Genomic DNA, 72089 nt, shown 5'->3' with positions numbered 1-72089 from the left:
GTACAGTGTGACAGAGGCGCCGACACGAAGGTAAAGAAGCGTATCCATCTACGGCACAATTCATCAATGGCATATCTTGTATCACAGGAAGATCATAAAACTCTGGATAGTTGCAAGCTCGTGTTATACTCGCGCGCTTACAACAGCATGCGCGGCGCCATGCATGTGGGACGATGCGGGCGCCGCTCGTTAGCGTGGACTGTCTTTACTTCGTAATACGGATAGAATAAAGCGCAAGTGTCTAATTATATACTAAATGCAATATTAAGCAATAATCGTATTCTACCTAATGACAGACGACTTACGTACAGTAATCGCTTGACTACATTTAAAAGTATCAAGAATTCACCACCAAGACTTGCCACTTACTGGTTTTTCTGGCTTTCTTTGCCAATTTAAAATCATATTTCCTACTGAAATCCCGAACAGCATGCTGGGTCCGACCAGGTGGCATTGGCTCAACCCCAAGGTCTCCCTTTCCCCCGACACGGTTAAGCCCCTGCGGAGTTTTTCGCATATAGGCTACGTGTTCGCATATAGGCGTACATACTTTCTTGTTTGTCGTAAGGTAATATTTCTAAGGAAACTAAAATAAATTATTACCTTAAATTGCTAATGGCTACATCTTTTCACATAATAGTAAATAAAACAAATAATAGCCTAATAAGGAGTGTCAAATGTTGGGAATGCCAAGGACTAGAGCTAAAGAGAGCAAACAAGCTCGCTGTATAGCCCGAGGCAAAATCAAGCACACAGAAAGAAAAGTGGATGAGAAGTAGCAATACACATATAGACCGAATGCAGTAAAGTTGTACTGGCAAACGAAACCACGAGGTGGCCCGAGATTAAGAGGCCAACAGATAAAAAAAAAAAGAAAGCATAAGAGATAAGATATACACTGTGTGCACATAGACACAACAGGCGATAAACCGGCTGCATCACAGAAGACGGACACCGAAGAGTACAAGTCGCATATTAAGCAAGAATCGCCTGCACTTAGGTCAAATTAGAAAGAAGGGCTGCTCTGCACTTGCGAAAAATACGAACACTGGAAAAAACAACTTCACAGCAACATAGATTCGGGTTTCCTGATACAATCTGGGGTCTAACACGGCACGCTTACTTCGTGATTTGAAACCACACATCTTTCAGCTAAACATTCTCTCTCAAAACCGCTATCGTAACTCCACTAAAAAAGATTCCGGCAGAACTCATCTGCGATGACTATCCAAATGTGCGAATAACGGAAGTGTGGCATGAATGACGCGTGCACTACAGTCGGGCTCCTCCCTCGCGCTTCCCTCTGGACGCGCTGCGCTGGAGGTCCTGAGGGGAGCATATGCTCGTGCAGTATGCTCATATACGCCGAGCGTTTTGGCGGTGCCGCCGGGAATTCCACACATTTCCAGTGACACATGTAGTGACCCAAGTTGGTGTCAAAGATGTTCATTGAAGAACAGCGCACACCCACTGGCCCATGCCCAGTGGAAGACACCCATGTTGCCAACAAAGATGTTCATTGGAGAGTGCTAAATGCCCATTGGCGCATACGCAGCGGGAAATCTCGTGCGCTTGCTTGCAAGCTTACGTTGGCCCAACGGAATTCGGCGGACTTTAAACAGCAGCGCCTTTGTTCGCTGGGTGCTCATCTCAAGCTGCGCCCTGCATACGGCTCACCACGACGGGAGGTAACTCTCATTTGTCGTCTAAGGCTTGGCATAGCTTTTATGTTTCAGACATCAGGTGCAACGCTGTGGAAGCTACGCAAGTCGTTCGGTAGCGAAACTTTATCACTCCGCGCGTTGTGTCAATGCTTCGCTACGTACCAACGGCGTTTCCTCGCGCGAGCGCGCACGTGAGACCGCCTAGTTGTGCTGGAAATAAAAAAAAACGAATAGAAAAAGTACGAACAGTAAATTGACCTGAAACAATGCATTTACCGCTATATACTACAGTTGCTTTGTTTTTAAGGAATAAATCCCTTTTTTTTTATACTGAGCCTATGTAAAAAACAGCATCGCACAGTTGCGGTCAAAAAACACCCAACTATTTGCAAGTGCGAAGGCAGCCACGGCAAGAAGTATCTCTAGCTTCCACAGCGTTCTACCTGATGTATGAAACGGAGTATAATGCGTACTCCTGCCTCATCGGAATGGCCACAAGCCCGGAACGTGAAGTTTGTGGTTGCCAAGAGAAGATAGCGCACATTCTGTGTGATTATCGTCGTTTCAGTGCATAAGTAAATGTCCTGAGCCCCACACTCAAGCCCTTACGGAAGCCAGAATTCTTGGGCCCTGGTCCCAGGCGACGTCGATCCGAACTGCTTTAACAGTAATAGCGTGCTTGTTAAAAGAAACGGGACTATAGGGAAAACAATAGAGATTACCTTGTAAATTGGCCAGAATTTTTAGACTGCACTATCTTCGGAATCCACCCATGTTTTTGATGGGATGGCTAGATAGCTAGACAGCTAGATAGCCGGTAGACAACTGTTGTGATAATTGAAAGGATGCTATTTGCATTAATGTTAGTACATAGCAGCGTGATATGTGGCTCATATTACCTTTTAATATTTCTGTTGAATACGAACTTTCCCTCAGTTCAAGCAAGTGCTTGAATTATGTGCAATGCTACCTCGCACTTCGTTTGAATGCGTGTAGTTTTACAAATAACTTAAATAATGCTGAGACCGACGATGAGCTCGATCAACAGCCTTTAAAGCGATCACCAATAAATATGGTTCTAGCTGTTGGCAAAGCAGCACCGCAACGCAACAGTCACAGGCCTACGCGGCACGCGCAGCATAGTCACAGCGTAAACTGGAGGAGCGTCTCCATACGAGCTCCATTTTAGGCCCCACGCAGTACAGGTTCTTCGCGGCAAAGTCTGTTCTCATCGGCATGCAATAACAATTACCCCCTTCACTAGCCGCAGAAATTGCTTTAAATATTCATTTTTTCCCTAGGGTCGTAATTGAATGGAATCAGCTGTCCAACGATGTGGTGTTGCAGCCATCCCTGAATTTGTTTACATCCCATAATGTGTAATTGCCTTATTTTTCGCTCTGTTACATCTGCACTTGCAATATATGCATTGATTCAGTTGCATACTGGAAATGTATCTTTTATTTTATGATATCTGTATTGCCTTTTTACTAGTACATGTAATTCTTCTTTTGTCTGCCCTGCTAATCGTGTCATAATGATGTGTCCCCATCATGCAAGAATCCTGTAACGGGATTGCAGTATTTGTAAATAAATAAATAAATAAATAAATAAATAAATAAATAAATAAATAATCCTTTTCAGGAGAACGATCTGAACTTTCCGCCCGGCGTCGTCGGCAACTTGCGGCTTGTCCTGCTCTCTGCACAGCGGTCTACTGAGCCCGATGCTGGCTGCTTGTAGCCGCGCGCGCAGCTCTATGATTCGCTTCTTCAGTAGCGGTTCGTACCTTGCGAGGAGGTGCCATAACGTGTACCGAAGAGCAAACACAGGTATATCCACACTACGTGGCGCACATGTCACATCCCTTGAGCCGTGGCTCGGCACATTGTTTTTGTTGTTGATGATGACGATAATGATGGTTTATTGGTATCGCCTTCGAAACTGGTTGGGACAAATGGTCGCCTAGCCTGCTTGAGTTTACCAGGTCGAGCTACTTGCAGCATGAAACTGCTCTATGGAATTGCTACATGTCGGGACACCTGGTAGAAAATAACGTAACTGTAATGCAAAGTTTGTACGTATTGACGTTGCGTGGGGCGCATGTCCCATCACGTGTCAAATTGCAAGATACGACGCTAATGATGATGGTGATGATTTAATGGTATTCCTTTTGAAAAGGGATGGTGATAAACAGTCACCTAGCCTGCTTGAATTAATCAGATAAGCCATACATGTTTTTCATTATTACATCAATATATATATATACCTCCATAATCTTTTTCTTCCTCAATAGTTCTCTATCTACTAGCATCCCCTTTTAAACGCGGCGGTGACACAGTTACCTAGCCAGTTTGATTTAATCAGGTACACAATATATATTATTTTTAGCATTCTTGTATACATCTCCTTAAACATCTTCCTCAAGCCTTCCGTAATTGCCTTGTACCGCTACCTATGCATCTACTACATGGCGGTCCACCTGGTATAATAATAAGCAAGTGCAATGGTAAATGCGCACGTATCGGTGCTACGCGGCACGCATGTCGTCGCGCGCTATGACGCATTCATAGGGAATCTTTCCCGCCCCATGCTAGCAAGCGCTGGCGAGGCTCAGTGGTAGAGTATCCAACTCCCACGCAGCGGGCCATGGCTCAATACCGGCGGCAACTGGGTTTTCTCATTCCCGGCGATAGCTGCTACGGGCACCGGCGACGGCGGACACCGTCGCCAACCGAAACGGCTACTTTAATGAGCCAGTAACCGCTTACGCTGTAAAAAGCCCAACGCGATTGTCTGTGTTGGGCCGTGGGTGACAGCGCCTGTGCAAGAAAGCCGATGGTGTTTAATTTTTTTTGAAGGTAAGGATAACGTGACTTAAACCTGTCTGACAGCTCGAGCACAAGGACAATTCTCGTTACCACACCCAACCTAACCGGAGAGCTCCCCACGCTCTTGCGGATGGCACAAACTAAAGCACTGCGAAGTCCCATCCACCAGTGCCGAGTTAGAGGGCTATCAGGTCCTCGGCCTGCGTGCCCGTCTCGTGCAAGAGCTACCCAGAACAAAACCGTCAGCCTTAGTTTGAATCATCCACAGGAGCCCGGTTACGGGCAAGGTTGGTGAATCATTAAATTAAACAAATTGTGGGATCTTACGCGCCCAAATCATAACATGGTTGTGAGGTGCATGCCGTAGTTGGTGACTGCGGATTAATTTCGACCAGCCCGCTTTCGTTAACGTGCGCCTAAATTTAAGTACACGTGCGTTTCTGCATTTTGTGCCCATCGAAATGAGGCCGCCGCGGCCTGGAGTCGGAGCCGCGACCTCGGGCTTAGCAGCGCAACGGTGTCGCCACTAACCCACCGTGGAGTATAGAAGGGTGATTGAAGATTCAACGGTGAATACATGCTACCTGCTCTAGGCTTGTGAAAACCAGTGACACTTGCGACACTGGTATGTAACATAGGGTTATATATGGTTGTATTTTCTTTTGCTTCGAACATCTTTTTTCAAGAGAAGCCCGCAAATGTTACACGAATCATATCTCTACAGATTAATTATGTGCCCAGGCGGACATCAATTGCAAGAACAATCAAAGCAATCAATTCATTCATTAGACTAGTTACGTTAAAAACTTCTCAGAAACTTTACGGCACATGTTTATATTGGAAAGGTGACGGGAATCGTCATAAATGTTATGAGGTTCCCATACACGGTAGTCTTCAATACTTAATTATACTAGTCAGCTGCCATTACAGTACTCCATGTCTTCGTTCTCCTCTTCTCCATCTTTGTCGTCTGTGTTATCGGTTCATCCCCGATGACTGCGTCCTCCCGAGCTTCTATTACCTCTCCTGGGATGATATTGAAGAATATTAGCTATAGACGCCTCTTCTATTTTTCCTCGGTGTCCTTGATCGTACACGATCTTGAGAATCCCTTGATGCTTTGCTGTTTTCAATACTGAATATGGGCTTATAAAGTGGCACTTTGAATCCAACCCCTTTCGGACCAGCACCATGTATGTCTCCTGGTTCAATATCGGGCATCGTAGACTGGTGACGTTTGTTCAAGATCTTTTTTATTGTTTTACGAAACTTTTCTTTCTGGTTCAACTCCAGTGGTTTTTTGCGAAGTGTTATTTTTTAATTATATCGAGTCATTTTCCGTAGGTTACCAACAGGGTTTCTGGAAAGCGGCGAAGTAAGGGCTGCATCCCAATGCTGCAGTAGGAGATCGGTTATGGTGACGAACAGCTGCTTCCGGAGCACATTTCCACCCGCCTTTGAAGCATAACTGAGAGTCGGCCTAGTTGGAACAGATTCATTTTTTAAAAGCTTTTTTGTGCGCAAACAAACAGGGACAAAGAAGAGGAGCAACGCAAGGACGAGCGCTTTTTAAGAACTGGTTTTGTTATCGAAGAACTTTCTGCTTAAATCCCGCATATCTGCGCGATCTAGTCAACAGAGCAAGCCTATATAGCGCATATAACACTTGAGATAAAATGCCGTGGGCCAAAGCCACCCGGTCAACATAAAAAAAAAACAGCAAGACGCATGTAACAAGCACTTACGATGAAAATGCGTTAAAGATGTGATGACAGAAGGGAATTTACTTATCCAGCAATGAAACAGAAGGATGGCTGATGCATTTTTCTTTTCGTTGGGGCACGTTTCTTTTTGCTGGGATGGCTGATGCCTTTGAAGTTGGGGTATGGAGCTAGCAATGGCCTTCAAGTCCCGAAACACCCTTTCCGCAAAAGGATTCGCCTCTGGGAGATAGGGTGCTGGAAAACGCAGCCCGACGCCCCCTGATTCATCCCAACGGCGAAGTTTTATGCTTCTGAGTGTCGGTTGATTGTCCGCAACGATGACCTTAACATTGAAGAAGATATTCCTCTCTAGAAAAGAAGTTACTGAATTCGCATTCTCCTTGGCAGCTTCAGCAGCCACAAAGCGCTCCATCATTGCAACTAGCAATGCTTACGTCTTTTTGACTCCTTCGCGCTTCTTTTTGAGTTCAGCAAAATCATGATGTAGTATTTCTAAAGATACATTTGAATATTCCGGCGTGACCATTTTGTTTCCACTTGGCCTGAACTTGGCTTTGCAAAGTTGACAGTTGTGACAGGTCTTTGTGTGTTTAGCGACATCTGTCTTCATTCCTTTCCAAGTGAATCTTTGCGTTAGTTTTCTGTAAGTTTTAGTGAATCAGTCATGGTCTCTAGACTCCGGTCTGTCGCGGTAGCGTGGCAGTATAGACGGTATTTCTGTTTTGGAGATTTCTAACTTTCCGTTTTGTATCTTCATGTCTTGCGTTCCTTCCCACAATTCCCACCTATTCACTTCTTCGTGGGTAACTTCTCTTGCTGCATGAAGAATAGACAAAGCATCTGCGTCCTGGGGCGTTTGTCCTGCACGATGCACTACCTCGAAAGTCTACGGTTGAATTTCACTCACCCATCTTGTTACTCTATCTTTTGGCTGTGTGAGTTGCAAGAGTTGAGTCAGGGGTTCATTAGCCGTAAAAAAATTTGAAGCTTCTTCCTTCCATATACCTTGTAAAATATTTTGAGGGCCATGACTACGGCCAATGCTTCTTTTTTTCTGTCATAGCATAGTTTATTTGAACCTTGGTATATGTGTAAGAAAAATATCTTATCACTTGTAGTTGTTTCGCAGCTCGCTTGTTAACATGTCTTTGATAAAAAGTGGCTCCCGTACCATAACGAAAGGCGTAAGTGTACAGATTAAAAGGCAGGTTAAAGTCTGGGAGCGTCAGGACAGGGCCTGAAGAAATAATTTCAACAAGTTCTCCATAACAGCGCTTGCAGTTTTCAGACGACATAAATGGGGCCTCTTTTGGGTAAGGGCTGTGAGACATTTTGTTTTCTTGCATAATCCCTTATGAACGCCCGGTAATGGCCAGCAAAGCTTAAGAAGAGAGTGCAGATCAAGGGGCTTGGGAAGACTCTTGATACGCTGAACACTTTCTTCTGTCGTCTTCCCATCGAATATTCTGCCGAGAAAAACAATCCTCTGGCAGAAGAATTCACTCTTTCTGACGTTGATCTTAAGCTGTCCCTGCTCAATGCACCTAGAACCATTGATGGACGATTAATGTGGTCATCTCCGGTTCTTGAATAGACGAGTGTGTCGTCGACGTACACACTACAAAATTTACCAATAAATTCCTTGAGCAGAGAGTTCACCATTTTCCGGAACCAGGCGCCTGAGTTTTTTTCAGGCCAAATGCAGCCAGTTATATTTGCAGATGTCGAAAGGCGTAATAAACGCAGTGAACATCTTGGTTTCCTATTTGAATGCTACTTGCCATCATCCTTTACATAGGTCTATCCTAGAAAAGCACTGATAGCCACCGTTTTCATAAATTATTTCGTCAATTCGTGGCATCGGGAAAGAGAACAAGTATGTTTACCGGTTGATAAGTCAGTAATTTGTACACAAGTGATAGGATCCGTCTTCTTTTGGTACTATGGTAATGGGTGAGGCAAACGGAGAGGTCGAAGGTCTGATGATACCAGAATCCAACATTCCTCGTAGCTTCTGTTTAAGCCACACGTTCTTTTCATGGCTTAGCCCGCGGTCTTTCTTCGTCACAACACTTTTGTCTGGAAGTTCAAAAGACATTTCGATTGCAGTTGTCGCGGGACGATAGGTGCCGACACACAAAAGTTCCGAAAATTTCAACGAAACCTCCTAAGAGTTTGTGACTGTCCTATCTTATGACTGAATGAGGCTGGAATTCTCGGTGGTGATGATGTCGTTCCAAAGAATGTTCATCTTGAACAGTTTTATGTCAGGACGGCATAAAAGAAAATCAAACTCCACTCCTGACACGACAAGGTTCCTCACGGTGACCTCTAGATCTCCTAATTCCACTTTTGCATCCATCCATTTTGCTAGCTCTCGACAGTTTCCGGCGCAACCTTGAACTTTCACAGCTCTTCTGGAAAAGATTTCGTGTTTGTCAATTCTTTTCTCATTAATCGGACTGACCGAGACCTTGTATTGATGACCGCGGACATCTCGTTATTATTCACGATAATTAGGACAAACAAAACGTTGGATTTCACAAGGAATATTGTCTCCTGCGCCTCAGATGTCCTGATGTTCGCGGATTTTCCGAACACATTCTTAGCGAATTCCACTTGACTAGGGATGTGACAACTCATGTTGGCAGAGTAACCGTCTCTTCTGTTCTGCGTCCATCCCCTTTTCGGTTTGTGTTACACTCGCGTATTGACGGATGTTGAGGCCAGGATTCGAATGACGCATGCTTTAAACAGTAGAGCAGCTTCTCGAAAGTGGACGGCGCCTTAACCTGGACTTGTCTCTGGCAATCTTTTGTCATCCCGTGTAGTGACACGACACAGGAACCTGGAAGCGTGGGATACGCCAATCGCAGTAGACACCTCTTCTCAAATAGTCCAGCAAATTGCTGTCTCTCTGCTTGTAAAAAAAATGCTTTGTCCAACAAGCGGACTAGGTTCGATTGAAATGCCTGAATAAAACATTATTCCCCCGTTTCCCATGTTTTTTTTTTTCATATATCCTGTGATGGGGGGGGGGCGCAGATCATGCCACTTTATAGCGTTGCCACATATAGGTATAGCCGCATGTTAAATATCCGATAGGAGTCGCTTAACGAGTGATTCCGCTCACACACGTACTGCAAAAAATCCAGCCAGAGAGCGGCAACAGCTGTGCCACCATTAAACATTTCCGGCTTCACTGTCTCTCGGCGTATCGCACCAGCGGCAAGTGTACTCAAAATTGCTTGCTGTTGTTCCATGCGCTGCATTTGCGCTAGGATTAGTCGCGCCTTCGCATTTACTATGCCTTCAAGATGCGGCAGTTCGTTCTGATCTGTATCGCCTTGGGCGATACACTTATTTCCGATCTGGTTCCTCGAGACTCAAGTTCTGCCAGTTCTACGTCAATATTCACGGTACCTCTTTCGGTGACGTCTCCAATCGGTGCATTGGCTTTATTTGGGATGGTTTCGAGTAGGCCTGGTGTAGTCAGTTCTTCCGGCGCCCCAACGAAGTTATCACCTTCCAAAGCATAGACCGTGACGAGGTCTTGCGAGGTGGGAGGTCACCGAGATCTGGATCCTATCGGCTGCGCCAAATACAAAGTTTCCACGCACGGTAAAAGTCTTCAATACGTTAATTATACTAGTCATCGGTCATTACAGTCCTCCATGTCTTCGTTCTCCTCTTCTTCTCCATCTTTGTCGTCTTTGTTATCGGTTTATCCTAGATCTTTACAAAGGTCTAGCTTCGTGCTAAAATATTTCAAAACGGTCATTTAAGCCGTAATTATTAGTCTCAGATTATGTGTTGAATTTACCTGAGCACCCACGCAGCACTGCGAAGCGCAGCTCGCGGTGCAACCCTCCTTTGACGTAGGAGGGCGGCGTAAAATGAAGCTGGGCAGTGCGGGGCTATGAAGCGGTGTTTCTGGTCCTTGCTGCTAAAGCGACTATGCATCCAATCGAGAATGTCGCAGACCGCCAATTGGAACACGATCGTGAGAAGAGGGAAGTGCGACGGCAGCTTCTTTCTTTCTTTTTTTACACCGCTCTGCAATGTCGAAGCATGGTTACACGGTGAGGCGCGCTTGGCAGTGCAGCATGTGTAATCAGGAAAATTCAACAAATAATTTGACGCCAACACCTTCGGCTTACGTGGCCGTTTTGAAATTTTGAAGCAGGAAACTAGACCTTTATGACGACAGTCTTCTAGTTTCCAATATAGACATGTGCCATAAAGTTTGCGACTGAGAAGTTAATTATTATAATTAGCTTAATAAGTGAATTGGCTGATTTCGTTTTTCTTGCAAATGATGTCTGCCTGGGCACATAATCAATCGGTAATGACGTGATTCGAGTAACCTTCATGGGCTTTCTTATTTTTTTCAGAGTGTTCGAAATAACAAAAAGAAAAGAACACTGTACCATGCAGACGTCCTTTACTATAGTGTCAATGAAATGAGGCTAGTGCAAGCAGATCGTAGAGTCACGGCCACAGTATTAAAGAAAAGAAAAAAAGTGCGGTCTGCCGCGTCGGGCAGGCTGCAATAGGAGCGAACGTGACACAGCCCTAATTGCATTCTCGGCCGCTTGGCTGGGCCAAACAGCACCAGTTGCGGGGGGGGGGGGGGGGGGGGGAGGGTGAGGCAAGATGCGTCGGGCATCGGCGTTCCAAGCACATTTTCCGACATATTTTCTACGCCGATCGAAGACAAACAGTCTCGGCTGGTGGCGCCACGGGGGAAGACAGCGTTTTCGGTGCACGCGACAGGCCGGACCTTCTTATATTATTTTTTTATCCAGTGGTCGTGGCAGTGTAAATGTTTGTGAGAGCTAAACGTATACAGTATGTGCAGTCGCAGCTAAAGAAGAAATAAATAGTAGAAAATGTGTCAAAAGAGAAAACAATAAGACATGGAAATGAAAAATTTATCCAATGGCCTTGCTTTTTCATGTGGCCCTTGTTCACAGCACCATTCCTCCTACTTCTTTTTTTCTTTCCTGAAGCGAGAAGCAGCTGCCCTATTAATGATGAATCAAGCTTTTGTGGACCTCTGTGACAGCGTAATTAAATACAGTGTCGAGGCTTATGGTGACAAATACCTAGAATTCACCCCTCAAAAAATGCATGCACACGCTCTCACGAAGTCCGAGCAGGTGATAACGGCAAGCAGATAACAGTCAGTGCTCCAGGATACACGTCCAGGAAAAGGTGCCGCTGTTGCACCTCGCTTGCACGGATTCGACACAGCAGCCGCCAACTACGCCTTGAAGGGCATCATCACGGACGTCAGCACGGAGAACAAGTTTAACGTCGCTGGTTTGGAGTCCGGCAGAGAGCACAACCGGAACACCGCATTGGAAGTGCGCGTAACGCCTCGAGATGCGGTCCCGCTATAGCCGCACGTGAGAGAAAACGGGGTAGACGACCGAGACCGTCCGACAAGGGTTGCGCAAGTGCGTTCCGGCGAAGCCGTATCCGAGGGCTCGAAAACCCAAGTGAGCGGCTTTGGAGGAAGCTTTGTTCGCGAGTTGGCAATAGCCAAGCGGAGCCGAACTAGTCATTTCTGACAGGAGAGGAGTCAACGGGGGAATACACGAGTGAAGCGAAAGGCTAATGGATATGGGCCGACGGCCGTTGCCTTCACCGATTCGAAGAGTGAAGGCCACGTCGAAGAGCTTCTTTTTCGTGGAGTGGGAGGTGTCGGGGGGGGGGGGGGGCATATGCGATAGCACGTAAACACATGATTGACTGCACGTGCCGGCGGCTTTCCCCGCTCGATCGCGACGCCGCTAAGAGCGCGGTCGACCGCTCATTCAAAAATCGGCGATCCATCGCGCATGCGCAGTGAAGTACTCACGTTGCAGCGACGGCAGCAATACGTGGAGAGACTGGGGGACCAGCGCAGCAAGCGCGGTGGCCGTGCCATAGCGAAGTCTAGTGTCCATTGTGTTGGAGCGCTTTCGCGGACGTTTGTCCGACTTCAACTTATTTATTAATTTATTTAATTACCCCGTTTCGTCTTGGAACTCGAGGCTGGCAAAGTATTCTGTTCCGGGAACCCGAACCGAAGAGACGACGTTTCAATGTAAGTGCCCTTTTGCGGAGCCTTGACTGACGTCCGGGCTAATTCTGCGAACTTCGACATTTTGCGGGATTGATTGATCGCCCAGCCGGAGGTAAAACGATTGATCATCAAGAATACAGGGCTAGGTACAAGGAAGGAAGAAACCTATCATTCCCTTTATATTGATATCATAGCAAGCCTGGTTCTCTCATTTCTCATATTCTCAGTGCTATTAATATGCAGTAATGAGAATGTACTCACACACTTTGCATCCTGGAAGGCACCGAATTGTAATTATGCGTTACCGAGGTGGAGGCTTTCGATAGAGCCGATGTGTTCAAAGGGAACGAGGACGTACCCAAAGAGTTATAATAAGACACTTAAGGAAAACTTAACCCCATCTGGGAAATATTTATTGTATTGCTGAAATATAAGACAAGAGAATTTAAGCAGTGGCGAAGGATTGGTAGGACTGAACATGACGTGAAAGCGAAAAACCTGGAGGCGGTCGGTGTCCCCGTTAAATTCATGCAGGGGAGCCGGAGTTCTCATAAAGTTATAACTGGAGGCAACGTCTAGCTTTGTCTAGCATATTGTCGTTATTATTGTAAAAGAGATTTCATTACCCGCAAAAGTAATTTAAAAAATGAAGCCACCTTTCTCAAAATGTTTCTGCGAGAGGATAACCTTGCACAGCGAAAGCAATAAAGAACGCGCACCCACAAAGTTGGTGCAGCGTAATAAATTGCACATTGCACACTGAATTCTATAAGCGAAGATGGACCTTCGTATTCATAGTTAACAGGCCGTATTTCTCCGCTGTCGTACTTCTCCGCAGCATAAGGCACAAATATATCTGAAAGAGCGATTTTCCCGTCCAATGCCTCATTTAGCGCTATTTTTATGTGTCCAATTTGGCATAATATAATGATTAACAGCCAGCTTTGTAAAAAAGAAATTATTGTCTGCGGACAATCTCCTTTCAAAATGGTTCGCCGATAAAACAACAGTATTTCAAGCAGCCGCTTCCGGCGACCGTCGAACATGGCGGTAACGTCAAAAGCAAAGGGCTGTTAGCAACTGTGCCTTTAATGAAAACTGCCAGCACAAGTCCTACACAGCTGGTACAACAGTGATTTCTACGAAACGTGCGCGTCGCAGCAGGGAAACTTGTTTTTTTTTTTTGTGGGAACGAAAGGAACGGTGAAGAGACATTTGGTCCGCGCATTTAACCACGCCAGACTTCAGCTGAAGCTCTTTTCCACATTTGCGCCCGAGGGCTGCACAACAGCTTCGGCGGCGGAGCGGAGCGCGCCAAATTTAGAGTTCCAATCGGACTCTGTGTGCATTGTGTGCCGCTCAAATGCGTCGCGCTAACATTGTGCAACGTTCCAGCCTAGGTGAACTGCGACGACTCTAATTCTAACTTTGCAGATAAGCCCGCTTCGCCATGTCTATTTCTTCCGTCACGAGAAGCGGACGATCGTCACAAACGCCTCAAGAAGCGGCGCCTTCGGCCGGGGACGCAGCTAGGTCTATGGAGTTCGAGAAGGTGCTCGAGGAAGTCGGTGGCTTCGGCCTCTTCAACAAGACCGTCATGACGCTGGCTCTGGTGATAGCCACGGGGAATGCCGCAATGGCCTACTTCTTTCACGTTTTTTTACTCATCGCGCCAACTAGCCAATGGTGCTTCGTGAACGGCACTACTCTCGAAGACTTTGCCGACGTCACGGCGCTGCCGCAGAAGCGCTGTCAGCTGGTGAGCCTGTCCGGCGACGGTGCAAATGTTACCACGGTCGACGGCAGTGCCCACACGTGCCGAACTGGATGGAAGTTCAACCCAGACGAGTTCTTCACATCGGTTGCGATGGAGGTGCGTGAGTAGTTGCAGTGATAGACATGTCCTATTCAGATCCGAAGTCAGTTGAGAACATAATCGCTTTTCAAGGGGGTTTTTATTACAGACACACTGCACGAAAGATGTATGTGCACCACCTTTCTTTTTGAATCTCACACTGCATTTTTTTCGCAATTTTCTAAGTTGGATAGCTGCGAAAAGTGTAGCAATAGCCAGAATGGAAATAAAGGTGGCGTGCCCTACATCTCTTCTATATAGGCAATGTATACTCTTGGGCAACACGGATAGCGGACAGAACATTTTTAAAAGACGTATCGCCTGATACAAACACCTTACGTGTATGACAAAATTGGAGTATTGCGTTTATGGTCTCTTGTATATGTGTTGCAGTGGTTAAATCGAAGTAGATAGGTCGGCTACACCGTTCGTGTCTTTTCTACAGCGTGTGCCGTTGTAAGCAAGAGCTTACAACAGCATATTTCCCTGCCCGGAACATAAGGCGCCGTCACGCGGCAACGCCACCGACCAAGTGCTTTTCTTAAAGTTAGGCTTTCTAGACACAAACTTAGCATCCCCCCCTCTCCCTCCGGAATTAGTCTATACCGAATCTTCCTGATCTGGAGGATCACAAAGTCTAAATAAAAATGTGTAACGCAAATAAATTTTTTTTGGATAAAAACAACTGCTAATCTAAAGGAAATAATTTGAATATGAAATGTAATCTAATAGCAATAGTTTTAAGAGCGACCACAAGATTATTAAGCCTGGAAGCTATGGTCACGTGAGCGCAAATCGTCTGGTCCATGCCCGCGCCGGTCCACCCTGTATTGTGTAGGTCGTTAGGACGGGACGTTCATGGTGGCTCAATGCTTTCACCAATTTATTTTTTTCGACTGTGACCGTCAGGTAGCAGTTGATCTTGCTTGTAATCGCAGCCGATGGACGGTTGAAGTCGTCACGAGACAAATTTTAACGGACCAGAGCTGATACCTATGCTCGAACACACATTGATTTCCTGCAGCATCCTCGTTGAGAACATTCTTGTTTTAACAAACTTGAAAAGAAACCATAAGCTTCCACATTTGCCATGATGATCATGTATATTAGTCGATATGTTATTGAGGTAACGGTTCGGGTGGCAACCATACGCTGTTGAAGCACAAATCCTCTGGAGCGCCACTGCATTCTTTTTGGTCATTTGCTTGCGAAGCAATAACTTTTCTTGTCATTACCATTTCATACCTTGAATATATATTATGAAAATATTTCTGTTTGCGACCTCTGTGACGGGCATCTATTGCGGGTTTCAAGACAGACGGAACGCTCGCGTGCATTTCTTGACAGTCTGCTCTACGTCACATATATTGGGCTGCCTTATTATTTTTTACGGTTATTACATATTCATTTATTCATTCCATCACCGACTACATGCGACGGCTCTCGCTAGATTCTTGAGGAGCAGTTGAAGTAGATAAGAGTTCACCTTTTTGATGCTTGCCGGTAGATAACAAACCTACCGGTTAATATACCCGATGCCACAACGGCAACAGCGTGACGTGCATTAATATTGGTAGGTTATGTGGAAAGACAGTGTCTGTCGTTTCTTCTATGTCGATTACAGGTATAGTATATTGTTTTGAACGGCGTTCGTAAAGAGTGCCTAATGCCTCGTTCGCCATTAATGAGTAACCACAGCCCATTACTGCACAATTCAGTTTTTGCAGTGGCAGTTACGTCTGCCTCTATAATTCTGCCTCATACCTTGGCAACAACGTTCATTTTGCCGAAATACGCAGCATGGCATGTACATTTTTTGTAGTGAAATGGTAATTTGAAAGATTTCATCGATTATTCTCTAATGGCCATCACGTATTTAGCGTTGTCTTCTGGGATCATCTGACATGTTCTCCTCAATGGCCTTAATGAGGAGAACATCTCGGCCTCGTTCGCCGTGTAGTACTTTATTAAAGGAGGCGCGTTGGTTGTGAACCGCTCAGAATTAACTTGAGCTAGCTTTAGTATTCGATGTCACGCATAACACACTATCTGCCAGACATGGAGGGTTGAGCGACAAGAAAAGCGACAGAGGATTCGGCGGCGCCATTTCACAAGTACTCTTTGCAGTTCTAGCCTTGCGCAGCACAGCGTCTTCTCTGTGACGTTTATTTGTCTTTCTTTTTGCAGCATGGCTGGGTATGTGCCGAGAGCTGGAGAACGTACACGGTTCATACAGTTTTCTGGGCGGGATCAATGACGAGCTACTTTGTCTCCGGATTTCTGGCCGACAGGTATGGACGACATTCACAAGTGTTTGCCTTGACACATATTCGGGAAGTGAGGCAGTTTTCGCAGCCTCCTACTTTGCGAAGTTGTAGTTTTTCTTTTGCACATGAGGCTGACTGGCGTCCGTGAATAGTTGCATTTATGAATTTCATTTCATATTTTATTTTTCATGACATGTGTTCTGTAGGGTTAGTAATAGACCACCGCAATATTTTCCATGCACGAATGCAGTCAAGCGAGAAACTAAATTTGCTGTAACACCAGCGGGGCTTCGGTAAATAGAGGAAAGAGTCCTGGTAGATCAGTCACCTAAAACAAGCAACATGCAAAGAAGAGTGGAAAAGAAAGAAAGCACATCTTAATGGGCTGATGGTCAAATAATTCCTGATCATATCTTGAGGGCTTGTTTGCATGGCGATGCAAATGTTAGTAAAAACGAATGAGCTAAATACCTCTTCTTAAAATAAACTTGTCACACCACGAATATGAAATGCACTTTCTGTGAAGTATTCGCTCACTTGCTACTCATTGCCTAATATCTGCCAGCAGAAAATACCAATACTAATCAATCATACATTACGATGAATGTTGAAAACTGCACGTTTATTATTTTTCGGCTACCGGGTTCCTGCTGTTAGAAAAAAAAGTTAGACTATTAGGGTTATTCGCACAAAAGGCGCGAATAGCAATGTTGCATGGTTGACAGCCACTTGTTTTGACTTACTTCTACTTAAAAACTCTCCCCCCTTTACGTAAAGCATACAATATTCGATTCCGCGAGGCTTACGGCTAAAGTGAACCTGGAAATTTTTGCTGCTTTCGACAATGTATTCGCGTAGCGGCTTGAACGCACATTTCCTGGCGCATTGTTTTCGACCATAGTACTTGACCATAGCAGGTGACTTTCTTCGCAACTGGATTTATCCACTTTCGCAGCGTTGTTCACAGTAAAATTATGGATTCGTGACAACCATAAGAATTAAGCACAACCTCCGTCAACAAAACCGCAACGGCACCTCTCCTTTGTATTACCTCCGTGCTTAAAAGCCACTTCTAGATCGATGCCGGTATATTCAAATAAGTCGGCCTATCCCGTGACGTCACAGAAGTGGCGAATGGCATTGGCTGGCGTATCTATAGAAATTATCTTTGAGATGGACAGCGGTTTATTTGCCACTGTAGTCTTAAGTTGTCATCAACTATAGCGGTCTGTTATTGAAGGACAAAGGGTGACTTGGCAAAGAACACAAACATGTTCGCAGTCTCGTCGGAAGTAGCATTATTTCTTTCGGTGCTCGGTTGTCTTCGGGATGTATTTTGAATCGCGAAGGAAGTCACTCAACGTTACGCTTAATGTGGATCTTCGGATTTTCTGCTCCTCTGGTGTGCAGCCACGCAACAACTTGATTTTATACGACTGACTGCTGAGCTCGGAGTTTCTCGTTCACTTTCAGTTAATACTAGAAATTTCTGTTTTTCTTTACTGAAAAGTAGAGGTGGGGGGACAATATCAATTTTGAATACGTAGCGGTACATAGCATGTCGGTCGAAAACTTCCCAATACAGGGCGAGAATGCGCATCTTAAGCCCACTGTGCGGGCGGTTATAGCTGCCATCCGGAGTGGAGTGACAAAGGACCCATTGTCGGCGATAACAAAAGGCGCGCGCAGGTGCAAAGCATTGTACGAGCTCGTCTGTTTCCGCCGTTCCCCACGCGTCACACGTAGGAACGAGACGTTAAACTTTGATCATAAATTCTAGGCCTATGCATAAAGGGGAGTAGCAAGCAGTATGAGATGCCATAGTAAGCACGCGACTAGTAAGGATGGAAGGTGACTAAAGGGGACCCAAATCGAAAGGATGCGCCACTTGTGCACTAATTACGCACGCACTCGCAGCCATTCCTTCTCCGCTGCCTATGACGGCATTAACGCGTTGATTATGTCGCACCGGGCATCGCCCAAACAAATTAAGCGGAACTACCCTGAACGGTAACTGTCGAAGAAATGCGTAGCATTATATGGCGATCGGAGTGGTTCGGAATGTATATGTTTGGCCATGTAAATATATGCATCTCTCTGCTCGTACTTCTCACGCATATATATCTACGAGGGCGAATCGGAAAGTTGTTGCCCCTGTTTTTTTAGCCAAATTACGGCCGTAAATGCGAAGTCAACATATCCATTCCCAGCGATGGAGCTTTCTTGGACCGGCCCGGCTTTATCTTCCGGTAGCTCCAGTTGTTGAAGATGGCAGTTGTGCTTGCCACGTTCACGGCATACGAGCAACGAAGTGTGATTCAACGCCCATCGAAATCCACTGGGAAATGCAGCCCACGTATGGGGAAAGGTGTCTTGCATTGAGAAGTGGAAGGTGGTTGTGTTGTGAGTTCGCAAAAGTTCGTGAGACTTGCATGACAATGAGCGTTCGGGGAGACCGTGTGTTTCGCTGACTGACGACAATATGGCACAGGGGCATCTGAAATTTAGTGCTGAGATGGGACAAATGTCTGAACCGGTGCGCGGACTATGAGGAAAAATATTGTAATATACGTAGAATGGTACGTGTATTTGTAATTACCTGTCTGTGCCTTATTTTGGCTTATAAAAAATAGGGGCAGATACTTTCTGATTCGCCCTCGTAGTTCGCGTTCAGGGTGGTTCCGTTTAATTTGTTCAAGTGCGAATGAAATACGAATAGTAGGTATCGAATATCTATTCAAATAACTAAATCCAGACGCATATACTCACAACAGAAATATTTTTCGGAATAATAAGGTGCAACGCCTGCACTGACCAGTGCAAGAAAGACAACAAACTACCAGGAACAGAGGATCAATTCTAAGCAGAAAATAATTCATTGTTATTAAATAATTGCGCAGTTTCGGCCAAAGTGCGAGACGTCGTAAGCTATGGCAAAGTTTATCGTCGTGCTTGAGCTCCTCGGACGTTGTCGCAATTGAACAACGTGTTCATTTGGGCTCTTTGGTACATCTTGTCAAACCGCAGAAAGTTGAACAGCGTGACCTAGGATGACGAAAAAAGGCACAGGAGAAAGCACTGGCTAACAACCAAATGCTTTATTCACATAAGTGGCATATAAAGACGTGAGCAAAGTCAAAATAAAGTCTGTTTCGCCCGCAAGCCGAAACATCGATTGCGATAGCAAACTATTAGACAGCTGTGCGAAGTAAGGATAGCAGTTTTATCGGCCATATAATCGTGTAAACATTTGTTTACTAACTGAATTAAAAAGCATGGTGTCACGCGCACACAGTCAAACATAAACACATCCAACTCGATGACCGCGGACACTCGCTGTCAAAACGCTGACGTGAGGAAGCGCGGCAGCGGTAGCGAGCGAAGTGACCTTTGTGCTGCCTCTCGCTTCAACGCAAGATTAGCGGCGAGAACACAGCGCACACGAAGCTATCAGCACTCGGCGCACCTAGACTCTGTCCCCATCGCAGATCGCTTTCAAGATAGGGCCCGCCATAAGCAGCCCCTGCCGGAGTGTAACGCCCCCCAATCACGCCCCCTCTCCGGTGCACCAGTGTACGTGTTCACAGGTGAACACCTATACTGAGCGCTGGGACCAATGCAGTCGCTCTGCACGTGCGCACAGCTGGATCATATGAACATGTTAATGGGCCACTATAATCACCAAATGGCCTTCAACGCACAAGTTTAGAACATAGTGTACGGAATTCTCAAGATGCTGGCAAACGAATGAAAAAAAGAGAAAAAAGTAAATATTGAAATTGATTTTTCCTTCGCCTCCATAACTCTAGGTATCATCGAATGATAGCTCATCATTTGGTACCCATCTGCACAGCTAAGCGATAACAGTATAACGTCTTGACCCACCTTTTGTCTTCTATGTATATCCGGTGATAAAGGAGCCGTATCCTGCTGCTGCAAGGCTTGTTCGTCTAGGATCCTTCCCGGTTTCTGCTATTATCGTCCGTGGTTCAGCAGACAAAAATATGCCGCATGAAACGAAACATTAATAATGTACTCTTGCGCCAAAATGCTTTAAAATAAATCCCATGCTCTTGACTTTATCATCAAACTTCATCGGTCAGTAATAAACAGCAGGGACAGCTGTGGCGGTACTTTGAAAGCAAATTAATCCTGTTTGTTTCGTGAGATTCGTATTTATTGTTACTATTAATTTTTCGAAGAATACAATGCATTGCGGGCGGGTCAGGACAAAATCAGGTGATTAACATTCTGACGGGCTCCTGCTCGCACTGGGCGCGACAGCAACAGTGTTGATGTTACAAAAAAAAAAAAATTGGAGGACGCTTAAGCTTCGCCTTCAAGAGTGGAACGCGACAGCGTTCCCGTCGACCCGCCAAGGGGTGTAAGACAATGGGCTACGGCGCAGCAACTACGCGCCCCGCATCGGACGCGGTGAGCGTCGAGCAACGCAGCGTTCGGCGCGACAACGAAATGTGCGCATGAGCAATCGACGCACGCCTGAGCCTTAGAAACAGCTCGTTTCTAAGGCAACACCGCGTTCACTAGAGGCGCTTTTGTACCACTTTGAAGCATCGAACTCGTGGCTCAGTTAAATGAAGAAAAAAAAACTCGTGGCTCAGTGGTAACGTCTCCGTCTCACACTCCGGAGACCCTGGTTCGATTCCCACCCAGCCCATCTTGCAAGTTGTTTTTTATTCATGAAGTGCCTGCTGGGATTTATCGCTCACGGCCAACGACGCCGACACCGACACCGACGCCGACGACACCGGCTTTTCTGCGACACGAGCTCCTTAACGCTGTCGCGTTGAAAAGTTTATATATATGAGCCGCAGCAGTAGAACACCATCCACCAGGTGCCTGCCTTGGACGCCATGGAAGAGGGTGCGTTTCCACCCCGCCTTCCTCCCTCGCGCGCGCAAGATCGAGCCAACATTGTTGGCTCACCCTTGCACACTTTCACTCGCACGCACAGCGTACGCTGCACGGCCACGATTACCACCGACGCCGACGACGACGGTGGTAATGAGTGTTCTGTAGTGTCCACATTATTGCTATCTCAATAAGAACCGAAAACAGCATGACAGTATAGGACAGACACGTGGACACAAAACAATTGACGTTCTGCCCTTTCTTTTCCCGTGCGTGTTTGTGTAAGATTCATGCGTTTATATGTCACGCTTGTAAATAAGCCGTTTCGTTGTTAGTCAGCGCTCTGTGCTGTGCCTCTTCGTGTTGTGGCATGTTGTTTAAAATTTGCTGTGTTGTAGCTATACTTGGTTGCGACGTGCTGGCGCTAAGCAATCGACTGTAAAACAGGGCTAGTTGATTTATCATCTTAGAAAGAGCAGCGCAAAAGCAACTGCAACGCAAGACTGAGAAGTACACAGGACAGGCGCTGATGATCCAATCAGTTGTTAGTTCGGCGCTTGTCTTGTGCACTTCTCTATATTGTGTTGCCGTTCTCTTCGCGCTATGCGACACGCAAGGCAACTCCTACTGTGCAGAAGGAACAGCGCCCCGGCAGCTGCCAGGCATCCGAGAACGCTAGCGTTATGAGCGCCACCGGTGGCATTGGAGGCGTCGCAACTCGACGCTGAACGACAAAGAGACCTATGAGAAACCGCCGCCGCATTACTCTCCGCCAAGTGAAAAATTAGATCCTAAATATCACTGGTGCCGTTACCCGTGAAATTCCATCAGTTTCAGATCGTGGGAGCTAATATTATTTTGCCATTTTTTTATTATTTAAAGTAACCCACATACGCTGTGTTTACATGTAAGTTTTACTATTGTTCTTTGAGCGCTGTAATAGCCAAAATTCTCGTGAGTAAATCAGTCAAGACCATAAAATGCTGTCATAGTAACTTTGGCGTTTCAGAAATATTTCATCTACCTATCATACAGAAGCGTCAATACCAACCGCCACATTAACGTCTATGCCGACTGCGGCAACAACACCGACCACAAAAAAATTTAGAGGACGCTTAAGCTTCGCCTTTAAGAGTGGAACGCGATAGATTTCAAAGCTTTCTGACTGCTTGTCATGCTTCCCGGCCACTGCAGCTTTTCTTGCGGTTGCGCGACGGCGAGCGCGATGGTGCTGTTGCAAGGAACCGAGCGGGCCGCACCGTTCGGAAAAGGGGTTTGTGTTTGAGTTTCTGCGTAACAGAATTATGTTTTCTGGTATATTCGAAATAAACTCCGACGCTATCATGTCTGTAGGTTGTGTTTAGGCCGTACTTTACGACTTCTCTGGCGTATTTTACGTTGAGGAGTTTGATTAGTTAAGTAACAAATCTGCGCCGCGTGGCCTGCGTGGTTGTGGTTCGGAATGATTTTAGGCGAAGCGACGTCAATGTCGTTTTTTTCCCTTGTGCGCATAGAATTGCGCAATTGCTACAGCAATAAAACTGCACGAAAGCCTCATTGCAAACAAGTTCTCGTGATAATAATTACTGCTATATGACTTCCTTTCGATAAACGCTAACTAAATGGTTGCCGAAAAAGGATAAGAAATTCTGAAAAAATTCCGAGGACTTCTGAGTACTTCTTATTAGTTGTGAATGCGAAAGCGCCCCTCCTCCCCCCCCCCCCCCCAATTATTGTCGAACTGAACCCCGCTCAGCGGTTCTTCGAGTTTTGCGCTGCGACTAATGTTTTCGAGTTTTCCTGCAGCGCATGTTATCGAGTTTTGCCACTATATTGGGGCGGATTATTTACTTCATTTTTTTGTACAGTTTCTACGTTAGCATGTTGGATGTCGATCGGAATCATTTGGACGATATTGCTGAGAAATCAAGGACGCAGCATGCCAATGACGCCTTGCACGACGAGAGACGTACCGGGGAAGCAGCAGCGGTCACCAAGGCCGGCATGCGCGCGAAGCGGCTAAGGCCAGTGGGAGTGAGGGAGATATATATATATATATATATATATATATCTATATGGACAGCGCGCCGGCTTCCTAGAGCGAGACAGCGGCACCCTCACGCGAGTGTCACGCGATTGCCCTTCTCACCCCGCGGCGTCGCGTCACCATATCTGCTCCATCAAGGCGCCCTGCTGACGCGGCGTCGTGGCGATGCCTTCTCTCCTCATGCAACACCTGGCGCGCTACCACTACAGCAGGTGTTCCGATTGGCCCGCTCTGCTCCGTCGAGGCGCGCTCGTGGCGTGGCGTCGCAGCCAATGGTAATTTACGTACCGCTTCACAGCTGCCGACGCCAGATTTTTTCGATCAATACGTCCATTTGATGCTTTAGTATATAAAAAAAAGAGCTGCTGGAGGACGTGCCGTCGACACATGTAAAAGGACCCATTGCGAGGAAAACATTAGAGGATGTAGCGTAAGAAATAAAATTGCTACATGGCCAGCTGGACTTCCAAAAACACCAAGTGACAGACGTCAAAAGCAAATCACAGGTTGTCATGCAGGCATCCGCCGCGAAACCGAAAACAAAGCTTGCATTGCCCATTTTGTTTCTTCTTCATGGCTTCGAAAACTTTGTCGTTGTCACCCTTCTGATAATTTGCGATACCTTGTTTGGCAGATGGAAAACAGTCGGCTGTTGAGAAACGTTTGGTTAAATTCGAATATTCGAAAATACCGAATAATGCCTTTTAAAAAACGAATAGCTAGTGTGCAATATTCGATTCGTATGCGAAACTTCGAATATTCGCCCACCCCTACTGAAACGATTTTGTGGCATGCGTTGCGCATCTGTCGGGGGGAGCAAGACAGAAACAGCGTCCCTGTCACGATCGTCACTTCTCTAGTTGCAAGAAACCTTGTACAAGTTCTGCTCTCCACCTTAGTGTTCCATATGAAATCTTGCCATAACGTCGTGCCAAACTACCGATTGTACGTGATGTGCCAGAAAGTATTTATGTTCTCTAAGCCACAGCTTCAGTTCTTACATCAGGAGGGCCTGCATATGCTTTCACTTAAATATTCGTATATGGCGCAGGGCAAGCTGTTCGAGTTATACAATACATAAGCGTAAAATTTATGCCATGGAGTCTAAAAATCTAAACCCTCATTTTGTATAAGAAATAAAAGGACAAACCGAACAACATGCCACATTGAAATCGCAGAAAAACCTAGGCCTACGTCAACCACTGGTAGACTGTGGCTGCGATGGGTCAACCTCGCACACACTATGGCCATAACTCCGTTTGCCTATTTGTGTTCCTTTCTCAGCATGGGTTCGTCGGCTCTCTGACACTGTAAAGTGAGTTTGTTCTATTTAGTACATTTTCTATTCCTTTTTTTTTGTCATGTTGAGGAGACCTTGTTGGCACTTCCTACGCATTGAACAGACAGCCGGTAACAACACGGATGGAAAAGACACGAGAAACCCATCGAAAAGTCTTTGAAAAAACTTATTCCTGCAGGAACACATCTGCAGGGAGAAATCGATCAGAGGACTTTCACGAATAATTAATGGCCACAGGAAGAAGTCGAGCACATGACCTTTAAGAATGAGAGACCATGCGGCCACAAAAACGGCCATCCATCACGAGACACCTTTGCAAGGGTTCCTCATTCAAAACTACATCAACCTCTAAATCTCGTCGTTGTTAGTTTCCTACACGACATGAGTGACTCGAAAATACCATGAATTAACGCGGATAAATTGGTATTTCTCTACCATCTGCGAAAACCAAAAAAAAAAAAAAGAATGAACAAGTCGGTGACGTTGGTGGCGGAATGTGTATGCAGAACTTTTCGCAGAGCAGCATTATTTCACGTTGGCATCCTGTGCACATTCGAACAAGTAATGCCTAAAACGTTAACAATAGCATATATACGTAAGCCGCTTTCCTTGGAAAACATAACTTATTGGAAGTCAAAAAGATGAAAACATTTGAAAAAATATAGTGGGAATCGAAAAACGAAATGGCCTTGTGTGGACGTACAGAGTAAGGCAGCATCATGCCCGTAGAGCGCCGGGAGATCCCTGCGTTTAATGTGTGTGCATTGTTATGTAGAACATGCCATTTATCACACGCCCACACAAAGGCACTCGCACCTGCGAAGGGAGTTTGTGTCATGGGCACATACGTGATTCCAGACCCAATGCGTCATTCTTTTTTCGTACACAGGCCAGACGCTCGAAGCTAAGCGTTTCGATGGAGTTGCTTTTCTGGTTGGGCTAACTAACTATAAAGTTAATGACGCGACCATAAAAAAAGTGCTATTTATTAAACTCGTCCTTTTGGGGGGAAGTTCTCTCTTTCCTCGTCAGTTGAGCGAAGGATGGTGGAACAGCTATTGTCAATTCATTGGGTCATCCTGCTCAGAAAAGGCATTTTAGCGAATATCTGCGCCAACCCTGTGCTGAAGAAGCATGACAGCTGTCTCGCAAGTAAAGCTTAAAACTAACGCACGCTGTCATAATAATTATCATCAGTATAATGTAGGCGGACCGAGCAGTCATAGCTGCGGATGCAGACGACGCCATCGGTCTCGCATTCGCTGTTTTCGTTCTTTGCTTGCGTTTACTTCTGCCGGAGTTTAGAATGTGCTACCACTGTGTAGTCTTGATGTTTGTGCCGTCTGAGGAGCAGTTCTGTATTTCTCCTACTATAGTGTGGCGTGGAGCTCGTTGAACTAGGCTCAATCAAAAAGCAGATTCGTATAGTATTCGGTCACACATTGTTTAGCATAGTTGTTGACGGTGCCACTTTGTAGATGCCTCGTAATACTCGTACACGTGCTCAACCGCTGGATAAACGACTACGTGGAGGAGAGAAAGGATAGATAGGCAGGTTAATGGCATAACTGGTTAATAAGTTCGTATTATTGGGGACTTTCTTGTTACCCAGTACAACTGGAAGAGCAAGTTCCGTAGTTGGTAATTCACAGAGCTTTCACATGACCCAACGCAAAATTATATGTAAGAGAAACTCCCTGCGTTAAAGGTAAAGAAACCTCCGTGCTCATTGTTGCCTTGCTTTAGTCATGTGATCCTTTTCTCCCTCTTTTATTGTTTGATTGAAAAGATGCGAACGGGCAAGCGCCTGTCGCAAGTACCGTACCGTACCGTACCGTACCGTACCGTACCGTATTTCGTACCGCGATGTGCCCTGAGGGAAGAACATTCTGCTAAAGTTTAATTAAAATATCCTGGTAATTTTTATCCTCAATCCTGTATTGATACGCTTAAAGTTGGCCCTGCTATATTTGTTTACAATTTCAGGCAATATTGATGCCATGTGGCGTATGGACTTACGCTCGACGCTGCGTAAAACGCGCTAATCGCTTCGCCAAATCAATTTTTTTTTGCTGTTCCAAGATGTGCTCCAAAAGGTCAAATGACCGTTCCGCCAAAGCTTTTCCGGGAACCGCTTTATAGAATATTTTTTGTTACTACAGATATGCATACAGTGGAGACGTTGCCTTTAAGACGATTGATGTTGTTCGGCGTGCTCTATTTCATTCGTGACACCATGAACACCCTTCTTCAAGGGTTGGCATTAGTTTGCAAGATTTAGATTTCGTAGAAAACAATTTTTGTTGGCTGAGACGCGCGTTGGTTTTATAAGTGACCATGTTGGTACGACGAAGACAGTTGCTGGATACCGTGTGTCATTCATTCATGAGCAAAACTACTTGGGAGGTCGAATGAAAGTTTATCGATTCTCTTGATTATATACGCGTCCCAAAACTGCAGACTATAAGGGATGTAGTAATGAAAGGCACCAGACAAATTTTCATGGTGTGGGGTGTAAGGCTGTGCTTTTACCCCACATATACAGATCTATACAGCTTGAAGATGACAAGCTTAACAATTGCGTGCCGAGGCTCGCACGAATATTCTGCAATAGCGTCTTTTATGTCTCCCATTTTGATTTTGGCGCTTGAGAGCGAGATGCGCCATGAAGTCATAACATGCTAGATCACGTGGGCTTCAGGTCAAGTGGGCGGATCGTATACGCCTGAACTTCATATGCCACCGCTGCATCGCCTCTTCACTTCTGAACAGTTAAGAACGGAGTGACTACACATGCAGTGTGGCGAGAGAGAAATACCGTACATTACAATGAACTATTGCAACCATGCAATAACACTCAGAAGCTGGTTAACGGAAACAATGTCTTCCACAAACGACTCATGCACTGTTCCGATATCAGGCAAGCATGATTGGTTTGCACAATATCAGCAGAATGAGAACACGATTGCGGCGCGAGTCCACCTAGCGTGCGCCGATTCCATTTGACCAGAGGCAGAAAATATATACTGTCGTTTACAGCCCAACTGCGCAAATATGCATGCTACTCGTAAGCAGTTTCTCGGTATTCGGGTACCTGCACTCAGTGCTGGGATCTGCACCATCGACCTGTACGTGCACACAGCTCGATCATTTGAACATATTAATAGGCCATTGGAATCACCGAATGGCCTTCAACGTGTTCTAAACATGTGATTTGGACACCGATTTCTCAAGATGCTGGCGAACCAATGGCAAAAAAGAGAAAAAACTTCATTAATTAAAGATTTATTTGCACCATGAAACTGATTTTTTTCTTTCGTCTCCATAACTCTAGGTATCATCGAATGATAGCGCATCGTTGAATACCTATCTGCACAGCTAAACGATAACAGTAAAAACTTCTTGATTCACCTTTTGTCTTCTATGTATATGCGGTGATAGAGGAGCCGTAGCCTGCTGCAGCATGGCTTATTCGACTTGTATCCTGCCCGGTTTCTGCGATTATCGTCCGTGGTTCAGCAGGCAAAAATATGGCGCACGAAACAAGAGATGAATAACATACTCCTGCACTAAAACGATTTAAAATAAATCCCGTGCTCTTGACTCTATCATCGAAATTGAATTCGTCGGTCAATTGTAAACAGCAGGGAAAGCTGTAGCGATAGTTTGAAAGCACAAGTATCCTGCTTGTTCCGTAACATTCCTGTTTATTGTTGTTATTAATTTTTTGACTATACAAGGCATTGCCCGCGGACCAAGGCAAAAAAAAAGGCGATTACCCTCCTGACGGGGACCTGTTCGCACGGGCGCAGCAATAGTGCTCCTGTTACAAAATAAAATATTTTTTCTTTACAGATATGAACAGTATACGTAGTTATTCCTGTCAGACAAGCTTATCAAAATTTTCATATAATTTCCCGTTACACAATAACGAAGCACTAATAGTAACATTTCACGAGTTTAGTAGATATTTCTTCAAGGAATTGTACCGAAAAGTCTAACATAACAACTAAAATTGGCAGACGTCACAATATGTTAAAAATTTATCAGAGACGGCAGTTCACACATTTAACCGTAACCAAACTGAGACAACATGTAAAAGTGAGACAACATGTAATTTGAAATTTTGAGCAGTTGCACTTGTTTTGCTCGACGCTGGAAACAATATGCCGTCTTACTCACTTTTGATATTGCTAAAGCTTATGACAGCGTAGCACATAAAAACACTTCAGAATACAGGCCTATAAAAGTATGTTATAGTGTGAATATACGCATTTTTATGCCGCAGAAACATTTGCATCTCGTTGTACGGATTGTCATCTTTAAGATAAAAACAAACTCAAGGCGTACCTTAATGTCAGTCCTATCATCATTATTGTTTAATGTTTTATTAGGCTCTGTCCAATCTCAACAGGATGTGCAGGTGTATGTTCATGCCGATCACATAGTGTTTTTCGTTGCATCAATAGACATACATACTCTCTACCAAATTCTACAGGGCTATATGAGTAACCTTGAAAAGTGGCTTGATGGCATTAACCTCTCTTCTAATATCAGCAAAACTCGATCCTTGTTTTGCCTAAAAACAATCCCGCACACATTTCGCCGGTATACCGACAAGAAGTTGTCCCACAGGTGGAGTCGCTTAAATATTTTAGAGTTACGTACAACGAGAAACTGAACTTGAGCCCACACATAGAACGCGTTGCATCCAAAGGGAGCACGTGCAGTAGGCACCCTGCGTAGTCTTAGCAACAGTAGCTACGGATTGCGCCGGGACGTCCTTGTAATGATTTATTGCTTGTATGTTCGTCCAATATTAGAGTGTAGCTCCGTTTGATTCTCAGGTTGACCTGCTTAAAAAATTCACTCCCTTGTTCTTTTAGAATGAGAAGCGTTTCGTTTTATGTCGGGGTCCCCTTAAGTTTCTCGCGATTAACCTTTTATATCAAGAAGCACGCATGTCTTCTCATTAGATTTCATAACTTACTCGTGCAAACCTTTTCAAAGGTGTATGCACCTCACACAGGAGACCTAAGTAGGCTTTCATTAATGAGTCAGACTTATGTTTTAAAAAATAAGTGGCCTCGTTTACGGTGCTTCAAATTTTTTTTTGTGGAACTCTGTTAGACAAGTCGCTAGTTCATCTTTGTGAGATAGACTAATTAAGCAGCGCTGCTCTGATAGCTAGGATTGAGTTCGATTACATTTTTCCAAATAATGCCAAGCATTTGCCCTTTCAATTCCTAAATAGTATCTTAAATAATCACCTTGCACCACTAGAAATAAATGTTGTGATATAGTGACTGGCGCTTCCGTTTGTGAAGAGAAGGCAGGTGTGGGCACTGTATTGACATTTCTTAATTATCTTTTCAATCACACTGCCTGACTTCACACCTGCATTTCAGGCTGAATTATCAGTAATTATTATAGCTTTGCGTAAATTACCATCACCGTTGTCAGCAGCGGTAATTTTAACAGATTGTCTCTCTGTTCTTTCCCAACCATTTCGACTTCATCAAACGCACTAGAAGTGCTAAATTTGTTCGTCCCAAGACATTTACGCCTGGTTCGTAAGGTATGGGTGCCGGGACAGAAAGGTCTAATAATAAGTTAACCTGCTGATGAATTCGCAGTAGCATCACATGGCGGCCCGATAATCCCTATTTTAGCCTAGAGAATAACTTTCACAAAACTTCGTCGTCTACCTCTGAATTTTGGCATCTAAATTTTTTCATATAGAATAGATGATATTCTACTAGAAAGGCTAAAGTGTCGCTTACGAGACTTCGTTGTCGAGCCTCCGAATAAGCGGTTGCCGTCACCGGCATGGTCCGGCGATTTCAGCAGTGTTTCATTTCTGTAGCGAGAGGGAAACTCTGGAACATATCTTTTTAGCGTGTCGCCGTTTTAACGTTCAGAGCCAGGTCGCGGGATCGAATTCCGGCCACGGCGGCCGCATTTCGATGGGGACGAAATGCGAAAACACCCGTGCACTTAGATTTAGATGCACACTAAAGAACCCCAGGCGGTCAAAATTTGGGGAGCCCCCATTACGGCGTGCCTCATAATCAGATCGTGGTTTTGGCACGTAAAACCCCATAATTTGATTTTTAGGTTCAAAGAAAAAGATTGTCAGAAGAACCATTACGTAAACTTTACTTGATGTTGACTCTCTTAGTGGTCCTTTCCTTTGGCGCTACCAAAATGGGTTTTAGCCATTGAAACGTTTGTGATGCCCTCTGCAATTTTTGTGCGAAACAAATACAGTTCAATGCTTAACTTTCCGCTCTATTTCCCCTTTTTAATCGCAATTTCGAATTCTTCACTATGAAGTTTATATCTACATCACATAATTTTTGCGTTACACAATTTCAACTTACTGGTTTCATTGAAATAATATTCGTCAAAACTAGTATACGTATATTTTCGAATCTTTGCGCCGCCCTATTCATGGCCGAAATTCCCGCGTGGGGCACAACACGTCATTGAAGAAGAAGAAAAACTTATTTACAAGTGCCAGTCCAGTTATAGAAGGGTATCAGAAAAATCACAATGCTACATTCTTTGAGCGCACAGCCACGTCGCCGTGATGTCGACCGCCACACGTGCGGTGGCTTGAACCTGCTCGCACGTGCCCAGTTTAAATTTGAAACAGAAAAAAAAACGTTTTAATGGTTTCCTGACGCCCCCGCACACTCCCATTATAAACTGACTGAGTGCATAGGTGCCACGTGCCGCACGTTTCACAGCAATAAGAATTTTTACCACTACCCTTCCAAAAACGTGCATCGAATCTATGTACGCAGGAAATCTTCTTTTTATTTTTTTACGCTGCCTCTGTAATGTAGAAGGCCACGATGACAACAGAACACCGTGCGACGTGGGGATCTGGCTCATCAATAATCTTAGAAGGGCTCACGTGCCCAATCTATCACATACCTCTAGAGTTTGTTCTGGAGAGTGGGACTTGGATAATGATCGAAAACAAAGGTCAAGCAGGGATTTTACTTTCACAAAGGGAAGTTGTCGATAAATGTTTACCAAGCGTCTACGAGGGTTGCTAGCTTTCCCTAGGTGACGTTTAGACCAGATTTCCGGCACGGAAATATGAACATACACACTTATGAAGCGCATCGAAATGTTTCACGTACGAAGAGATCGATGTCATTCGAACGTGCGAAGCGCGAGTTCTTTCCTGGTGAGAAGGCTGGCAGCATTGGTTTCCTTGGTCAAGCAAGGCAGCTTTTCAGAATGCGCTCCGCCACCGGAAGCCCATCCCTGGAAGGTTAACTTCGTAGACGAGAACCCTAGTCCCACTGTTTACCGACTATAATACTTGGAAGCCTTGTCGAGCTCGAAGGTGAGCTTCATTATAAGTTTGTAGTGCTACTTTTGAAGCAGACGACAGTTCGGGTGCCTGGAAGTTGGCGGTGCAAATATGGAAGCTGATTCGGACATCGATTTTAATATCGCCGAAACTGAGCGGGGCGATGTCACTGACAAGTATTAACAAAAACAAGTTCCACTCAAAAAGGATAGAAGTTCAATTCGCACAAAAGCACTTACAAGATCGGTCGAAGTAATCAAAAGTGAGGAATGGAAGTACTGTCAGCTTGAAAACTATAGATATGTGTATGCACAGATGCTGTGAAGCATGTGCATCAAGATAAAAATCCTTATAAATAAATCGAAGGTAACTTTGTCCCATAAATTAAACGTAAGACACGTATTATTTGCAGATTTCTCTGCTGCGACATAAAGCTTAATACTTCACCATAGATGGCAGTTATCGCAAGTTGCGTAGCTGCACTAAAAAACACGAGGAAGATAACGCGCGGATTGTATTATGCACAATTCTTGCTTAACCAACCGTTAACAATTATCTATGATATAACCAAAGTTTGTTACTGTGATTTGTCTTCCCTATCTTTCGCAGAATTGGACGAAGGAAAACAGCGTTGCTGCTCATAGCAGTGGGTTCCATTGCCAACCTGCTGAGCGCCTTTTTCTCAGATTTTCTTAGTTACACGGCTTTGAGGTTCTTCGCCGCCGCAGGAACGTACCCGGTGACGACAACGGTATTCGTGTTGGGTAGGCCTCAGTTTTCCCCGTAGTCTCTCTTTCGGCAAGCGCCTGTCTCTCCTTCCTTCTTGCTCTTTATTCTCGCTATGCCCTGTCTCTGTCCTTCTCTAAAGCAAACCGAATTTGACACTCAGTTAAATAATTTTGCATTCACGGGCGTGGATCTCGGAACAAGGCCCAGCCCCGTGGTGAGGTGTGGTGAGGTGTGTAATGAGGTGAGGTGTGTAATGAGGTGAGGTGTGTAATCGGTAATGTAATGTAATCGGTAAGGTGTGCAATGAGGTAATGAGGTGAGGTGTGTAATGAGGTAATGTAATGTAATCGGTAAGGTGTGTAATGAGGTAATGAGGTGAGGTGTGTAATCGTTGCGCCACACTGCGTGTGGCGCAACGATTACAAGCTGGGCGAAGCTGATATCAGCTACGACCCTACTCTCGGCTGCCGAAAACAGGCAACGACCGACTTTTACGTTTCCATGACGTTGGCGTTCCCTCACGGCTTGACGTTGTGTCGAGAGCCACACCCCTGAATGCAGAATTAACTGCCCGAGTGTCAAGTTTGATAATGAATATGTTGGAAGGCAAGCGTTCCAGGAGAATCAAACTAAGCGAAGTTGACCTCAAACATGATTGTCCTAACGTATCAAATACAAACACGTATAATAATCGTGAAAGCAAGCGAATAATAATTAAGAAGCTTTTGTTTAGTTATTCCAATTTGTCGCGAAAATTGCGCCCGACAATGTGCATAAACTGCCCATGCGAGCCGTTTTTGCGTAGTTAGCATAGCGTTTTTATTAAAATTAGCGTTACTTTACCTTGAATACCCTGTATATTTGTGCGTGAATGGCAAGAGGAATAAACTTACAACGCAGCTGTGGTGATTTGTTGAAGGATAAGAAAACAATATCGCTGTTAATTTCTTTTGTAACAACGCTTTTCGAAAATAATATTCCAAGACGGCAGAATGAAGTCGACGGGCTGATGTGTGTGCGTTCTTAATAAGCTCTCTTATGTTGAGGTGAGAACAAAGGCTGTCATGGAACGCATTTTCACCAATGAGTTCCTCGCCTGTGGAATTACGCAATTATGCAAATTCCTAGTAGCTAACAAGGTTGTGTGTGGCCACCTGCCAAGTTCTGTGCATCAAGAATTAAGGTCTGTGGCACGGATGATACAACACTCCGTAATGCTCACCAGGCCGTAGTGTTGGGCGGCGAGAAAAATTGTCTGTATATGTAAAATAGCTTTGAGAAAAAACAAAAAAGAAAGAAGATAAATATACAGCTGCAGCAACAAAACTTTTAAACGAATGAACGTTGCATAACGTGTCGACGGGCTAGCTGGCGCATTTACTTAGATGTATTGAATAAGCTGCTTTACATCGATTCAATTGTTTTTATATTATCGCTGCGGTTACACCTACGTAATTGTCAGTAAAAACTGCCCATTAATACATGTAGGTCGAAGGTTTCAAGTGAGGCTAGGTTTGATATAACATCGCTGTTCCACCCGAAAGGCGAAGCATCGATTGCGGTAGCAAATTAGTAGATAGCTGTACGAAGTAAATTTGTTAACATTTGCTTACTAACTAAATTAACAATGATATAATATGCAAGCGCGACTGAACGAAGACGTAGAAAGAAATAGATACACATAGATAGCGCTGTCTTTGTGTACCTTCTTCTTTCTACGTCCTTGTTCAGTCGCGCTTACACAGTCTATCATGGCTTGAAGTCAACTAGCCGGCCAACGTGTTTTAACTAAATTAACAAGCAAGGCATCACGAGCGCGCATGTAGACATGGACACATGTCGCTCAACGAGAAACGCGCTGTCAAAATGCAGGAGTGAGGAATCGCGGCAGCAGCAAGTGAATTGAGCTTCGTCATCTCTCGCTTCAACGCGAACGAAACGTTGAAAGCACAGCGCAAACGAAGCTACCGGCACTACGCGCAATCTGCAAACATCGCCGATCGTTTTGAAGATGAGACTCGCGCGGGCGCGCACTTTGGCCATGCCGCAGGTCGCTTTGAAGACAGACGAGCGCCGGAAACGCGTCGCTACGGCGTCCGCCAAAGCGTCTACTACGGTGGCCGCCATTCTCGCGCCCAACCTAGGTGGCTTTGGCCCAACGCCGTAGTAGATGCCGCGGATGTCTCCACTCTGCGCGGAGTGGCAGGCGAGGAGAACATCGAAGCAGACGCCGGAGAAGAACGCCCCCCCCCGTTCTCTCCCTCTCCTGACCTCCGTGCCTCGCGCGCCACATGAAAGGGCACGCTTCTGGCCCGTGTTCCTCGCTTGCACACGCGAGATTGAACCGCGTTAGTTCGCCGGCTCACCCTCAGATGCTTTCACTAGCGCATACAGCCTACGGCGCGCGGCGACGGTTTTATTGCCCTTGGACTTTAAGCAGAACCCCGCTGCGGCGGCGATGCCGACGGTAGAAATGTGCCTAGAGTGTCCAATTCAATAATGATACAGCCACCGAGGCAAGAAATAAATTCCATATACCTATAGTGAGCCCTCATGTAGTCCATCTGCAAGGTACTTACTTGATCTTCACGTTGATGTGTTACAGAGAGTGAATAGAGAGCAACAGAATAGGGTCAGGTCGATGCTTTTCACACGTAAATTCTACTGCTCAGTGTCCACCTCTTCGTCTGCACATTCGAACGGTCTCATATGTGCGCTCATATCTGGCCCTGGGCCCGGAGAACGGCAGCCAGTTAGATTACGTAAATGCCTGATCGAGCTGCAGAAAGAAAATGCCGTGGGCTCCGTAGGGAAATTCTTTTGGCCGCAACGATGCCTTTTTTTCTTCCTTGGCCTGTCATACTAGCTAAAGTAGGTGAAAAGCAATTCTTTGCGAGTCAAACGCGACATAAAACAAATTGGTTTAAAAAAAACAGTGTTAATTTACTTCTCCTGCAGTAAAGGCCTGCGTGGGGAGTTCTCAATCACCTTTTTTTATGTTGGTAAGCATTCTATGAGTGCACACGTGATGGTGGGCACAGCAACACAGTCAATTGTCACCGACGCCAGGAATGACCACTTCTTATAAAGTTTCACACCAAATGACTACAGTAGTAGCGTTACGAAGTCAACGCGAAATCCATAAATGTTCGTTTTTCATTGCGAATTCACACGAGGCCACCGTCGGAGTTTGGCTACAGTGTACACATCTAAACAAAATATATACCTGATTCCGTCACATCTGTTTCCTAATTTAACAATAGCCGTGGCAAGTTCGAAGGCATTCATTAGAAATACTGGGTACTATAAGGAAAAAGCGACTAGTTGGTCATTCTATATACTATTCAGGGAAGCAGTGCTCAAGACTGTTCTTATCTGTTGTTCTTTTACGTGTCATAAGTGCATTCTGCGCGTCACCCACGCAGTCATGGAGTACACGGTAGCTGAAAGGAGGACTCTGGTCGCCTTCGTATGGAGCGTCGCCTGGACTACCTTCGGCGCGCTGTCACCCTGGTACGCCTACCTGGTGCAGAATTCCAGGACACTCATCGAAACCAGCGTGTGTTTCAGCGCTGTCCTCTTTATATTAACACTGTGAGTGATCCACGCTTGCTGTTGAATCGCCGCTTCGGTCGTACGCAGGCGTAATACCCTTAAATTAGGCCCGTGCAATGAAAACGCCGAAATCATATAAATAACGGATTACAGCGGCATTGTGGTAATCCATTATACACCGAGCCAAGGCGTTTGCTACGAAGATTATTCTACAATGATCGCTGTTGCTTCGACGTGCAGGATTAAAGTTATCTCGCTTGAACACTGAACCAATGGTTTATTGGACCACAAATCCTAACGAAGGAAATCTTGCTAACCAAACAATATGCTTCAACTGCGCAGACAACAGCAGACAAGTTCAACCTTAAATTAAATCAACCTTTACTTTCATTCTGGTGAAGTACCTAAAGGACTGTAAGAAATAGCGACTAGTCCATAGCCCCATAATAAATTTTGGAGGAAATTTCGTAATAATTTCACAGCCACGTGGTAAATTCCTGGGTGTAGATATCGCTGCTATGGAGACACACGTGTGGATGAAAGCGATTAAAGGGTTCAGATCCAAAAGTAGACTGCACAACTTCGATTCTTATATCCACGGTACTCTCAACTGCATCACGCGAAGTGACGCACATTTTTGTCCCTGAAGAAGACACAGATGGGAAAACATCGGTCCTTCCACACTGCACAAGTGAGCCAAACATAGGAACACAGCCATGAGCACTGCCGGAAGGAAGCAAACACGGAATCCTGTGCTCTGCGATTATGTAAAGGCGTAGGTTTGGAGATATGCATTATTTCAACATTTTTGTTTGTTTCACCTGACGGATGTGCTACCGCTCACCTGAAATACTAAATCATTTATAACCACCTTTGCTGCACACCGTTATACGTCACTGTTTACGGCATTCTAGCTGACCATGCGCATAGCTTCGCTTCTCTTTCTTTTCATTTTGCCAATTATTTTAAATGCGTAAGCATTTCTATTTCTATTTCTATTTCACTGAGGAAAACCGTCGTTGATGCTTGGCGCTTTCACTCCATAGTGAAAATGTCATATTGATAAAAATAAATAAGCGAAGTAAGATGGATATAAACGTACAACGAGTTCCGAGCCTACGACTTCTTGAGTCAAAATCAGGCACCTTAGTCACTGCGCTACCAATCCGTTACCGCAAAGCGGCGCAAAACCACATGTCTATCGTGTTTCGCAGACGAAGCGGCGCGGCCGCGCAGGTGACGTGATTTCGCCACCGTAGCAAACGTGCTACTTGCATTTGTGTACTTGGGTTTCTGGCGAAGGTTCAAGAACACGTTTGACCCCCCAATTTATTTTTGCGTTTATTCGGATGATCTGTTGCTTTATTGGGAATCAATTTATCGTGGATTTGAGATATAGACAACTTCGCCACTTTATTATCGTACTATAGAGAGAGAAAGGAAGAAGGAAAGGCAGGGAGGTTAACCAGACTGAGTCCAGTTTGCAACCCTACACGTGGGGAGAAAAATGGGGAGTGAAAGAGAGAGAGAGAGAGAGAGAGAGAACTAGGTGTAGGATGTCTATAGTCGGGCACTCAAGTCTGTTGCCTTTAGGTACGATAGATAATAATTGAGCCTATATGATTCCTGGTAATTAAGACATTTTACTCGCATACTCACGTCGATTACCCATTTTGTGCTGCTTGAAATTCCTCGTATGTCTCGCTTAGATACTTCAAATTCTAATCGAGCAATTTAGCTGTAGCAGGTGCATAATTTATGTGTTACTGATAGCGTTTATGGTTTCTCTACAAGCGTCCCCTAAGAACCTTCTCTAGAGGGCAAATTTGCATACCATTCATTTCAGGATGCGACGCAGCTGGAAAAAAATCACAGAACCTTTATGCTATAGATTACGGCACTCATCGACTTCAATGACGTCGCAGCAATAAAGCCAGATGAGCGATTTGTCAACACGTCTTCGGTTTGCAGGTGCAAACCGAAGATTCCTTCGTCGTGCAGTTGGGTAGTGTTCTGTTCCTTGGTCTTAGAAAACGCGGCAAAAAGTGGATTATAGGGAAGAATTTACAAACACTCCAATGTCATGAACGCGAGAAAAAATTGTAGGTCATGTGTATGCATGATTGAATTCATATTATGTGTGTATGTGCGTGTGTGCGTGCGTGTTTGTGCGCGTTACAGACATCAACAAGGAATATCTAGTGCACCTGGAATCACCTTGCTTAGTGCAGCTGAAACATTGGCGTCATGGGCGATGGAAAACTTTCAAGATGCTGTTGCGTCTAGAACTAAACATGTTTTCCTCACAGTTTGCCTATGGTTAAACGGGTACTCACTAGCGTCGTTAACTGCCTGGGCTTTCAGTCTGTGTCGATACTTTTCACAAATTGGTACTCATGGCGTTTATAGCTACTTTCTTGTTTTCATATCCTCAGGTGGCTTCCCGAGTCCTCCAGCTGGCTATTGTCGGTAAACCGCAAGGAAGAAGCTTTCGCCATTCTTCAGAGGATAGCGCGCATCAACGGCAAGGACGTATCTCAAGAAAAGCTGAGCAAGTTGCTAGAGGTGAGTTAATTGTGCTTTAGCGACAGCCCCGTGACCATACACGATAACGTTTACGTGAGGTGTTGCTACATTAAGTATTATGACAAATTTGCTGCATGGCTTGTCACGCGACTTCTACCTAAATACCAATATAATTTTCCATTGGTCAAATATAGCAGTCGTATACGTTCTTCCCCAGCAAGGGGTAGCCAGCCAGTACTTACGCTGGCTAACCTCCCTTTCTTTCTTCCTGTCTACCTCTCTCTCTCTCTCTCACTTTATGTTATATTGGTAACGTTTTGGAACTCGATGAATTTAATTTGGAGTATGTTGCTACCAATAGGGCCCAATAGGTGACATATGTATAGCGAAGCTGTATACCTATACCGTCCAAGGAAATTTTCGTGTCGTTGGTGTGGTAAGCAAGAAAACTCCCCATACGTGGGCCGATCCCGGAGATAGTGAAATGCGGAGATGAAGCAGGCGTTAAGAACTCCTCACACGTGGGCCGATACCGAAGATAGTGCAATGCCGGGCCGACGCGCGGCGGAGGTGCAGCAGGAGTTAAGCACTCCCCATACGTGGGCCCATCCCGAAGATAGAGCGATGCTGGGCCGACCCGGGACGGAGCTGCAGTTCGCCATTAAGGGGCCCACATACACAGCTTCGCTGGTTATTCTTCCTCACAGAGTGGAAGGGCACTAAGTTTTTTTTCTCATGCCAACGCCAACTAGCCCTTAGAGACAACTGGTGCGTGCGTAACGTCACAAAGCACGATGCGCGTGCGAAGTTCCATGCGGCCACCCCTCCAGATTTACCTTTCTCTTTCCCTTGCGTCAGGAGCGAGGGCGTGTTAGTTTCTCCCATGCCTCCCCCGAGGCAGCTAACGCTTTAAAACGCTGACTGGACCGCCTTCGGGATGGGCTCCGGTCGTAACGGAATGGGTTATGACGTTTCTGGCAGGCGTGAAGAAAACAAAAATATAGTAATGTCGTCACTGTCATATTATCGTCGAACTCGTCATGTTGCTTCTGTCGACATACACAGGCTTGCGTCCAACACAGCTGCTTGATCTACACAAACACGCTGGTCCATCCAATAACTATTCGAAAAACTTCGAACGGTGAGGAAAAGATAGCTACCTGCAAAATGCTTCGCATAATATCGATCCCCAAAGTGCGCGGAATTTGCGTTATTATTCCCCCATGGGGGTTTGTTACAATGTTTGCTGTTATTTGTGCCGTCGAATCGCGATTGCTGTGTGCAGTCCTTAATTGCACAGGGGCCCCATTTTGGCACTCTTACGGCGAATACAGCCGGAAGCGTCGGTCATACCGAACTCGAAGTAGAACCGGCATAATGTATGCCTAATGACTGCGACGACACTGCGCATAAATTGTGCGCTGACTTACCATGTAACCCTCCTTGGACGTGTTCTGTTAGTGCGAAAGTTTGCCTGGAGTATCGAAATATACCGCATGTTCTAATAGACGATGTGTTGACGTGACTTGACGTGAATTATCTTTTGGAAAGGTAGACGGGGTGCCCTGTGATGAGCAGCGACATGTCAGCATGTACTTGAAGATTGTTACAAATAGTTCCAGGGCTTCGTAGCCGCAGTGCTCTTTCCTTTTTTTGCGGGGGAGGTGGGTGTCTTTCTGTACGATATATACCCTAAGCTGTTTCGAGCATGCGTTAAAGGTTTCTAACAGAGTTCTGCCACAAACAAGCGCAATTCTTAACGCTCTCAGACGCTACTTTGCTTCATCTTGCTTCACCAAACCTTGCTTTCACCACATTTCTTGCATTTTCAGAATAATAGAAAGTGTACAGCTGCAGAAAAAGAATTAAGAATCTGCAGCCGTTTAGTGAGTTGTGTCAAGATCACTTCATGCGAAAACTCACTACAGGAACATCAAATATGAGAGAATAAAATATTCCGTGTTTTTAAAAGCTTGAAAACCACTTATCCAGCCACATGAAAATTATGGCTGGTGCTTGACATTGTGAAAAACATTGAAAGAAGTTAACCCTCAACATACAACATACTGACACCGAGTAAAAACACCGAAGCGTCTACTTTTCCAGGTTCACGCCTGTGTTCTGCCGCGACACGTCCAAGGTTTCACTCAGCAGGTTAAGGTCTGGAGTGGCGCCCCGGGTCGTACTTGTGCCGATGCGGGTGGGAGTGTCTGGTTTGTTGAGTAGGGCTAGGTTGTGCTGATCCATCACGTTTGCCAGCACCCTGCCTCTCTCGGAGCAAAATCTGAAGCCCCATATTGAGTGAGGCGCATTGAAATCTCCTAATATCAATAGGGGTCGGCTGCCCGCCTCTCTTTTGCTGCCGAGTAACGTGCCCTCTACGTCCAGGTTCTTCTTGGAGGGCCGAGAGTATGCGTTGAGTATAAAGATGCTGTCTTTGTTTCCTATGCCTCTGCTGTGAATTTCCAAGAGAACGTGTTCACACCCTCTCTGGCTGGTCATGTGCTGCGTCGCAGCTATGTTACTTCTAACTAGGATCGTTCTGCTTTTCTCACTGGCATCGGTGTATGTGACGTGCCTCGGGAGTTTGGGTCGCGAGTTGGTTTCTTGTATTGCAAGAATATCCGGTTTGTGTTCCGCATTATCTATGCATTGCTGTAATTCCACTATTTTGTCCTTAATCCCTCGACTGTTCCATTGGGCTAAGGTCGTTGTATCTTCCTTCCTATTTTTACGCCTGTCCGCTATATCGGCTCAGGTTGGCAGTCGTGAGACTATTTCCCATACACGGTTTCCCATACGGGGTTCCCTTTTTAGCTTTTTGAGTGGTTAGTACGAGCTGGTTGACATTAGCTTCTAGCGCGTCGAACGTTGCCAAACCGCTTTGGCTGGCAAGCTGTGTGACCATATCGGTGATGGCTTGAATGTGCTTGGCCCACGCCGGTTGCTCAGACGGACTCGATTCAATTTTCTCTGCCTCCATAGCTTTTACCGGGGGCTCCGGCTGAGCGTCCCTCTTGGCAATTTTGCGTTTTGGGTCATACTCGCTGCTTTTCGATTTTTCTAATGCCGCCATGCGCGCAAGAAGCGAGCTGATTTGCTCATTTTGCTTAACTACAAGCGCTTTGAGTTGCATGCATTCCTCACAATCTTTCTTGGGAGTCTTGGGAAGGAGAGGGAAATCGTTGTTGCTAAGAGCGATAGGAGTTCTGTCTGCCCAGCCCACCTGTTTAGCGGTGTTCCCCGTCGGCGTCTGGCTCCGAGTATTCGACCTTGAGCGCGACACCCGGCGGCGCCCGCTGCAGCTGCACCCGGCGGGGACGCTCTCAAGCCCGGCCGTGAGGCGCAGCTGCTGCTCCGCCCTCGTCCGCCGTCACGGGAAAGAGAGCGGTTCCGGTACCCTGACGTAGCTGCTCCCTCCAGATGTGGCGGTTTGGAGGCTTCTGCTGACGTGTCGTTGGTATCTCTCCGCTCCCACCGGCGTTTCCGTACCACGTAGGGGATCTTGAAGCGAGCTTTGCACACTTTGCACAATGTTCGCCTCCACAGGGGCCACACTTGGGGGTACACTTGTGTTGTTCATCGGGATTACGAACACAATATTACGATATGGGGGCCCACCTTCAAGGCCCGAATGGAAACAACAAAGATAACTGACTGGGACAAACTTCGAAAAAGGCAAGCAGCCGATGAAGACGAGGACACGAACAGCACCAAACGGTATGGGAAACCGGCTAAGGAACAACTCGAGCTGGTAGAGAAATGCACCCACAAAATTGCGACCACACTGCAGACACCCTGTGTGGACGCAAAGCTTGCCCACCTTTGGGAAGCACGACACAGCCTCACCAGACGCTGAAAGAAACAACGACACGACAAGAAACTTCGAAAACGGATCCATGATCTCAACAAGCAATCCGCTGAATACGCGTCCAAGCTGTGCGGAGAGAACTGGCTGAGCGTGTGTGATGGACTGCAGGGCACCCTCTCTACCAGGAAGACGTGGTGCCTCCCTTGTCACCTGGTCGATCCTCTCGGCAGCAAGAGCGCCACAAATTGAAGCCTCACGCACACCCTCAACAACTATATTAGGGGTGCCGACAAACTCATCATCGACTTGAAGGCCAAGTATCTGAAAACGGAGAAGGGTGATATCGCACCTCCCGACTACGCAGGACCTACCAATGAAGCTATAGGCAAGCCGTTCACCGACACCGAGTTGGTCTCGGCAATCTCCGAGAGCAACAGGGGCAGCGCGCCGGGATCCGATGCCATTACCTACAAGTTACTCAACAACCTCGTGCACAAGGTCCGCAGAGAACTGCTCGAGTATATCAACTGGGTCTGGGAGTCTGGCAAACTTCCACAGGAATGAAAATAGGCAGAAGTCCCGCTTCATACCCAAGCCTGGGAAGACACCTCCCATCGACAACATGCGACCGATATCCCTCACGTCCTGCGTGGGGAAGGTCATGGAATGTATGGTACTCAAGAGGTTGCAGAGACATTGCATGCCACCGATCAGATGCCAGAGACAATGTATGGCTTTAGGCAACACCTGTGCACCCAGGATGTTCTCGTACAACTCAAGGAGCTGGTATTTAAGCGGGCAACGAAGCAGGCGCCGCGAGCGCTACTAGCGCTAGACCTCACAGGTGCTTTTGATAACGTCACGCATGAAAGTGTCCTCCGCAACCTACGCAACACGGATTGTGGAGTGAAAACATACTACTACATCCGAGACTTTTTCCATAACCGAACGGCCAGGATCAGAATAGGGGAGGAGACATCCCAACCGATCTCCCTAAGGGATAGAGGAACGCCGCAAGGTTCGGTCCTTTCCCCCCTCCTATTCAACATGGTTCTCCTGCCGTTGTCCAAGCTTCTCGAACGTGGAGTGAGAAGCTGGAATGCAAATCACTACCGCGCAACATGAACCCCACAAGGCATGCCGGACGACGCGACGCCCGGGCAGGAGCCATCTCCAGGACCCTGATGGAAGACGACACTGTCCTATATACAGACGCCTCTCCATCCAAACGCTTCACGAGGGCAACAGTCGTGGTCACTGGGCTAGCAAAGCTGGTCACCTGCGCATCAATCAACATTCCGTCTTCGGAGGAAGCAGAAGAAGTGGCGATATCTCTCGCACTCCTGCAATCTAACGTCACCAAGATCGTCACGGACTCGCAAGCTGCATACATTAACTACAGATCTCGCTGGGTGTCCCTTGCGGCACTAAAAATCCTCGGAAAAGCTACGCCTCCTAAACAAACAATCGAACTAGTTTGGGTCCCGACTCGCTCCTCAGTTGAGGGCAACGAATATGCTCAACAATAGGCCCAAGCGTGCAACTCCCAGGCCACCGAGGAGGAGGCAAGGGGATGGCAACCCATTACAAGTTACATAGATATAGTCAAATATTACAGGGACGGTAGGAAGACATTCGCGCACTCCCACCACTCCTTGCCAAAGAGAGAGAGAATCAACTTTTATTGAGCCCTCAGTAAAGGTTGGGGTGCGCGCTGGCACCAGACGGGGTGGAACCTTCTTCTCAGGTCCCATATACGTCCAGCAGTTCCTGGCCCATAGCCGCCAGCGTTAGCTGGGTCGGTAGGTCGGGGCTGTACAAGATCTCCCATCGCGCGGGGGGAGGGGGGGTTTGGGCTGGGGAGGGTGGGGGATAGGGATGGTGCGAGTTTTTGAGCTTAGTGCACTCTGCAATAACATCGATACAATAACACATATAACACACATGTAACACATGTAACACACAATAACACACAATAACAAGATACAATAACACATGTATACTACTATACTATACTACTATATCCACCCTCTACGAGCGATGGGAGATCATGCTATCCGGCCCCGCCCTGCAACACCAGCTCCGACTGATCCACAGGGGCCAGGCGGCCCTGGAAGCGTATGGAGCTCGTGAAGAGGGAGCCACCTCATCAGACGCTTAACGCATTCTATTTCATAATGGACCAGTAAAGTTATTTCTCTCTCTCTCTCTCTCTCTCTACTTTCCCACTTATTTTGCTAAACCATTCTGCACAATATTCAAAATTGGCTCCAATAGTGTGTTTCAAGATGTATAGGCGACACATTTTAGGTATCATTATATTGTCACGAAGATAACTAAGACGAGCCAGCGGAATGAGAACAGCCTTCTTTTACTGATGGCCGACACCGGAAAAACCCTGTGACACAACTCCGGTCTTCGTCTCGTCTCTCTGGCGATCGGTTCCTGTAGTGGGCAGCTGACTTCTGGCGATCGGGACTTGTTGTGGGCAGCTTGCTTCGCGTCATTACTCGCCACGTGAAAAGCGACCCTCCCGGTGGCTGATCCGAGGGCGACAGAGGGCGCGGGAGAAAGTCTATGAGACGGACACGTCTTCGCGGGAGTAGTACGGTTTGATCCGTACTACGTGGACAATCTCGGCTCGTGGCCGTCGTCGGCTCGAGCTCATAGTAGTACTCTGAGGGTCCACCTCGTAGTTCACGTCGCTTAGCCGCCTGACGACCTTGTACGGGCCAAAGTAACTACGTAGTAGTTTTTCCGACACCCCCTGATGACGGATGGGTGTTCAGACCCAAACGTAGTCACCGGGTTCGTACTGGATGTTCTTTCGGCCACTGTTGTAATGGCGGGCGTCAGTACTCTGCTGGAGGCGGATGCGGTTGCGTGCAAGCTGTCGAGCTTCTTCGGCCATCTGGACGATGTCACCAACATTGTTGCTTCATTTTTTTTCGTTGTCGAACGGGAGCATAGCGTCCAAAGGTGTTGTTACGCAGCGCCCATAAACCAGTTCAAATGGTCTGAATCGGGTGCTTTCCAGAACAGCCGTATTGTACGCGAATGCCATGTACGGTAAAACTTGGTCCCATAACTTGTGCTCCACGTCAACGTGCATCGAGATCATATCGGCAATAGTTCTACTGAGGCGCTCCATAGGTACATTAGTTTGTGGGTGATATGCCGTAGTTTTCCGGTGATTGGTGCGGGTCAGTGGGACAATCTCCTCCATTAAGTCAGCAGTAAATGCAGTCCCTCGATCGGTTAAGATGGAAGGGACCCCGTGACGTAACACGATGTCATGGACAAAGAACGTGGCGACTTCTGTAGATGTTCCGCGGGGTATAGCTATTGTTTCGGCGTACCGAAAACAGCTAAGTAGTCCATTGCGACTGCTACCCATTTGTTTCCTTTGGAAGACGTAGGGAATGGACCGACAAGATCCATTCCAACCTATTGAAACGGTGCTGGAGGAGGGTCCAGGGGTTGCAGAAGGCCAGCAGGTTTCAAAGGTGGAACCTTGCGCCGCTGACAATCAAGGCAGCTCCTCACGTAGCGCTGAATGGACGAGAACAGCCGCGGCCAGTAATGCAACACTTCTTCGCGCAGTGAAACTGGGACGACGAGAAGGAACGTTTCTTGGCTGTTTTCGAAGTTTTTTTTTGTAGGGAATGTTGTTGCGGAGGCAGTAAGAAGTCCGCCCTCGTGATATCGAGAAGGAACGTTTCTTGGCTGTTTTCGAAGTTCGTTTTGTTGAGAACGTTGTTGCGGAGGCAGTAAGAAGTCCGCCCTCGTGATATCGAGAAGGAACGTTTCTTGGCTGTTTTCGAAGTTCTTTTTGTTGAGAACGTTGTTGCGGAGGCAGTAAGAAGTTAGCCCTCGTGATACCGGTCATGGTCGGCTCCCTGGAGGTGTAGGACGAGGGGAAGCAACGTGCTGTCTACACGTCGGAGGTCAGCCATCTTGACAGTGTCTACTACACCAAGAAACGGGAAGTCTTGCTCTGAATCACTTGGCTTCAAAGGTATAGGTGCAAGGGAGAGGCAGTCGGCGTCGCCGTGCTTTTGTGCGGATCGATAAACCACTGTGATGTCGTACTCCTGAAGGCGGAGGCTCCAACGAGCGAGGCGGCCTGAAGGGTCCCTAAGACTCGCAAGCCAGCACAGTGACTGGCGGTCATTTACTACTCGGAAAGGTCGGCTGTACAGGTAGGGTCGGAACTTGCCGATGGCCCAAACGACGGCGAGGCACTCCTTTTCGGTCGTGGAATAATTGACCTCCGCCTTTGTCAGACTACGGCTCGTTCGGCGCCGTCTTGCCACTGGACGAGTATGGCACCGAGCCCCACGTTGCTGGCGTCTGTGCGGATTTCTGTGTCTGCCAAGCCGTCAAAATGCGCGAGTACGGGGACTGTTTGCAGTCGCTTCCGCAATTCTGTAAATGCTGCTTGTTGCTCGCCCGTCCACTCGAAGGCATGTTATTCTCGTTAACGGTTCAGCAATCCTTGAAGATCCTTCGACAAAACGACGATAGTAGGCACAGAGACCTAAGAAGCGTTGAATTGCCTTCTTGTCAGTTGGACGCCGGAACTCTGCGACGGCAGCTAGCTTCTCGGGGTCTCGCCGAACACCGCGGGGGCTGACTACGTGTCCGAGAAACGAGCTCCTGAAAGCCAAAATGACATTTCTCAGGCTTGATAGTCAGATTTGCTTTTCTGATGGCAGTGAGTACGTGCTTGAGTCGTTCTAGTTGTTTTTTATTGAAGTGAATATTAGGAGAGGTTGGCGCCTTTATGGTGGCACCGGCTACTCCTTGTCACTTGGCAAAGGAAACAAATTTACGTAAAAAGGGAAAATAGCGACACGAAATATGGCACTCAGTAGAACACTGGATGAATAAAAAATATACAGTCCAACAGTACATCAGTAGCAAAGTTCTGTGCATTAGTTCAGTCCACGTACGCGTATATAAAGTCAGATATGCTGTACAGCCAAAAGACACAACACATGTAATGCACTGCAAGTACAGAACAGAATTATACATATTGCGTAAAAGTTGCGATCACCACATAAACCAAATGTGAACCACGGACAACGCTTGTGTTACTCATTTAGCGTATTCGGATCATGTGATACCTAATATTTTCCCAAAATGCTGGTGTCCTCTAAAAACTTTTTTCATAGCAAGAAGCGCTCTTTTTTGAAGGCCCGCAGTTGGCCATGGGCCAAGTATCTTTTCCAGAGTGAATGGTCTTCTGTCTAACATCAACAAGTTTGCTTGCAGTACCCTTCTTTGTGGATCGTATTTCGTGCACTCGAGAAGATGATTCACATCTTCGTCTGAATGGCCACAAGAACACTGCGGAGTAGAGACATGTTTTATCCTGTACAAGAAGTGTTTTGTAAATGCAGTACCAAGACGCAGGCGGTGTACCAATGTCTCAAATTTTCTGTTGTCTCTTGGATTTTCCGGCATTGATAAGTCATCAAACGTCCTCGAAAACATCACAACGTCGTCTAAGTAAACTAAGCACTTCTGCCATTTCAGTCCAGACAGGACAGTGTCCATCATGCGCTGAAATGTGGCAGGTGCGGAACACAGGCTGAATGAGAGGACTTTAAATTCACATAATCCATCAGGCGTCACAAAGGCTGTTTTTTCGCGGTCGCACTCATCTACTTCGATCTGCCAGTACCCTGACTTAAGATCCAAAGAGGTGAAAAATTGGGCGTGGCTTAGACGATCCAGAGCGTCATCCTTCCGTGGCAGGGGGATAAACGTCGCGTTTGGTGACACGGTTAAGACGTCGATAGTCTACGGAAGCGTAGTGTATTGTCGTTCTTTTTAACCAACACGACGGGGGACGCCCATGGACTTACGGACGGCTGAATCACGTTATCATTGATCATCTCTTGAACCTGGCGCTTTCTCACCTCCCTTTCCGTAGGCGAAACGCGATACGGATGTTGACGAACAGGGCTTGCTGACTCGTCCGTAGGAATACGACGATTCGCAACGGAAGTGCGCCGTACTTTACACCGGTAGAGAAGCAGGCAGAGAAGTCATTGACAAGGTCGAGTAGTTGCTGTTTCTGTCCTTCCGATAAGCCGGAGTTGATCTGAATGCGACCGCTCAGGTTGACCGCTTCCAATGAATTAGGCGAAGCACTTCCGAGCGAGGGGACATCCGTGAGGGCAGCAATTTCATGGCGGAAAGCGACAGCTGTGCCTTGCGGTAAGCGCTGATATTCGTTGCTGAAGTTGGTCAGCAGGACTAATGAGTGTCCGTTATGAAGCTGGACGAGGCCCCGTGCAATGCAGATGTTCCGCTCAAGCATTAACGGAATGTTTGCCTCGGCGATACCCGCATAGCCGTCGAATGCGTCGCATGTTACCAGGGTCAGTAGGCTGCTTTTTGGCGGTACCAATATGCTGTCATCCACGACCCGCAAGGCGTTTTCGGTGTGGTTTTCGTTGCCAGCGTCACTTGCTATGGCTTTCCTCGTAGAGATCGTTCCACTCGACTTTTCCAGATTTATTATGTCTCCATTCGCCTGTAGAAAGTCCATGCCGACTATCAAGTCCCTCGAGCAACTGGGCAGAATAATGAAGACCCCGACGTACGTAAATGCGCGAATATTTACTTGAGCAGTGCATCTGCCCACGGAAATTAGTATATGACCTCCTGCAGTACGGATTTGCGACCCAGTCCACTGACGTAAGCTCTCTGCTCATAACCGAGCTGTCATCACCAGTGTCAATTAAAGCAGTGACTTCGTCGTCTATGTTAACCAGTATGCCTGACGTTACAACTTGTCGCTGATCACCGGAATGCACCTCAACGTCGTTTCGTTGTCGTCGTTGTAGTCGTGATGGAGGATATTCGATGCGCTCGGCGTCAGCAGCCTCACCTCCGGCGGTCACTTGACTCAGTTTTCCTGACTTGTAGGGCTGGGCTAACGACGCCTACGAGCGTCTCGAGGAAACATGCGAGTGGGCGATCGGTATCGAGCGGGCGATGGAGAACGGGGCTCCTGCCTTCGCTGCTCGAATGAATTACCACGACGCGCGATGAAGTTCTCTATCTCCATAGGGTGCTCACCAGGTCGTGGACAAGGAGTACCTAGAGGGAACCCACGGAGGCCCACGATTCGATAGGGACACATCCTGTAGACGTGGCCAGCCTCTCCGCAATGAAAGCATAGGGGCCTGAGGTCAGGAGCCCGCCAGACGTCGCTTTTCCGGGGCCTCGACTCCTCAATGGATGGTGGACTGCGACTACTGAATGCTACTTCCGTTTGTTCGGTGGGGCGAATGACGTTTGAAGAACCGTACAGCGACGGTCGTCGTACCGCGTCCGCAAAAGTCATTCGGACTGGCTCCCGCCGTTGTGGTACCTCGTGGCGATCAGTAGCTTGGATGACTTGCCTTATCTCGTCGCACACTGTCTCTGCCACAGAAATTCGTGCTGTCGGTGCGTCGGTTACCTCCAGTTTCCGGAGCTCTTCTCTTACCACAACCCTGATCATTTTGCACAGGTCCTCGAGGTGGTTTCCCGAAGTCATCGTAGGGGGGCTGTTCAAAAAGTTCCATCACGTTGCGGTCGTATTGTCTGGCACGTTATCGAAGGGCCCTTTCCATTGCTGTCGCTTCAGCAAGAAAGTCCGCAAGTGTAGTGGGTGGATTTCGAATAAGTCCAGCAAAAATCTCTTGCATCACGCCTCGCATGAGATATCGGACCTTCTTGTCTTCGGCCATTGATGCATCCGCACGTCTGAAAAGCCGAGCCATGCCTTCAGTATACGTGGTGACGCTCTCGTTCGGGGCTTGGAATCTTGCCTGTATTGCCAACTCCGCTGTCTCTTTCCTGTCCGCGTTGGAGTATTTGGCGCTCAGCTGTCGCCCAAATTTGTCCCACGAAGACAAAGCCGTTTCATGGTTATGAAACCACGTCCTCGCAAAGTCTTGGAGAGCGAAGGACACGTTGCGCAACTTGCGGTCTTCGTTCCATCCGTTGCATTCGGCGATCCGCTCGAAATGGTCTAGCTAGTCTTCCACGTCTTCGGTAGCATCTCCGGGGAATACAATCGACGCCCGCGGCTGTTAGATGATGAACTGCGCCTGCAGAACAGCCGCAGCAGAAGGCGGTGGGCTCAGGTTCATCGCCCGAATACGCTCGGGCAAAATACCGTGCTCAGGTGTGGCCCTTGCAGACGGCGGCTGGCACGTACCTACACAGGGTAGCCTCCCCCGGACTACGCACAGGAGACGTATCAGGGGTACACTGCGTCTCCGGCAATGGTAGCATATACCCAGCACCTCCATCAGTAAATGTCACGAAGATAACTAAGACGGGCTCACCGAAACAGAACAGCCCTCTTCGAATGATGGCCGACACCCAAAAAACCCCGGGGTGCAACTGCACTCTTCGTCGTCTCCTCCCTGGCGATTGGTGGCTGTAGTGCGCAACTGACTTCTGGCGATCGGGACTCGTAGTGGGCAGCTTACTTCGCGTCAATATTCATCAGTGCTTCTGCTTTTGGTGCATTATCTTGCTGTACACAATTGTGTAGACAGCGTCTGCAAGTATTAACTTAGCGTCATTATTATGTCTGCTTAAACGGTTTTTCTGTGGTCGTTGTGATTCATGTTTGAGATAAGTGCCGTTCCGCACGGTGCGCAGTTGTTTAAGCTTTAACCCGGTTTAACCATTCTTATCGTGCTAACATGCGTGCTGCGTGGTCACCCCTGCCAGAGTATCTCATCGGACCAATACGCCTGCAGGCATCTACTACGCCTATATGACGAATAACATGTACAGTAGTGTAGCCACGGATGAGGGAGGGGCGCACCGTGCACGTGCTGTCCCCCTTCTCGCCCCCTCCGGAAAGAAATCCTCTGTGTACCACGATGCCGCCTGCCCAGCCACCCTCCTCCCTCTCCTCAATCTCTGCACCCAGTCCCCGGTCAAATGTGTGCCCACTCCCTGGAAAAATAATATGCTGGCTAGGCCATTGCATGCATATAGCACCGATACACCTACCGGAGTCAGTATCAGGAGTCAGGGTTGGCTATTCACTCATATTACTCTCTGAAACACTTGGACAAGCAGGACAGGCAGGTGGGCTACTTGAATATAGTTCACGTTTGAAAATACAGTCCTAAAATATGACTAGGACCGAAGAGGGGAGAAGCGGGAAGGCGCTGGACGAATGTCACGCACTTGGGTCCATGACGTTGTTACGCGTTTCTTGCGCGAGTTAGTCCTAGGTGTATACATACACCCGCTTCCCTGTAATAAAACTCATTTGATAGATTACAGCGCTATCCCGTCTTCTATTTCGTCCACTGCTGTTGTCGCGCTGCACATTGAAGCATTAGTACAAGCCTTAGAGAGAACGTCACAGATCCACATATTGCCACTGTTAACTATCATTTGACTTTCCTGCCTCCTATGTCTCTCTCTCTCTCTCTCGCAGGCAACGGCTAGCGATGCACAGACACAGACGGTCGCTGACAAGGCTCCAAGTTTCTGGAGTGGCACCATGGTCATGCTGACGTCTCCTAACATCCGCAAGATCTCGCTGCTGATATATGTCGCCTGGTGCGTTTCCAATTCACCAAGCTACGAACCAGAGAATGGTTGTGCGTGGTTGAGTGGCGTGATTTAAACATTCTTTTAATGGTTAGTAGAGATAGGAGTGCTGGGAAAACACAAAAAGTTAGCTGACCCGAAGAGTTGTGTCGCATTTTGCAGAGTTCCCTACGAAGTTCTCTACAAGGCGAGAGCTTAGGGTTAACAGCAGCATTTCTTACGCTTTGAATTCTTAATAATTTCATTGACTATTCCTTAAGACCGCTATGATGGAGTATAATTTCGCATACACTTGGCAATATCGGCGGGATCGGTCAGTTTGTTGCGCAAGAATGTAATGCGGCTTCATGTAAAGGGGTTACGCAACGAAAGCGTTAACGGGCGTACACTGGAGCAGAATAGTGGGCTTGGAGTGTGAGCGTTAACCTTACTTCGAGAAATTGGTGATTGTAACTCCCTATTTTCCGCCATGGTGGCCCCAGCACATAAGTTTGAATCACAAGCACAGAGTGGAACTATCGTGCTTATGAAACGTTTCAGGCTTTGAAGCTGAAACGCCTTAAAACCCTTAGGCTACCATTTCGTGTTGTAAACTCAAATGTGAGCTGGCCAGTGCACACAATTGACATACTTTAGCGTCTTTAAAGAGGCGTTTATCAGTTCAGGGTAAACCTCTAATGATGCATACACGTATAATTGAAGTCGTAACATTCTTTATTTCTTTTGAATATACGAAAAAAAAAAGCTTTCTCTTCTTTTCTGAAAGCGTGGCGCATAAAATGCAGGTTATCAGTGTCTCGCCAATATTCGATATTTCCCGCCAATATGCCAAAAATTATTACAACAGCATCAACTTGTTAGCAAAAATGAAATATAACGCACATCGATTTTTTTTTTTCAGTCAGAAAAGTAACATTCGTCTCACTAATGACAAATATAGTTTTGGAGCGCGTATGCCGAACAAGTGAAGAAACCAAAACCATTATTGAACCTTGCGCTCGACCCTTCCTCCCCCCCCCCCCCCCCGCGCTTTCTCTGCCCTGCCTAGGTTCGCGATCTGTATCTGCTACAACGGGACCAGTGTGCAGATAGGAGCACTGAGCCTGGACATTTACGCTGCCTATTCGGTTGCCTTAGCATTCGAGCTTCCCGTGAACCTCTTCTGCATCTTTTCACTGGACGTACTGGGCCGACGCTGGCCCAATAGCACGTTTATGCTCACTGGTGGAATCATCTGCCTCCTTATGTGGGCCATTAGAAAAGGTGAGTGAAGGTACTCGTTGGCAAAACTTTTCTTTCTTTCTTTCTTTCTTTCTTTCTTTCTTTCTTTCTTTCTTTCTTTCTTTCTTTCTTTCTTTCTTTCTTTCTTTCTTTTATTTCTTACTTTCTTTATTTCTTCCTTTCTTTCTTTCTTTTTCTTTCTTTCTTTGTGTCAATAAAGCGTAAGGCTCCTCGAGGCTCTTTTGAGCACTTGTAAATTGTGCAGAAGACATAGAGAAAATATTTGGCGCTAAATAAATTGGTTATTTGTGTCAAAATAACACAGAACGTTATCTGCCACCTGTTAAACAAAACAAAACAAGAAACAAAGAGGAAGCCCGATGTATGTCAACATTAAGTATCAAAGGTCGACAAACAGATCAATGTACCAGTTTCAATTTAATAGAATTTTATTATTGAGGATGTTCGTGGATGCCCTGGGATTGCAAGCAACGTACAACAGTAAAGAAGCCATCCCTCTTGCCTCCACCCAACCTCTCCAACTTTCACTTTGGTTTGTTTGGCTTAGTGGTAGCACTGATGGCAAACGTACACATCAAAAGGGATTGGCCAAAATTTGGAAGGAATTAGAATAAGATTAAATCTAACTAGAAAGCCACAGGAACTTTTGAAAAATCATCAAAGGAACGGAAAATAACAGAGTGGGTTAAGACTTTAGCATTAAGAACGCTTTGAAACGAATAGGAATTCCTCAATGGTAGAATAAACATGCCTATGCCATTGTCCAGGAAAGCGCAGACGTCCTAACAGTTTGAATGGTTTGTTTACTTATTGATTTTACCCGCAACCTCTCGCTCGTAGAGTCAGAAACTTGGACGCTCATCATGGTGGCCTTGCTGACAATGTCCTTCGCCGGCGCCTACAACATCACGTACCAGGTGGCATCTGAGGTGTTCCCCACCATGATCCGGGGCCGCGCTATCCTGCTTCAGAGGATGTTGGGAGATGTGGGCAGCCAGCTGGGAGCCCAGATCGCCTCACTGGTATGTAGACTGTTAGGAATGCTCCACTATGTAACTATTAACAAATCATATTTCTTCATGGACCCATCTATATAAGGCAAGCTACGCGCAGCAATGACATTTAATTGAAGTTCCCGGGTGGCCTTCGACCGTAATTTCTTTAGTTTCTGGGTTACGGCAGGATGCCGTTGGAATACGGTCACGTACGATATTAAATCCAAAGAACGAGAATCAACCGTTTCAGTTATTGTGTAGTCGGAGTACATTTTCGGCACGGAGGATACAAGGCTAGACAAGACTATCGGGGCATCCCTCTTTCTGTTTCGTTCATGGCAGCAGTCATCATTCCTGCTCAGATGCACTCACTCCCGGTGGCCATGTGCCTTTCTTTTTTTCCAGTACATTTTTTTCATTGGTGCCGTGAAGTACAATACGCGTCTTTTCTTTAAAGCACTCACAGCGGTTGCATATCTACTATTTACACATGCGCGAACAATGACGGAGTTCAAATGGTGCATTTAAAAGATGGTGAATGCACCTCAGCGAGACTGGTCGCCACTTTAAGGAACAGCAAAAGAGGGGAAGAAGAACCTACACTCCCGCCCAGTCGCGTTTTCTCAGCGTCGAAGTAGCCCACCGACGGCATAGTTACTGAAGCGGGTCATGTTCGCACCTTAACATTTATATGATTGTGAGTAATACTCACAAGGTGCGCTGCAGTGACCACAGGATGGTAAGAACTCGAATTAGCCTAGACCTGAGGAGGGAACGGAAGAAACTGGTACATAAGAAGCCGATCAATGAGTTAGCGGTAAGAGGGAAAATAGAGGAATTCCAGATCAAGCTACAGAACAGGTATTCAGCTTTAACTCAGGAAGAGGACCTTAGTGTTGAAGCAATGAACGACAATCTAGTGGGCATCATTAAGGAGTGTGCAATGGAAGTCGGTGGTAACTCCGTTAGGCAGGATACCAGCAAACTATCGCAGGAGACGAAAGATCTGATCAAGAAACGCCAATGTATGAAAGCATCTAACCCTACAGCTAGAATAGAACTGGCAGAACTTTCGAAGTTAATCAATAAGCGTAAGACAGCTGACATAAGGAAGTATAATATGGATAGAATTGAACATGCTCTCAGGAGCGGAGGAAGCCTAAAAACAGTGAAGAAGAAACTAGGAATTGGCAAGAATCAGATGTATGCGTTAAGAGACAAAGCCGGCAATATCATTACTAATATGGATGAGATAGTTCAAGTGGCTGAGGAGTTCTATAGAGATTTATACAGTACCAGTGGCACCCACGACGATAATGGAAGAGAAAATAGCCTAGAGGAATTCGAAATCCCGAAGGTAACGCCGGAAGAAGTAAAGAAAGCCTTAGGAGATATGCAAAGGGGGAAGGCAGCTGGGGAAGATCAGGTAACAGCAGATTTGTTGAAGGATGGTGGACAGATTGTTCTAGAGAAACTGGCCACCCTGTATACGCAATGCCTCATCACCTCGAGCGTACCGGAATCTTGGAAGAACGCTAACATTATCCTAATCCATAAGAAAGGGGACACCAAAGAGTTGAAAAATTATAGACCGATCAGCTTACTGTCCGTTGCCTACAAAGTATTTACTAAGGTAATTGCAAATAGAATCAGGAACACCTTAGACTTCTGTCAACCACAGGACCAGGCAGGATTCCGTAAAGGCTACTCAACAATAGACCATATTCACACTATCAATCAAGTGATAGAGAAATGTGCAGAATATAAGCAACCGTTGTATATAGCTTTCATTGATTACGAGAAAGCGTTTGATTCAGTCGAAACCTCAGCAGTCATGGAGGCATTACGGAATCAGGGTGTAGATGAGCCATATGTAAAAATACTGGAAGATATCTATAGCGGCTCCACAGCCACCGTAGTCCTCCATAAAGCAAGCAACAAAATCCCAATAAAGAAAGGCGTCAGGCAGGGAGATACGATATCTCCAATGCTATTCACAGCGTGTTTACAGGAGGTATTCAGAGACCTGGATTGGGAAGAATTGGGGATAAAAGTTAATGGAGAATACCTTAGTAACTTGCGATTCGCTGATGATATTGCCTTGCTTAGTAACTCAGGGGACCAATTGTAATGCATGCTCACTGACCTGGAGAGGCAAAGCAGAAGAGTGGGTCTAAAAATTAATATGCAGAAAACTAAAGTAATGCTTAACAGTCTCGGGAGAGAACAGCAATTTACAATAGGCAGCGAGGCACTGGAAGTCGTAAGGGAATACATCTACTTAGGGCAGGTAGTGACGGCGGATCCGGATCATGAGACGGAAATAATCAGAAGAATAAGAATGGGCTGGAGTGCGTTTGGCAGGCATTCCCAAATCATGAACAGCAGGTTGCCGTTATCCCTCAAGAGAAAAGTATATAATAGCTGTGTCTTACCAGTACTCACCTACGGGGCAGAAACCTGGAGGCTTACGAAAAGGGTTCTACTCAAATTGAGGACGACACAACGAGCTATGGAAAGAAGAATGATAGGTGTAACGTTAAGGGATAAGAAAAGAGCAGATTGGGTGAGGGAACAAACGCGAGTTTATGACATCTTAGTTGAAATCAAGAAAAAGAAATGGGCATGGGCAGGACATGTAATGAGGAGGGAAGATAACCGATGGTCATTAAGGGTTACGGACTGGATCCCAAGAGAAGGGAAGCGTAGCAGGGGGCGGGAGAAAGTCAGGTGGGCGGATGAGATTAAGAAGTTTGCAGGGACGGCATGGCCACAATTAGTACATGACCGGGGTTGTTGGAGAAGTATGGGAGAGGCCTTTGCCCTGCAGTGGGCGTAACCAGGCTGATGATGATGATGATGATGATGATGAGTAATACTCGTCGCTGGCGTAATTTTATTATGTTAAAGTCAGATCCGTTACAACTTGCGTAGCGCTCGTTTGACGATTTTTTCAGCATTCCTTTTTACGCAGCGACGACTCACTGATCATGGCGCTCCGCCGCTACGCACGAGGTTATGGGTTCGGTCCTCGATATCGGCCACCGCACTCCGATTAGGGTGGAACGTAAAAAGCCTTACTTACAGGGATTTCAGTCCTCGGTATAGAGGACCCAGGTGCTTCGTGTTATTCGTGTTCGTTGATTATGACATAGAAGGATCGATCCATAATCAGTCAGTCAGTGATCCAGTCAATGAATGAATGAATGAATGAATGAATGAATGAATGAATGAATGAATCAATGAATGAATGAATGAATCAATCAATCAATCAATCCATCAATCAATTGTGTATTCAATCAATCAAGCAAGCAATCAAATCACTATTTACTTTTGACAAGAGTAAGCAAGAATGCACTATGCTGCGCATCCTATTGACGTCCTTCTAGGCTGTGCTGGACGAGTACTCCCCCTTCCTGGTGACGGGAAGTTTGGCTCTGGTGGCCAGCGTGCTCTTGTTCCTGCTGCCGGAAACAGCGGGCACAGTCGTTCCGCAGACAATCGAGGACGGTGAGGGCTTCGGAAAGGGACAGGGCATCTGCTACTGCCCGCTCTTTGCCAGTGAATCACAGACGCCGGAGAAGAAGCCTTCCTGGAGTGAATGGTGGGTGAACAGCCGAAACACTGGCGCTGCTGCTTATATATATATATATATATATATATATATATATAGAACGGCTACCAAGGGGCCCGAATTTATTAATCATATCATAAAACGCTTCTTATATGCTAATATATATATTTATTTATTTACAAGTACCTCACAGGCTCCATGTAGGAGTGTTACGTTAGGGGGACTCGCCAATAATTTTTAACAGGAACACGAGAAGAAACAAAAGAAATTCAAGCACCAGGTATTATACCATGGTAAAATGTAGTAGATACGGTGTAACATTGCAATAATAGAATACTTAATAGGTTTTATACAAAAGTGAGTGGGCCTACAGGATATCCCTATAAAATCTATAAACATGAGTTCAATTGATCATGTGGTTAGCAAGAACATTCACAGATGGTCAGTATTTTATTTATGAATGCCACATGGTCATGAACACAGACGACATCACCAGGGAGGTCATCCCATATATATATAGACATGCCGTTTCTCTTATCTTGTGCCAAGCCGTAAATTTGGAGTTAACTGTTTGCACATTGTTATTATAAACACGCATCGTACCTAAGAGTTACGCGACTTTTTGTCCGTTTGTTTCGAAGGCGTATAGACAACGGCAAGAATTGAAGTCTTGAGAACAGTCAAGCTGAGTATTAAGTTGCGGCGGCCCCTACAGCACACTTTGGTCACTAACACGTCTCTCTGCTGTTTTCTTGCAGGACTGGCATCCTCTCATTCCACAAGAAACTGCCAGTCACCCAAAAGCCTGCCGTCAACAAAGCATTTGAACACGACTTAGTTATAGCAACAATATACAATTCAATTAGGTGAAACCACTATAGTGTGCGTTCCTATATACCATGCGCGGCGACGTGCGGCCGTCGTTTTGGGAGCTTGCGTCAACGAGGAAAGTAAGCTAATGCCCCCTTAGAGATCTACAGCCACTGCAATTCGCTTACTGAAAACGTACAAGGGTAATGTTGAGAGCAAATGCATTACTACTGCCATATCTTTCATACGATGCGGGCAGCCTTTGCTAGCTTCGGAGAAGTTTAGGGGGTTCTCACAAAACAATATAACCATGCCATTATGACTAGTAGAGCATGCCGAAAATCAGGTCCCAGAAGTGAAAACACAATCCCTCAGAGAGACTCTAAACATCCGAAAGCAGTCTAAGCAGTATAAATCTTTTCATTAGAGTTATATGTACCCAGGTGCAGTAAAATCTAAGCGAAACGAGATGTCCTCGTGTTTCCGCGCCGATGCAGGGTGTTCTGCATTTAACCAAGCGTGATAATTAACATGATTTTATTGTAAAGCAGATCCGGTACATTTGCGCAAAAGTATGCAGCGTGAACAAGCACTTCGCTTGACTTGGATAGCGTATGGCAGCCAGTGCATTGTTCGTTGCATTGAACGTCCAAGAAATGAAGAGGAGTGTATTCACCACCAGTTAGACCCTGAGCTTCTGCGCCGCCATTGACACCCTGTTACATCATTTCCACCTCCGAGCTGCCTAAACAAAACACATTTTATTTCAAATAAAGCCTACGACTTCTCCGACACGTTCGTGGGGCCACGACGACGAGGATGTATACCGCCTATTCCTCAACTGTCCGAGGTATATTACGCATAGACAGCGTCTTAGCCAAGAACTCCGTTCAGTTGATTCGCACTGACCCCTTAATGCGTTAGCATTCGGGTACTCCACGCACTTTCCGGGGCTATCACCGACCTATGTATGTATGTATGTATGTATGTATGTATGTATGTATGTATGTATGTATGTATGTATGTATGTATGTATGTATGTATGTATGTATGTATGTATGTATGTATGTATGTATGTATGTATGTATGTATGTATGTATGTATGTATGTATGTATGTATGTATGTATGTATGTATGTATGTATGTATGTATGTATGTATGTAGCGCGCCTAAACCAAGAACTCCGTTAAGTTGATTCGCACCGATACTTTAATGCGTTAGCATTCGAGTACTTCAGGCACTTTCCGCGGCTATCTACCGACCTATGCATGCATGCATGTATGTATGTATATATGTATGTATGCATGTATGTATTTCTAACCATTTTCCCGCCTAGCTGGTTCTCTGGGTAGTACATGGTCTAATGGGTAGCGCATCGGGTTACTGGGCTCAGGGAGCAAAGTTCGAAACCAACCGTCCGACCAACCTGGGTCACTGAGTATAGGCAATGTGTACAAATGTTCCGCTCTTCAACGAACCTCTTTCATGCCGACATGGGTCACTGTAGTCTCGGGTCTGGGTAGAAACCGCTGTTCGAAGGAACTCTTTGATCCCGACTTGTGGCACTGGGTTTCTGCCACTCAGTTTGTGCTGTTGTGCACTGAACCTCTAAAAAAATTAAATTATGGGGTTTTACGTGCCGAAACCACTTTCTGATTATGAGGCACGCCGTAGTGGAGGACTCAGGAAATTTAGACCACCTGGGGTTTTTTAACGTGCACCTAAATCTAAGTACACGGGTGTTTTCGCATTTCGCCCCCATCGAAATGCGGCCGCCGTGGCCGGGATTCGATCCCGCGACCTCGTGCCCAGCAGCCCAACACCATAGCCACTGAGCAACCACGGCGGGTTGCACTGAACCTCTGAGATGCCAACTGGGTCATCGGCTATGTGCCAGTAGGTGTTTTTCCACTCTTCAATTAATGTCTTTGACAAAAACAATGACAAAAAAGATCCTTTAATTTTCTCCGAGGATAGGCGGAATCTAAACCACGCCACACAAGGGTTCCTCAAGGACAGCAACTCGACGCTTTAGCAGGCTGCGCCACAATGTGCACTGGGTTATGCAGCCACTTTTCAAGAACCATCTTTCACGCCAACACTGTAGCGAGCTACGCCGCGAATGCACTGGATATATGCCGTTCTTCTATGAAGTCTTGTCATCTTGGGTCACTGAGTGTGCAGGTGTGCGGCAAGCTGAGGAACAATTCTCAGCGTTCGCAGGCACTGGAACACTACGCTTCTCGCCTAGGAGACCACGCGCGAGCTTCTCGGCAGCGCTACTAGATTGCGCAGGGTTTCGAGAAAGAAGTGCGACAGAGGAGCTTATTTGCCGAATGACGCGTTTCTCAGCGTTCGCACGCACCGGGGCGCCATTAATTTCGGAGGCCACGCGCAGGCTTCACGGCGGCGGTGCTAGATGGGGCTGATTGTTCGTAAGGAAGTGCGAAAGAGGAATTCTGCTGCAGTACACGCCTAGTATCTCATTTATATGGTGGCAATATGGTGGCCCGTAAAAAAACTTCTTCTTTAAGGTTAAAAAAGATGCCGTCATTTCTTTACTCAAGCGAACAGTGGCGCCGCCTCCCTGTGTGGCTGGACTGCCGAAGCAGTGTTTTACGGCCGGCGGCGTGCAGTGTTCGCTGTTCCTCCAGTGTGGCTGAGGCTCAACACGCTGTGCGAGGGTGGTTGGGATGTTATTTAAGCCAATGCCCCGACATATAAAGCTTCGCGTTTTACTAATACCAGTAAAAGCACACTGCCGCAGCAGTGTTTTACGACCGGCGGCGTGCAGCGTTCGCTGTTCCTCCAGTGTGGCTGAGGCTCAACACGCTGTGCGAGGGTGGTTGGGATGTTATTTAAGCCAATGCCCCGACATATAAAGCTACAAGTTTTACTAATACCAGTAAAAGCACACTGCCGCAGCAGTGTTTTACGACCGGCAGCGTGCAGCGTTCGCTGTTCCTCCAGTGTGGCTGAGGCTCAACACGCTGTGCGAGGGTGGTTGGGATGTTATTTAAGCCAATGCCCCGACATATAAAGCTACGAGCTTTACTAATACCAGTAAAAGCACACTGCCACAGCAGTGTTTTACGACCGGCGGCGTGCAGCGTTCGCTGTTCCTCCAGTGTGGCTGAGGCTCAACAGGCTGTGCGAGGGTGGTTGGGATGTTGTTTAAGCCAATGCCCCGACATATAAAGCTACGAGTTTTACTAATACCAGTAAAAGCACACTGGCGCAGCAGTGTTTTACGACCGGCGGCGTGCAGCGTTCGCTGTTCCTCCAGTGTGGCTGAGGCTCAACACGCTGTGCGAGGGTGGTTGGGATGTTATTTAAGCCAATGCCCCGACATATAAAGCTACGAGTTTTACTAATACCAGTAAAAGCACACTGCCACAGCAGTGTTTTACGACCGGCGGCGTGCAGCGTTCGCTGTTCCTCCAGTGTGGCTGAGGCTCAACACGCTGTGCGAGGGTGGTTGGGATGTTATTTAAGCCAATGCCCCGACATATAAAGCTACGAGTTTTACTAATACCAGTAAAAGCACACTGCCACAGCAGTGTTTTACGACCGGCGGCGTGCAGCGTTCGCTGTTCCTCCAGTGTGGCTGAGGCTCAACACGCTGTGCGAGGGTGGTTGGGATGTTATTTAAGCCAATGCCCCGACATATAAAGCTACGAGTTTTACTAATACCAGTAAAAGCACACTGGCGCAGCAGTGTTTTACGACCGGCGGCGTGCAGCGTTTGCTGTTCCTCCTGTGTGGCTGAGGCTTAACACGCTGTGCGAGGGTCGTTGGGATGTTATTTAAGCCAATGCCCCGACATATAAAGCTACGAGTTTTACTAATACCAGTAAAAGCGCACTGCCGCAGCAGTGTTTTACGGCCGGCGGCGTGCAGCGTTCGCAGTTCCTCCTGTGTGGCTGAGGCTTAACACGCTGTGCGAGGGTCGTTGGGATGTTATTTAATCCAATACCCCGACATATAAAGCTACGAGTTTTACTAATACCAGTAAAAGCGCACTGCCGCAGCAGTGTTTTACGGCCTGCGGCGTGCAGCTTTCGCAGTTCCTCCTGTGTGGCTGAGGCTTAACACGCTTTGCGAGGGTCGTTGGGATGTTATTTAATCCAATACCCCGACATATAAAGCTACGAGTTTTACGAATACCAGTAGAAGCGCACTACCGCAGCAGTGTTTTACGGCCGGCGGCGTGCAGCGTTCGCTGTTTCTCCAGTGTGACTGAGGTTTAACACGCTGTGCGAAGGTCGTTGGGATGTTATTTAAGCCAATACCCCGACATATAAAGCTACGAGTTTTACTAATACCAGTAAAAGCGCACTGCCGAAGCAGTGTTTTACGGCCGGCGGCGTGCAGCGTTCGCTGTTCCTCCAGTGTGGCTGAGGCTCAACACGCTGTGCGAGGGTGGTTGGGATGTTATTTAAGCCAATGCCCCGACATATAAAGCTTCGCGTTTTACTAATACCAGTAAAAGCACACTGCCGCAGCAGTGTTTTACGACCAGCGGCGTGCAGCGTTCGCTGTTCCTCCAGTGTGGCTGAGGCTCAACACGCTGTGCGAGGGTGGTTGGGATGTTATTTAAGCCAATGCCCCGACATATAAAGCTACGAGTTTTACTAATACCAGTAAAAGCACACTGCCGCAGCAGTGTTTTACGACCGGCAGCGTGCAGCGTTCGCTGTTCCTCCAGTGTGGCTGAGGCTCAACACGCTGTGCGAGGGTGGTTGGGATGTTATTTAAGCCAATGCCCCGACATATAAAGCTACGAGTTTTACTAATACCTGTAAAAGCACACTGGCGCAGCAGTGTTTTACGACCGGCGGCGTGCAGCGTTCGCTGTTCCTCCAGTGTGGCTGAGGCTCAACACGCTGTGCGAGGGTGGTTGGGATGTTATTTAAGCCAATGCCCCGACATATAAAGCTACGAGTTTTACTAATACCAGTAAAAGCACACTGCCACAGCAGTGTTTTACGACCGGCGGCGTGCAGCGTTCGCTGTTCCTCCAGTGTGGCTGAGGCTCAACACGCTGTGCGAGGGTAGTTGGGATGTTATTTAAGCCAATGCCCCGACATATAAAGCTACGAGTTTTACTAATACCAGTAAAAGCACACTGGCGCAGCAGTGTTTTACGACCGGCGGCGTGCAGCGTTTGCTGTTCCTCCTGTGTGGCTGAGGCTTAACACGCTGTGCGAGGGTCGTTGGGATGTTATTTAAGCCAATGCCCCGACATATAAAGCTACGAGTTTTACTAATACCAGTAAAAGCGCACTGCCGCAGCAATGTTTTACGGCCGGCGGCGTGCAGCGTTCGCAGTTCCTCCTGTGTGGCTGAGGCTTAACACGCTGTGCGAGGGTCGTTGGGATGTTATTTAATCCAATACCCCGACATATAAAGCTACGAGTTTTACGAATACCAGTAGAAAAGCACTGCCGCAGCAGTGTTTTACGGCCGGCGGCGTGCAGCGTTCGCTGTTTCTCCTGTGTGGCTGAGGCTTAACACGCTGTGCGAGGGTCGTTGGGATGTTATTTAAGCCAATGCCCCGACATATAAAGCTACGAGTTTTACTAATACCAGTAAAAGCACACTGCCGCAGCAGTGTTTTACGACCGGCAGCGTGCAGCGTTCGCTGTTCCTCCAGTGTGGCTGAGGCTCAACACGCTGTGCGAGGGTGGTTGGGATGTTATTTAAGCCAATGCCCCGACATATAAAGCTACGAGTTTCACTAATACCAGTAAAAGCGCACTGCCGCAGCAGTGTTTTACGGCCGGCGGCGTGCAGCGTTCGCAGTTCCTCCTGTGTGGCTGAGGCTTAACACGCTGTGCGAGGGTCGTTGGGATGTTATTTAATCCAATACCCCGACATATAAAGCTACGAGTTTTACTAATACCAGTAAAAGCGCACTGCCGCAGCAGTGTTTTACGGCCTGCGGCGTGCAGCTTTCGCAGTTCCTCCTGTGTGGCTGAGGCTTAACACGCTTTGCGAGGGTCGTTGGGATGTTATTTAATCCAATACCCCGACATATAAAGCTACGAGTTTTACGAATACCAGTAGAAGCGCACTACCGCAGCAGTGTTTTACGGCCGGCGGCGTGCAGCGTTCGCTGTTTCTCCAGTGTGACTGAGGTTTAACACGCTGTGCGAAGGTCGTTGGGATGTTATTTAAGCCAATACCCCGACATATAAAGCTACGAGTTTTACTAATACCAGTAAAAGCGCACTGCCGAAGCAGTGTTTTACGGCCGGCGGCGTGCAGCGTTCGCTGTTCCTCCAGTGTGGCTGAGGCTCAACACGCTGTGCGAGGGTGGTTGGGATGTTATTTAAGCCAATGCCCCGACATATAAAGCTTCGCGTTTTACTAATACCAGTAAAAGCACACTGCCGCAGCAGTGTTTTACGACCGGCAGCGTGCAGCGTTCGCTGTTCCTCCAGTGTGGCTGAGGCTCAACACGCTGTGCGAGGGTGGTTGGGATGTTATTTAAGCCAATGCCCCGACATATAAAGCTACGAGTTTTACTAATACCAGTAAAAGCACACTGCCACAGCAGTGTTTTACGACCGGCGGCGTGCAGCGTTCGCTGTTCCTCCAGTGTGGCTGAGGCTCAACAGGCTGTGCGAGGGTGGTTGGGATGTTATTTAAGCCAATGCCCCGACATATAAAGCTACGAGTTTTACTAATACCTGTAAAAGCACACTGGCGCAGCAGTGTTTTACGACCGGCGGCGTGCAGCGTTCGCTGTTCCTCCAGTGTGGCTGAGGCTCAACACGCTGTGCGAGGGTGGTTGGGATGTTATTTAAGCCAGTGCCCCGACATATAAAGCTACGAGTTTTACTAATACCAGTAAAAGCACACTGGCGCAGCAGTGTTTTACGACCGGCGGCGTGCAGCGTTTGCTGTTCCTCCTGTGTGGCTGAGGCTTAACACGCTGTGCGAGGGTCGTTGGGATGTTATTTAAGCCAATGCCCCGACATATAAAGCTACGAGTTTTACTAATACCAGTAAAAGCGCACTGCCGCAGCAATGTTTTACGGCCGGCGGCGTGCAGCGTTCGCAGTTCCTCCTGTGTGGCTGAGGCTTAACACGCTGTGCGAGGGTCGTTGGGATGTTATTTAATCCAATACCCCGACATATAAAGCTACGAGTTTTACGAATACCAGTAGAAAAGCACTGCCGCAGCAGTGTTTTACGGCCGGCGGCGTGCAGCGTTCGCTGTTTCTCCTGTGTGGCTGAGGCTTAACACGCTGTGCGAGGGTCGTTGGGATGTTATTTAAGCCAATGCCCCGACATATAAAGCTACGAGTTTTACTAATACCAGTAAAAGCGCACTGCCGCAGCAGTGTTTTACGGCCGGCGGCGTGCAGCGTTCGCAGTGCCTCCTGTGTGGCTGAGGCTTAACACGCTGTGCGAGGGTCGTTGGGATGTTATTTAATCCAATACCCCGACATATAAAGCTACGAGTTTTACTAATACCAGTAAAAGCGCACTGCCGCAGCAGTGTTTTACGGCCTGCGGCGTGCAGCTTTCGCAGTTCCTCCTGTGTGGCTGAGGCTTAACACGCTGTGCGAGGGTCGTTGGGATGTTATTTAATCCAATACCCCGACATATAAAGCTACGAGTTTTACGAATACCAGTAGAAGCGCACTGCCGCAGCAGTGTTTTACGGCCGGCGGCGTGCAGCGTTCGCTGTTTCTCCAGTGTTACTGATGTTTAACACGCTGTGCGAAGGTCGTTGGGATGTTATTTAAGCCAATATCCCGACATATAAAGCTACGAGTTTTACTAATACCAGTAAAAGCGCACTGCCGCAGCAGTGTTTTACGACCGGCGGCGTGCAGCGTTCGCTGTTCCTCCTGTGTGGCTGAGGCTTAACACGCTGTGCGAGGGTCGTTGGGATGTTATTTAAGCCAATACCCCGACATATAAAGCTACGAGTTTTACTAATACCAGTAAAAGCGCACTGCCGCAGCAGTGTTTTACGGCCGGCCGCGTGCAGCGTTCGCAGTTCCTCCTGTGTGGCTGAGGCTTAACACGCTGTGCGAGGGTCGTTGGGATGCTATTTAAGCCAATACCCCGACATATAAAGCTACGAGTTTTACTAATACCAGTAAAAGCGCACTGCCGCAGCAGTGTTTTACGACCGGCGGCGTGCAGCGTTCGCTGTTCCTCCTATGTGGCTGAGGCTTAACACGCTGTGCGAGGGTCGTTGGGATGTTATTTAAGCCAATACCCCGACATATAAAGCTACGAGATTTACTAATACCAGTAAAAGCTCACTGCCGCAGCAGTGTTTTACGGCCGGCGGCGTGCAGCGTTCGCAGTTCCTCCTGTGTGGCTGAGGCTTAACACGCTGTGCGAGGGTCGTTGGGATGTTATTTAATCCAATACCCCGACATATAAAGCTACGAGTTTTACTAATACCAGTAAAAGCGCACTGCCGCAGCAGTGTTTTACGGCCGGCGGCGTGCAGCGTTCGCAGTTCCTCCTGTGTGGCTGAGGCTTAACACGCTTTGCGAGGGTCGTTGGGATGTTATTTAATCCAATACCCCGACATATAAAGCTACGAGTTTTACGAATACCAGTAGAAGCGCACTGCCGCAGCAGTGTTTTACGGCCGGCGGCGTGCAGCGTTCGCTGTTTCTCCAGTGTGACTGAGGTTTAACACGCTGTGCGAAGGTCGTTGGGATGTTATTTAAGCCAATACCCCGACATATAAAGCTACGAGTTTTACTAATACCAGTAAAAGCGCACTGCCGCAGCAGTGTTTTACGACCGGCGGCGTGCAGCGTTCGCTGTTCCTCCTGTGTGGCTGAGGCTTAACACGCTGTGCGAGGGTCGTTGGGATGTTATTTAATCCAATACCCCGACATATAAAGCTACGAGTTTTACGAATTCCAGTAGAAGCGCACTGCCGCAGCAGTGTTTTACGGCCGGCGGCGTGCAGCGTTCGCTGTTTCTCCAGTTTGACTGAGGCTTAACACGCTGTGCGAGGGTCGTTGGGATGTTATTTAATCCAATACCCCGACATATAAAGCTACGAGTTTTACTAATACCAGTAAAAGCACACTTCTGCAGTCGAATTATGAAATTTCAGGTGAAAACGCAATCGCAATAAAGGCATGAAAATACGTTGCTCCTACACGTTGGCGGGAAAAGAGAAGAAAACGTATTGTCCAGAAAATGTATTACATAGAATCGTTTCAACGATATTCCACTGAATAGTAATGCTGCATCGGGAGCTAGTTGGTCAAACATCATGGCTAGGGGCGCTGCTTAAGGCGTAATTTTCTGTCTTCTATAGTCGCTCCTAACATGCAATTTGTGACGCCTGAAGCAGCGCGCGCGCCAAGCCGCAATGTCCAATAATGCAGGAAATGCTTCTATGTCAGCAAAAAAGAGACTTGCTTCTTTACTCACGCGTTAAACTTGTTGTTCATTTTAAAGGTAAAACAAATTATCTTGATTACATCGAAGTATGAGAAGCCAAATTCAAAGACATTGTAAGCAAACGGCGCTTTTATATGGCCTCATGAATTGTTGAGGTTAATCTAGCCGTCAGGTGGCCCACTTCGCCCGTAAGCGACCCCATTTTCAGGAAATTTGGGACAAAGTATGCTGCGCCGCAGACGCCATAATATCCGACGATCGTGGCAGTGGATTTCTGATGCAGCGTCAAGAACAGTTCCTGCGTGTAAGCGTTCTGTTTTGCAGCTGCATCTACTCACATGCGCAACATTTGGCACGATACAAATAAGTGAGGAAGAGTTGTGCGGCAGCTGAGTCACCTTCCCGCCCTAAAATAATCATACATCCTACGAACAGAATTTTCCTACAGTTGCGAAAGAGCAACCTTTTTTTTTTACCGAACAGAACAGAGAAATAGGTCATGGCCGCAGAGTCTCATAAGCCACGCCAGCAACGAGTGCCATCTCTACAGACCACGTACGGGATTCAGACGCACGTAGCTCTCGACTCTCTCAGAGCGCACATATTCGCCATCTTTCAAGGATTCCCGCCCACTACGTAGCTTTTCTGTCGGCAGGGAGACCGCAAACAACCATTTGAAGTGTAATCAGCGTTCACCATTTATAAAGGAGGCCATTCATTCGTCCTTAGCTCTAAAGCGGCTGGCGCTGCTATTACTGCACCACACATATCGAGAACCACATGCGCATTGTTACGTAGGATCAGAGATGGAATCAACACGTATTTACAATATACTCACAAAAATCAAGCGCAGAACAACATGGTTGAGAGCGCGTGCATGGCCATGGCGTCATCTAGACCGACACTCTTCCCGTTGTCTTAGGATATAAGGTGCATAATACCATAATAACACTTATATCGACGCTTCAACTTCGCTTACAAACTCAGCAGCAACTTTCGTAATTACAAAGTAGGTAAAACATTAATCCAGGTTGCCACACATGAGATCTACGGCGGCATAACTTGCAACCCTCCGTGCTCATTTAACCACGTCACCGATGAACCGCCACAGAAATGGGTTGTGTTTTGTTACTAAACGCTTCAAGATCTTCAGTCTGCTTTGCGTGACAGGATATACGAGAAGATGGTATACGACATTAGGAAAATGGACCATTATTTTCTGGAAAAAGAGCACGGCATCATCTCTCATGCTTGCGGTCCACTGTGGAATTGTCAGCAATGACTTTGCTCATAAGGCTGCGCCGTATGTCCAACGAAAACGCCAAGATGTTTCCGATTCCTTTGGCAAGTACGGACGCTGCCAAGGAACTTGGCAGCGAGTCTGGTGGCCCGCACAAACAGGCAAGTGTTCTGGACTTCTCCGAATGTCTCCAGTTGGCGGCTACGTAATCTGGACGCTTCGCTACGGTTACAGCTAGCCTTTCCCGATGCCAAGCAACATTGCTGTACCGCTTATCGCTGGATTCGGTGTTTACGAACACTTACTTCTACTGCATTGCAATGGACAATAGCCCAATTCCTGCAGGTGTAAGATGACCACTGAGCGCCTGTTGTGTACCTGTCCTCGGTGCAATGTCCGACGGCTCTCTCAGGGCAGCGTTAAATCGGCTGGACTCAAGACCATTTTCAGAGTCAAAAATGCTCGGACAGGAGCCACAAGTGCTGCTGGTGAAAAAAGCTATTTGCACACCAGTCTTGCTTTCGATATATATGCAAGCTTAAGCTCGGGGCTGACTGTGATTCCTCTACGAAAACACACACACACACACACACACACACACACACACACACACACACACACACACACACACACACACACACACTCACACTCACACACACACACACACACACACACACACACACACACACACACACACTCACACTCACACACACACACTCACACACACACACACACACACACACACACACACACACACACACACACACACGCGCGCGCGTGTGCGCGCGCGTGTGTGTGTGTGTGTGTGTGTGTGTGTGTGTGTGTGTGTGTGTGTGTGTGTGTGTGTTTTCGTAGAGGAATCGCAGTCAGCCCCGAGCTTAAGCTTTCTTTTTCTCTTAAACAAGACTTCGATTTGAGAGAGAAGGCAGGGAGAGAAAGGCGGGAAAGACAACTAGACGAGCACTTCGTTTGTTGCCTAAAGCTGGGGCATAATGCAGAGGAGGAACACAACGAGGAAAATAGAGGATCCGAATCCGTAACTCCGCACCAAACATAGGTATCTTAGTTCTGTAAACTGCATCCATTAGAACAACTAAAGCCGATAAATTTTATATGTGCATTTACTGCTTACGTTAAATTCGTACAGTGTTTACAAGGGTTTTGCGAAATTTCTACTAAAATTTCGTGGTATACTTCAGAGCGGTTTATAATACATCAACTATGTCTTATATAGATATGTTATTAAGTGCAATCAGGAGAATTGTGATATCGCCTTTTATGGCTGAGCCACAGAGCTAGTTGTAAGCTTAATACTTGAGTCTTCTTTGACATTAAATTTGGCAATCTTCAAGAGCCTTTTTTTTTAAATTGTTTACCTAAATAAATAATTCGCTTCCTACTGTCCCTAGATTTTTAACTTTTTCTTTTCAGTAACAAACTTCATGAAGTTCAACGCAGTGGTTGCCGAGAAAAGCGATTTCTCCGTTACCGTGTATTTCGATTGGAGATGCAGAGCTAAAGCTGCCTCTTAACGGACGTGAGTTTATTCCGTGCTTGATCACTTACTATTTGAGGTCATCGTGCTTCAAGTCTATTATATCAGCTGAAGCAACTTCATCCTCTTGAAGATTTATTTTTACAGCGAACCTGTTAGCCTCTCGACGGTCGGAATTTTAACCCGATACCATTGGGGGTACGGCGTACGGCGCCGGCGTCCCCGTGAGCGAATATTCGCGTATATATTTAGCCATGCGTATATACCACGAATTGCTATATGACATGCGGTATATGCGGGTTATATTGCCACACCATTCTATCATTAATGTTGCTCGTACCCTGTGTTACATTCTCGACAAAGTTATTCCTTTGAATTTTGAGAATGACAGTCCACGAACAAATAAAACGAAACAAAATACCGACAGCGCATGCCTTTTATGGTAAATGTTCTCATACCAAAATATTAAAAGTGCGAAAGAATGACAGGAACCTGAAAATGATATTATTTTTGGGTGCGGCTGTGGGCTACCTCCGTGATCGGCCCACGCAAGAGGCTGCCTTTCTACCAGAAAGCTCGCCTTGGTGCATAGCGTTTGCCACCAGCGTTTCCCGGTAAACATTTCGGTTACATAAGCTGTAGTTGCCGTAAACGTGAGAAGCAGCCAGGGATCTTTGAATGATATCGCGTTCCACTCTTAAAGGGGAAGTTTAGGCGACCTCCAAATTTTTTCGTGTGCGTCCGTGAACAAAAATTATCATCAGCAATAACTCATACCCCCCTAAGCAAAATATACAGTGGCTCATCCCCCTACTAATGCAGAGGCTGCAAGCACTAAGCAAAGTGAAGCGAACAGGGCGTACATTTATTGGAATCACGCATACAACGTACAGAACGGCGTACGTTTCAATAATGAATGAGCTCAAAGCAAGCACTTATCATCCTCAGCAATGGTTCATACCCCGTAGACAGATTATATATACAGGCGCTCAGCAAAGTGAAATGAACACTGCATACATTCATTGAAATCACATATACAACACACATAACTGCATACGTTTCAATAAAGAGCAAGCTAAAGAAAAAAGCACCCGAACCATCAATAAAGCATTGCGTACCCCCTCGGCAGTTGTAGTGGTGGTTTTGCAACAGCTTCGCTGGA

The 72089-nt window shown here is 46.7% G+C and overlaps 1 protein-coding gene across 2 annotated transcripts; it reads left to right on the top strand.

The window, feature by feature from the left end:
* Positions 1-12172: 12172 nt before the first annotated feature.
* On the top strand, positions 12173-59585 carry LOC142572417 (solute carrier family 22 member 7-like). Of its 2 annotated transcripts, XM_075681510.1 has the most exons (11): positions 12173-12313; positions 13727-14165; positions 16335-16438; positions 32573-32727; positions 36118-36286; positions 38683-38812; positions 52057-52181; positions 53221-53435; positions 54255-54436; positions 57799-58013; positions 58742-59585. In XM_075681510.1, exons 2-11 carry the CDS (start codon positions 13743-13745, stop codon positions 58851-58853), a joined length of 1830 nt encoding a protein of 609 aa, XP_075537625.1. In that variant the 5' UTR covers positions 12173-12313; positions 13727-13742; the 3' UTR covers positions 58854-59585. The 2 variants fall into 2 exon arrangements, with proteins under 2 accessions (XP_075537625.1, XP_075537624.1); XM_075681509.1 differs by lacking the exon at positions 12173-12313 and having other exon boundaries at positions 13521-14165.
* The last annotated feature ends 12504 nt before the right edge of the window (positions 59586-72089 follow it).

This window comes from Dermacentor variabilis, chromosome 2, assembly GCF_050947875.1.
Source record: "Dermacentor variabilis isolate Ectoservices chromosome 2, ASM5094787v1, whole genome shotgun sequence".
Taxonomy (NCBI): Eukaryota; Metazoa; Arthropoda; class Arachnida; order Ixodida; family Ixodidae; genus Dermacentor; species Dermacentor variabilis.
Note: the sequence above shows the minus strand (reverse complement) of the source record. Positions and strands in the feature narration are given on the sequence as shown.

Bases quoted from the DNA above. Each gene is read 5' to 3' on its own strand.
- LOC142572417 (XM_075681510.1), top strand. From the start codon at position 13,743: ATGTCTATTTCTTCCGTCACGAGAAGCGGACGATCGTCACAAACGCCT. The intron at 36,287-38,682 runs GTGAGTGATCCA...TCATATCCTCAG, and splicing joins GTCCTCTTTATATTAACACT to GTGGCTTCCCGAGTCCTCCA. The intron at 54,437-57,798 runs GTATGTAGACTG...ACGTCCTTCTAG, and splicing joins GAGCCCAGATCGCCTCACTG to GCTGTGCTGGACGAGTACTC.